Below are 72,089 nucleotides of genomic sequence, written 5' to 3'. Positions count from 1 at the left end.
TTCAGTATTACTTTGGCTCTTCGGGGTCTTTTGTGGCTCCATACAAATTTTAGCATTGTTTCTTCTAGCTTGGAGAAGAATGCTGGTGCAATTTTGATTGGGATTGCATTGAATGTGTAGATTGCTTTGGGTAGTATTGACATTTTAACAATAGTCTTCCAATCCATGAGCATGGAATATTTTTCCATTTCTTTGTGTCTTCTTCAGTTTCTTTCATAAGCTTTCTATAGTTTTCAGCATACGGATCTTTTACATCTTTTTGGTTAGGTTTATTCCTAGGCATTTTATGGTTCTTGGTGCAATTGTAAATGGGAACCGTTTCTTTATTTCTCTTTCTGTTGTTTCACTATTGGTGTATAAAAATGCAACCGATTTCTGTACATTGATTTTGTACCCTGTGACTTTGCTGAATTCATGTATCAGTTCTAGCAGTCTTTTGGTGGAGTCTTTCGGGTTTTCCATGTAGGGTATTATGTTGTCTGCGAAAAGTGAAAGTTTGACTTCTTCTTTGCCAATTTTGATGCCTTTTATTTCATTTTGTTGTCTGACTGCTGATGCTAGGACTTCCAACACTATGTTAAACAACAGTGGTGAGAGTGGACATCCCTGTCATGTTCCTGATCTCAGGGGGAAAGCTCTCCATTTTTCCCCATTGAGGATGATATTAGTTGTGGGCTTTTCATCTATGGCTCTTATGATGTTTAAGTATGTTCCTTCCATCCCGACTTTCTTGCGGGTTTTTATTTAGAAAGGATGCTGTATTTTGTCAAATGCTTTTTCTTCATCTATTGAGAGGATCATATGGTTCTTCTTTCTTGTATTAATGTGATGAATCACACTGATTGATTTGTGAATATTGAACCAACCCTGCAGCCCAAGAATGAATCCCACTTGATGATGGTGAAAATTCTTTGTATATGTCATTGAATTCGATTTGCTAGTATCTCGTTGAGAATTTTTGCATCCATGTTCATCAGGGATATTGGCCTGTAGTTCTCCTTTTTTGTGGGGACCCTGTCTGGTTTGTGAATCAAACCAGAGGTAATGCTGGCTTCATAGGATGAGTCCTGAAGTTTTCCTTCCATTTCTATATTTTGGGGACATCTTGAGAAGGATTGATATGAACTCTGCTTTAAATGTCTGGTAGAATTCCCCAGGGAAGCCATGTTTGTCCAGGACTCTTATTTGTTGAGAGATTTTTGATAACTGATGCAACTTCTTTACTAGATATGGATCTGTTCAAATTTTCTATTTCTTCCCGTTTGAGTTTTGATAGTGTGTGGGTGTTTAGGACTTTGTCCATTTCTTCCTGGTTGTCCAGTTTGTTGGCATAGAATTTTTCATAGTATTCTTGGATAATTGCTTGTATTTCTGAGGGATTGGCTGCAAGAAATCCCTTTTCATTCGTGATTTTATCTACTTGGGTCCTCTCTCTTTTCTTTTTGAGAAGCCTGGCTAGAGGTTTATCAATTTTGTTTATTTTTTCAAAAAAACAAATCTTGGTTTCATTAATCTGTTCTATTTTTGGGGGGGGGGGTTCTGTATTGTTTCTGCTCTGATCTTTATTAATTCTCTTCTTCTGCTGGCTTTGGGGTTTCTTTGCTGCTGTTCTGCTTCTAGTTCCTTTAGGTGTGCTGTTAGATTTTGTAGTTGGGATTTTTCTTGTTTCTTGAGATAGGCTGGATTGCAATGTTTTTTCCTCTTAGGACTTCCTTTGCTGCATCCCAAAGGGTTTGGATTGTTGTGTTTTCGTTTTCATTTGTTTCCATATATTTTTTAATTTCTTCTTTAATTGCCTGGTTGACCTATTCTTTCTTTAGTAGAATGTTCTTTAACCTCCATGCATTTGGAAGTTTTCCAAACTTTGTCCTGTGATTAATTTCAAGTTTCATAGCATTGTGATCTGAAAGTGTGCATGGTATGATCTAAATTCTTTCATATTTATTGAGGGCTGTTTTGTGACTCAGTATGTGATCTATCTTGGAGGATGTTCCCTATGCACTCGAGAAGAATGTATATTCCACTGCTGTAGGATGAAAAGTTCTAAATATATCTGTCAAGTCCATCAGGTCCAGTGTATCTTTCAGGGCCATTGTTTCTTTATTGATTTTCTGTCTAGATGACCTGTCCATTGTTGTAAGTGGAGTGTTAAAGCCCCTGCAGTTACCACATTCTTGTCAGTAAGGTTGTTTATGGTTGTGATTGATTGTTTTATATATTTGGGTGCTTCTGAATTCGGTGCATAGACATTTATAATTGTTAGCTCTTCTTGATGGATAGACCTAGTAATTATTATATAATGCCCTTCTTTATCTCTTGTTACAGCCTTTAAAATCTATTTTGTCTGATAGAAGTATGGCTACTCCAGCTTTCTTTTGACTTCCAGTAGCATGGTAGATGTTCTCCATCCCCTCAGTTTCAATCTGAAGATGTCCTCAGGTCTAAAATGGGTTTCTTGAAGGCAGCAAATAGATGGATCTTGTTTTTTTTTTTAATCCATTCTGATACCCTATGTCTTTTGATTGGAGCATTTACTTCATTTGCATTCAGTGTTGTTATTGAAAAACATGGGTTTAGAGTCATTATATTACATGTAGGTTTCATGCTTATGGTGATATCTCTTGTCCTTTAGTGGTCCTTGCATCATTTTACTCAGAGAGTCTCCCTTAGGATCTCTTGTAGGGATGGTTTATTGGTGATGAATTCCTTCAGTTTTTGTTTGTTTGTTTGGGAAAACCTTGATCTCTCCCTCCTTCTTTTCTGAATGACAGGCTTGCTGGATAAAGGATTCTTGGCTGCATATTTTTCCTGTTCACCACATTGACAATTTCCTGCCACTCCTTTCTGGCCTGCCAAGTTTTAGTAGATAGGTCAGCTACTACCTTTATGTGTCTACCTTATATGTTAAGCCCCGTTTATCCCTAGCTGCTTTCAGAATTCTCTATTTATCTTTGTATTTTGACAGTTTCAGTATGATATGTCATGCAGAAGATTGATGCAAGTTACATATGAAGGGAATTCTCTGTGCCTCCTGGATTTCAATGTTTGTTTCCTTCTCCAGGTTAGGGAGTTCTCAGCTATGTTTTGTTCAAGTACATTGGCCCCTTTTTCTCTCTTCTTCTTCTGAGACTCCTGTGATATGGATATTGTTCTGTTTGATTGCATCACTTAGTTCTCTAAATCTACCCTCATATCCAGAATTTTTTTTATCTCTCTTTTCCTTAGCTTCCTCTTTTTCCATAATTATCTTCTAATTCACCTATTCTCTCCTTTGCCTCTTCAGTCTTCGCTGTGACCACCTCTGTTTTATTTTGCACCTCATTTATAGCATTTTTAAATTCATCATTACTATTGCTTAGTTCCTTGATCTCTGCAGCAATAGATTCTCTGCTTTCTTCCATGCTTTTCTCAAACCCACCGATTAATCTTATGACTGTTATTCTAAATTCTTGTGCAGTTATATTGTGCATATCTATTTTGATCAATTCTTTAGCTGTCATTTCATCCTGGAATTTCTTTTGAGGAGAACTCTTCTGTTTCATCATTTTGGATAGTGATGTGTTTTAAAAGCTTGTTATGTGCCCTGCACCTGTGAGCACTTGTATATTAAAGACGGGCCATACCCTATCCAGAGCCTGGCCCTTCAGGAGATGTTTTTTTGGAGAGTGTTACTTGCTCTCTCTTGTTGTGACCTTGGGTACTTTATCTCCCAACTGGTAGTGATGTTTTAGACCCTCCACCAGGTGTGCTTTGACTTGTTCATTGAAGTAGCTCTGGAAAGGAAAATAGACAAACAAAAAACAAACAGAAAACAAAAACACACAAACACACAAGCAAGCAAACAAACCAAAAAAACCTAGAACAAAAAACCAGAAACACCAGCTACAAGTAAATCACAGGGTGGAGGTAGTGCTGATGGAAGAGGCCTTATCCCATACAAAGAGAGACATGACAAGAGTGGGGAAAAGAAAGAGTAAAAATGGACCAGAGAAACTATATGGCTTAATCCAGAGATAGAGAAAGGAAACTGAAGAAGGAGGCAGGGAAGAATGAAGGAAGATAAAGTTGTCCAGACAGAGAAACTATAGGGCTTAATCCAGAGAGAGAAAATGGAGAATAAAGAAGGAGGTTTGGAACATATATCAAGAGAATGGATTAAATATGTCTGCTTAAACAAACCAACAACCAGAGTAACCATACTAGAGGAGGGAAGAGATGAGAAGGAGGAAGGAAGAATGTATCTATATAATTAGAATTGTTTGAGAATTAAACCAGGCAATGCAGCAGTGCAGGTCTGGAGAAGGGGGCGTCCACTGTGGGTCCTGCTGTCCAATCCCTGAGGCCCCATCTTGGTGGTTGTGGGGAGAAAAATGGCAGCCCCCCCCCCCCGCCCCGCCCCCAGTCTCTCCTCCGCAGACCACTCTGTTTGAGCTATCTGTCCTCACTGTGCCGTGGATACAAATGAAACAGTTTGTCTCGCTCCACCAACTCCCGTGCCTGGCATTTGGCTGGGATTCAAACTCTTGCTCCCCGGCCCCAGGAAGCATCTCTCCCCACCACCTGATATGTGGTCCCTGACTGGCAGGTGCGGCAGGCTTTGTCCTGTCCCACAGGGAGGGGGATAACTCCAGGGAGGGGATCATTTTTCCCTAGTGTGGACTGCACTCCTGACCTAGCCCCCGAGACTGGGGCTGGCTCCCCTCCTCCCCAGGTTCATGATCCGGGCAGCTGGCCCCAGTCCACAGAAAGCCCCACAGTTAGAGGCTGGATCTTTCTCTGTCCTGGCCTGAGGTTTTTCTCTTGTCCAGATACAGTGCTGTGCTTCCCCAGCCACTCTTTCTCTTCCCTTTGTCTCTCGGAAGAAGCGGATCCCTCCCTCTGTTCATTTCATCTCTCCCACGTCACAATCACGCACCTGTGGCCCATCAGGTTGTCCCATGGGTCCCTGGAAGCACGACTGTCTCTTTTCCACCCGGACTCTTGGGATTCAAAGTCCTTTGGCTTCAATACTTCTTTGTCTGGGAGAAGAGGGAAGTTTGGATACCCCTACTTCTCCGCCATGTTGGCCCCTCCCCTCAGGTGTTAACTCTTTAAATGGTTGAAAGGATGCAGCTCTGAAGCCATTGGATCCTGGCCTTTTGTTTGTTGGGAGTTTTTGGATTACTGGTTGAATTTGATTGCTATTCATCAGTCTGTTCAAATTTTCTATTTCTTTCAGGTTCAGTTTCAGATGTGATGTTTCTAGGAATTGATGCATTTCTTCTAGGTTGTCCATTTGGTTGGTCTATGATTTTTCATGATATTCTGTTATAATATCTGTGTATTTCTGTGATGTCTGTCATTATTTATCCTCTTTCATTTCTGCTTTTAGTTTAGTCCTCTTTTTGGGGGGAGGGGGATGAGTGTAGCTAAAGGTGCATCAATTTTGTTTATTCTTTGAAACTATGAGCTTCTGGTTTCGTTGAAGCCTTCTGCTATCTTTGAGGTTTGTTTATTCTTTTTTCTAACTGCTTTATGTGTAAGTTTAGGTAGTTTATTTGAGATTTTTCCTCTTGAGAGAGGCCTGGTTTGTTGTAATCATCCCTCTTAGATCATTCATAGCATCCCAAGGATTTTTGACCCTGGTGTTTCCTTTTTCATTTGTCTCTCTATATTTTTGGATTTCCTCTTTGATTTCTTGGTTGACCCATTCATTGCTTAGGAGCATGTTATTTATCCTGCATTTCCTGATTCTTTTCCTGTGATTGATTTCCGGTTTCCTACCATTGTGGTCAGAAAAGATGCATGAGATGCATTCATCTTTTTGAATTTGTTGAGACTTGTTTTGTAGCCTAACATGTGATCTCCTCTGGAGAATGTTCCATGTGCATTTGACAAGAATGTGTATTGTGCTGTTTGGGGATGGAATGTTTGAAATATATTTATTAGATCCATCTGGTCCAGTGTGTCATTCAAAGCCACTGTTTTCTTTTTGATTTTCTGATTGGCTGATCTGTCCATTGTTGTAAGGTGGTGTTAAAATCCTATACTAATATTGTATTGCTCTGAATTTCTTCTTTTAGGTCTGTTGTTAGCTGCGTTATATATTTCAGTGCTTCCATGTTGGTTGCATGAATATTCACAATTGGTATGTATTCTTGTAGGTTGTTCCCATTATCACTATGTAGCGTTCTTGGTCTCCTGATATAGTCTTTGTTTGAAAGTCTGTTTTGCCTGATTGGAGTATTGCTACCCCACGTTTCTTTTCACTTCCATTTGCCTGATAAATGTGTTTCCATCTTTTCACTTTTGATCTACATGTGTCTCTAGTTCTGGAATGAGACTCTTGTAGGTAGCACATAGGTGGGTCTTGCTTTTTTATCCATTAAGGCACCCTGTGTGTTTTGATTGGAGCATTTAGTCCACTTATATTCAAAGCTATTACTTATTTTAGTATATTTTATTTGCTGAATAGTTAACATGCAGTATTCTGTTAGTTTCAACAATTTTCTGCATCACCAATGCACATCACAGTAAGTCTAGTCCTTAATCCCCATCAGTGATTCCACCCATCCCCCACCCCACCCCACCCCCTCTGGTAACCGTCAGTTCTCAATAGTTAAGAGTCTGTTTCATGGCACATCTCTCTTCTCTCTCTCTTTGTCCTTTGGTCGTTTGTTTCTTAAATGCCACATGTGAGTGAAGTCATAGGGTATTTGTCTTTCTCTGACTGATTTATTTCACGTAGAAGTATACTCTGTAGCTCCATCCATGTTATTGCAAATGGGAATATTTCATTCTTTTTTATGGCTGATATGATTCCATTGTGTGTGTGTGTATATATATATATGTATATATATATATATATATATATATACATGTATGTATGTCTGCACATGTATACATACATGTATACGTGTGTGTGTGTGTGTGTGTGTGTGTGTGTGTGTGTGTGTGTATTTTCCAGGTCTGTATGTATTCATCTATCTAGGGACACTTGTGCTCTTCCATAATTTGTCTTGTAAATATTGCTGCCTAAACATGGGGTGCATGTATCCCTTTGAAAGAGTGTTTTTGTATTTTGGGGGTAAATACTCAGTAGTGCTATTGCTGGATCATCGGGTAGTTCCATTTTTAACCTTGTTGAGGAACCTCCATACTGTTTCCACAGTGTGGCAGCAGTTGGCATTCCCACCAACAGTGCACAAGAGCTCCTTTTCCTGCGCAACCCATTCTACCCTTGTTTCTTCTGTTGTTCATTGTAGCCATTCTGACAGGTATGAATTGATGTCTCCTTGTACTTCTGATTTGCATTTCCCTGCTGAGGGGAGATGTTGAGCATCTTTTCATGTGTGTGTTGGCCATCTCTGTATCTTCTTTGGAGAGAGATCTGTTCATTTCTTCTGCTCATTTTTTAATTGGATATTTTTGTGGGGGTTTATTTGCACAAATTCTTTATATATTTGGGATACTAACCCTGTTTTGGATATGTCATTTGCAAATATCTTCTCCGTTCAGTAGGTTGCCTTTTAGCTTTGCTGATTGTTTCTTTTGCTATGCAGAGGCTTTTTATTTTGATGAAGTCCCAATAGTTTATTTTTGCTTTTATTTCCCTTGCCTCAGGGGACATTTCTAGAAAAATGTTGCTATGGTAGTTACTAGAGACATTACTGCCTGTTCTCTGTTCTGGGATGTTTATGGATTCATGTCTCACATTAGGTCCTTAATCCATTTTGAATTTATTTTTGTGTATAGTATAAGAAAGTGGTCCAATTTTATTCTTTTGCTTATAGCTGACCAGTTTTTCCAGCACCATTTGTTGAAGAGCCTGATTTTTCCCATTGGATATTCCTTCCTGCTTTGTTGAGGATTAATTGAACATAAAATTGTAGGTTTATTTCTGAATATTTTATTCTGTCCCCTCAATGTATGTATTTATTTTTGTGCCAGGACCATACTGTTTTACTGCCTACTGCCTTGGACTAGAACTTGAAGTCGTGAATTGTGATCCCTCCAGCTTTGCTTTTGTTTTCCAAAGCTTCTTTGGTAATTTGGGGTCTTTGCTGGTTCCATATATATTTAGGATTTTTGTTTTAGTTGTGTGAAAAAATGCTGTTGGTACTTTGATAGAGATTACATTAAATCTGTGGATTGCTTTGGTAGTGTAGACATTTCAAAAATATTGGTTCTTTTTTATTTATTTACTGAAAAATTTTTTTATGTTTATTTATTTTTGAGAGAGAGAGAGAAATAGAGCGTGAGTGGGGGAGGGGCAGGAAGAGATGGAGGCATAGAATCCTCCAGCCTCCACACTCTGGGCTGTCATTCAGCACATGGCCCAACGTGGGGCTCAAATGCATGAACTGTGAGATCATGACCCAAACTGAAGTCGGACACTTAACCAACTGAGCCAGCCAGGTACTTTTCTTTTAAAAAAAAATTTCTTTTTAACATTTATTTTTATTTTTGAGACAGAGAGAGACAGAGCATGAACAGGGGAGGGTCAGAGAGAGAGAGAGAGAGAGACACAGAATCTGAAACAGGCTCCAGGGTCTGAGCTGTCAGCACAGAGCCTGATGCGGGGCTCGAACTCACAGACTGCAAGATCATGACCTCAGCCCAAGTCGGACGCTTAACCGACTGAGCCACCCAGGTGCCCCTAAAAAAATTTTTTTAAATGTTTTATTTATTTTAGAGAGACTGAGACAGAGCATGAGTGGGGGAGGGGCAGAGAGAGAGGGAGACACAGAATCCCAAGCAGATTCCAGGTTCTGAGCTATCCGTACAGAGCCCAATGCAGACCTCAAACCCACAAACATGAGATCATGAACTGAGCTGAAGTCGGACGCTTAATCGACTGAGACACCCAGGCACCCCTGGTTCTTTCTGTGCATGAGCATGGAATGCCTTTCCATTTATTTGTGTTGTCTTCAATTTCTTTCATCAGTGTTTCACAGTGGTCAGAGTAAAGGTCTTGCACTTATTTGCTTAGGTTTATTCCTAGGTATCTTATTATTGTGTGTGTGTGTGTGTAAATATAATTGGGATTGTTTCCTTAATTTCCCTTTTATTGCTTTATTATAATAGAAATGCTACTGATTTCTGCACATTGATTTTCCATCCTGTGACATTACTAAATTCAAGTTTCAGTTCTGGTAGATTTTTGGTGGAGTCTATTGGATTTTCTATATAGAGTATCACATCATGTGCACATAGTGAAATTGTACTTCTTCCTTCCCAATGTGAATGCCTTTCATTTCTTTTTGTTGGCTAAGTGCTGTGACTAGGACTGCCAGTACTATGTTGAATATAAGTGGTAAGAGTGGAGATCTTTACTTTTTACTGACCTTGGAGGAAAGCTTTCTGTTTTCTCCACTGAGTATGATGTCTGCTGTGGGCTTACATAGATAGACTATATTAAGCTGAGGTATGTTCCCTCTAAACCTGTTTTTAGAGGGTTTTTATCATGGATGAGAGTTTTACTTTGTCAAATAATTTTTCTGTGTCTGTAGAAATGATATATATTTTATCCTTTCAATTATTACTGTGATATTGCAGGTTGATTGATATTTGAATATGGAACTACCCTTGCATTCTGGAAGATATCCCACTTTATGCTGGTGGACTATTTTTTGAATGTGTTGTTGGATTCTGTTTGCTAAATCTTGGTTGAGGACTTCTGCATCTGTGTGCATGAACGATATGGACCTGTAGTTTTGTTTTTCCATGGTGTCTTTATTTGGTTTTGGTATCAGGGTAATGCTGGTCTCATATAAGTAATTTGGGTATTTTGTTTCCTGTTCTGTTTTCTGGTATAGTTTGACAAGTACAGGCATCAACTTTTCTTCAGATGTTTGGTAGAATGTGCTTGTGAAGTCCTCTGGTCCTGGACTGTTGTCTGTTAGGTGATTTTTGATTACTGAGTCTGTCTTCTTGCTAGTAAACAATCTGTTCAAATTTTCTATTTCATCCTGCTTCAGTTTTGGTAGGTTCCATGTTTCTAGGAATTGATCCGTATATTCCAATTTGTTGGCATATAGTTTTTCATAATATTCTGTTACATTTCTTTGTATTTCTCTGGTGTTGGTTGTTCTTCTCCGTCATTGTTATTTATATGTGTTGTTTCTGTTTTCTGATTAGTGCGGCTAAGGGTTATCAATTTTATTGATCTTTTCATGGAAGCACCTCCTAATTTCATTTACCTTGTTCTACTGTAGTTTTAATTTCTGTATCATTTATTTCTCCTCTGCTTTTAATTATTTTCTTCATTCTGCTATTTGGGGGTTTTGTTTGTTGTCCTTTGTCTAGCTTTTATTGTCATAAGGTTTTGGAATTTACTTCAGGTTTTTGTTGTTGTTGTTTTCCCCCTGCGGCAGACCTATATTGCTATAAACTTCCCTGTTAGAACCACTTTTCCTGCTTTACAAACGTTTGGATTGTTGTGTTTTCATCTTCATTTGTTTCCATGTCCTTTTGGATTTCTTTGATTTCTTGGCTGACCCATTGATTGTTTAGGAGCATGTTATTTAACTTCCATGTTTTTGTGCTTTTTCCAGATTTTTTTCTTGTTGTAGACTTCTACTTTCATAGCACTGTGGTCTGAAAAGACACATGGTATGACTTTGATCTGTTTGATTTTGTTTTGGCTTGTTTTATGACCTAATATTTTATCTAGTGTGGAGAATGTTCCATGTGCACCTGAAAAGAAAGTGTATTGTGCTGTTTTAGGATGGAATGTCCTAAATATATCAGTTAAGTCCATCTGGTCTACTCTATCACTCAACATCACCACTTCCTTTTTGATTTTATGATTGAATGATCTCTCCATTGATGCCATTGGGGTGTCAAAGTGCCCTACTAGGATTGTATGACTATCAATTCCTTTACTTTTGTTTTTGACTGTTTTGTGTATTTGGATGCTCTCAGGTTGAGTGCATATATGTTTACAATTGTTCTTTTTGTTGGATTGTACTTTTTATTATTAAGTGTCCTTTGTCTCTTGTTACCGTTTTATTTTTAAATCTATTTTGTCTGATATAGGTATTGCTACTGCAGTTTCCTTTTGATATTTAGTTCTGTAATTAGTCTCTTGTAGGTAGAAGATAGATAGGTCCTATATTTTTATCCATTCTATCACCCAGTGCCTTTTATTATTAAGAGAGAGAGAGAGCACAGGCATGGGAGGGTGGGGTGGGGGGAGTGGGGAGAGAGAGAGAGAGAATGAGAATGAGAATGAATCTTAAGCAAGTTCCATGCTCAGTGCAGAACCCAACATGGGGCTCAGTCCCATGATCCTGGGATCACAGCCTGAGCCCAAATCAAGAGGTGAAATATCAAGCAATTGAGCCATCCAGGTGCCCCTATCTGTCACCCACTGCCTTTGATATGAGCATTTATTCTGTTTCCATTCAAAGTAATTGATAGACATGTACTTGTTGTCATTTTATTACTTGATTTTGGTTGTTTCTGAATCTTTCTGATCCTTTCTTTTTCTCTTTTTTACGGTTTGCTGGGTTTCTTTAGTAGCACATTTGAAATGGCTTGTCTTTATTCTCTCCATATGTATTACTGGTGTTTGGTTTGTGGTTATTATTAGGTTTGTACCTAACCACTTCTGCATATAGAGGTCTATATTCAGTTGATAGTTGTTTAAGTTTGAACCAGTTCTTTACTCCTCTCCTCCCCGTGTTGTAAATATGTAGTGTCATATTTCAAAACCTTTTATATCGTGAATACCTTGACTGATGTTTTACAGAAATACTTGTTTTTATTGCTTTAGCGTTTTGCACTTTAATACTGTCACTTTAGGTGTTTCTTTTCCACTCAAAGATTCCCCTTTAACATTTCTTGCCAGGGTGGTTTGTTGGTAGTGAACTCGCTTAGTTTTTATTTGGGAATCTCTTGATCTCTCCTTCCATCTGAATGATAGTGTGCTGGATAGACTCTTTTTGGCTGCAGATGTTTTCCATTCAGCACCTTTAACATACCATGCTGCTCACTTACGGTTTCAAAGTTTCTTCTGAAAAAAATCCAGTGATAATCTTATAGGGTTTCCCTTATAGATAACTGTCATCTTTTAAAATTTTTCTCTATAATGACATTTTGGGTTTTAATTATTATATGACTTGGTGTGGATCTGCTTCTGTTGAATATATTGGGGGTTCTTTGTGCCTCCTGCTTCTGGATCTGTTTCCTTCCCCGCATAGGGAAATTTTCCATCTGTTGTGTCTTCAAGTAAATTTTCTGGTTGTTTTTCTCAGAGTTCTGAGAATCAGAGATAGGACAGGAAAGACCTGTTGAAGGTTCTCTGATGAGTCACTGGATTTGCATGCATGGAGGATAGATTTGGGACTCAAATGAACAACCTAACTAACTTCAAAGAACTAGAAGAAAACAACAATCTAAGTCCAATGTTCTCAGAAGGGAGAAAGTAATACATATGAGAATGGAAACAAATGAAACTGAGACCATGAAATCAGTAGAAAATATGAAGAAGACCAACAGTCGGTTTTCTGAAAAGTTAAACAAAATTGACAAGCCTGTACATAGACTATGCTAAGACAGAGAGAGGACCCAAATCAAAAGAATTATAAGTAAGAGAGAAGACATTACATCTGATAGCACAGAAACATAGAGGAGACAAAGAGGCAACTATGGCCAAATTAGATGCCAACAAACTGACTACCTAGAAGAAATGGATAGGTTCTGAGAAACACACAACCTACCAAGACTGTATCAGGAAGGAATAGAAGGTTTTTACAGACCAATTAAAGGAAGACTGTATCAATACCAGAAGATAACCAATGCAAGTAATTTGAATCAGTAATTGAAAATCTTCCAGTGAAGAAAAGCCCAGGACTAGGTGGATTCATTGGTGAATTTGAGCAAAAGTTTGTAGAAGAAACCTAACAGCAGCCCTCTCACTGATTAAAGAGGAATGAACACCACCAAACTCATTTCATGAGATTGGAATTACCCTGTTAGGAAGCCGGAAAAGGATACTACCTGAACAGAAGACTATAGGCCAGTATCCCCGTGATGAATATAGATGAAAAATTTCCAATAATATACAGGCAAACCAAATTTGCACATTAAAAGGATCATTGACCGTGATGAAGGGTGTTTTTTTCCCTGTAAAGGAAGGATGTTCAGCAATGCAAATCAATAAATGTGACCCCTCACATACTTGAATGAAAGAAAAATCAAGCAGAAACCAGACTCTTAACTATAAATAGCAAACTGACGGTTGCTAGAAGGGAGGTGGGCAGGGGGATGGGTTAAATGGGTGATGGGCTAAGGAGGACACGAGTATTGAGGAACACTGGGTGTTGTATGTAAGTGATGGATGACTAAATTCTTTTTTTTCAATAAATGAAGTTTATTGCCAAATTGGTTTCCATACAACACCCAGTGCTCATCCCAAAAGGTGCCCTCCTCAATACCCATCACCCACCCTCCCCTCCCTCCCACCCCCCATCAACCCTCAGTTTGTTCTCAGTTTTTAAGAGTCTCTTATGCTTTGGCTCTCTTCCACTCTAACCTCTTTTTTTTTTTTTTTCCTTCCCCTCCCCCATGGGTTTCTGTTAAGTTTCTCAGGATCCACATAAGAGTGAAACCATATGGTATCTGTCTTTCTCTGTGTGGCTTATTTCACTTAGCATAACACTCTCCAGTTCCATCCATGTTGCTACAAAGGGCCATATTTCATTTTTTCTCATTGCCACGTAGTACTCCATTGTGTATATAAACCACAATTTTTTTATCCATTCATCAGTTGATGGACATTTAGGCTCTTTCCATAATTTGGCTATTGTTGAGAGTGCTGCTATAAACATTGGGGTACAAGTGCCCCTGTGCATCAGTACTCCTGTATCCCTTGGGTAAATTCCTAGCAGTGCTATTGCTGGGTCATAGGGTAGGTCTGTTTTTAATTTTTTGAGGAACCTCCACACTGTTTTCCAGAGTGGCTGCACCAATTTGCATTCCCATCAACAGTGCAAGAGGGTTCCCGTTTCTCGACATCCTCTCCAGCATCTATAGTCTCCTGATTTGTTCATTTTGGCCACTCTTACTGGCATGAGGTGATATCTGAGTGTGGTTTTGATTTGTATTTCCCTGATGAGGAGCGACGTTGAGCATCTTTTCATGTGCCTGTTGGCCAGATGGATGACTAAATTCTATACCCAAAACTAGTATTGCACTGTATGTTAACCAACTGGAATTTAAGTAAAAACTTGAAAAATACATACTAAATAAATACATAAATAAATAAATTGTTAAAAATTTAAAGTAAAAATAAATAAATTTTAAAAATTAAAAATAAAACTCATATGATCATGTCAATAGACACAGAAAAAAGATTTGAGAAAATTTGGTATCCATTTGTGCTAAAAAATTCTTTAAAAATTCAGTGTAGAAGGAACATATCTCAACATAAGAAAGGCCATGTATGTGAAGTCCGCAGCTAACATCATACTCAATAGTGATATTGTGAAAGATTTTCCTTTAAGATCAGGCACAAGACAAGGATGCCCTAGATATGTGAAGGGGATTGGGTGATGCAGGCTTCTGGTTATGTAATGAATAAATCACAGATAGAAGATACAGCATAGGGAACATACTGAATGGTACTGGAATAGATGCATAGTGACACATGATAGCTACACCTGTGTTAGTGTAGCGGAATGTATACACTTGCCCAATCACTATGTTGTTCCTCTGAAACTAATGTAACATAGTGTGTCAGCTATTCCCAAATAAAATGATTTTTTTAAGTAAGGTGAAGGAATGAAATAAAAAGTTTAATGTAAAAGAGCCTGTTAATATCTAATCAAGAAATGCAGTAAAGTTGCAAAATAGAAAGTCACCATACCAAATTCTGTAGCATTCCTATCCATTAACCACATTATCTAAAAAGAAATAAAGAAAAGAATCCCATTTACAATAGCATCAAAAACAATAAAATATATAGGAATAAATTTAGCCAAGGAAGTGAAAGATCTCTCTACAGAAAACTATAAAACCTGTGTGGAGAAATGGAAGAAATTCAATTTGGATGAAAGAAATGAAGAACACACAAGTCAGTGAAAAGCCATCCATGTCCATCTTTTGGAGGAATTAATATAGATACAATATCCATACTACCCAAAGCCATCTAGAGACTCAATGCAATCTCTATCAATACTCCAATGCAATTTTTACGCAATTAGAAAAACATATCCTAAAATATATTTGGAACCACAAAAACACCCCAAGTAGCCAAAGCAAGAAAGAACAAGATAGGAGGCATCACACTTCTTGATTTCAAGCTGCATTCTGACACGAAAGAAATCAGTTATGTCACTGGCATAAGCACACACACAAGACAATGGAACAGAAATTGAGAGCCCAAACTAAACCCATGCATACACAGTCAACTAGTATTTGACAGGGGTGTCCAGAATACACAGTGGAGAAAAGTAGTCTCTTGAATAACTGGTGCTGGGAAAATTGGATATTTACATGCATAAGAATAAAGCTTACATCCTTATGTTACACCACTGACAAGTATGAACTTGAAATGCATTAAAGATGTAAATGTATGATATGAAAACATAATTCTTCCTTATCATTTCAGCTCTTATTATGCCAAGACGGAGCTGTTGAGGTGGTGAAGGGCTGGGTGGAGAGTAGTCGTGGAAATAGAAGCCTCTGTGTGTGTGGAACAGACTTTCTTTAGTAGTCTGGAATTATCCCTCTGATCCTTTAAGACTAGCCACTTCCTTCCCTACATTTGCAGACACAGCTAGTACCATGCATGCTGCAAGCAATGCACTGCATTGTCTCCTCAAACTCCTAGAAGCTCTAGGTGGGTCCTGGTGGGAAGGGTGGAGTTTTGTGGCACTGCTGCTGCCCTGTTGGAACCAGGTGGAGGGGAAGGAGACAGGCACTGTTCCTGCTTCACTGCAGTTCAGCTATGTTAGTGTTGGTGTTGTTGTTGGATTTTTCACCTTTTACCCTAACACAGCTCAAAAGTTTAATTTCTATCCTACAGGTCAACGTGGCTGCCAGAGTGTTTCCTCCTTTCCCAGAAGTGCCCTCCATGTCGTACCCCGTGGGCTGCCCTTTATCACAATTCATGGGGTCTGGGCCACCCCCACCTTCTCCAACTTGGTGGCCTCTGGGACCTCACCCTCCACCTCCACCATCTGGAAAGATGATCTGAACAGTATGAGTTGACTTATAAAACACGTTTTGTTTTTTTACTTGTGTGTTTCGAAAAGATACAGTAATGGCACCACAGGGCTTTCAGGTCGGCCTGACTGAGGATGTTACAAAGTTCTTCAAGTTTCTCAGGACATGCATGAAACAGGCTGTCATTTCCACATAGTGAGCTGGGCAACACGTGTCTCTTACAGAGAAGGAAAGAGGCCTTATACAGGCTGACAGACATAGCACTCCTTAGGATGTAGCTTGTACAGAGACCATGTGCTGGGCTCTCCAAAGGATGAGACACACCTTAACTTTATTTCTAGCTACTTGAGACCTGAGCTGCTCACAGCTGCTTGATCAGTTATAAAAACACCTGAACCAGGGCCCTGTGAACCATCCTCAAGGGACAGGATCAGATCTCCCTCTTGTTCTCAACGGTCACCCAAGGCACCTGAAAAACCCGCTGCCCCTGGTAAAGGACCAGAGAGTGGGAAAGAGTTGAATATAATGAGACATGGTGCGGAGGGTTTGTTTTTCTTCTGCACAGTCTATGCAAGTCAAAATCAACTTCCATCCACCTCCAGCCTTTATGAGACCCAGGATGTGGTGCAGCTCCGATGGGGGAACATCAGTTGTGTCTCTACCAAGGATGCAGAGTAAGACAAGGTAAATTCTGTTGTCCATTTCAGTTGCAATGATTTCTGGAAACTTTTATCTGGCCTTGTCTGGTTTTCTGTGTCCTCTGGTGTCTTTACTGTCTTTATTTACTTCCTCACAAGCCTCCAGGCTTCTCCAGTTTAAGATCTTCATGTTAGCTGGCGCCTCTGGAAGCCACAAGTGTGTGGAGGCTGAGGACCACGTGGCTCTCACTTTGGGTTTGTGGAAATAGCTTGAGGAGGATGACACTTCACCGCACCCTCAAGTCTTCTGGAGCAGCTGACTCCTTCCGCACCTTCTTTACATGGGATTTTGTTATTATTTTCATATTTTCCTATTTCAGTGTAGGTGATGAACTTGTTCAGAATGTCTGCGATGAGCCTCATGACTGGAAAAGATGAAAACTCTTTCCAACTTTATATTCTGTGCTTTGTGCAGTCCTGAGTGTTCTTAGATAAATTTCAGAATTCATTACTGATCCTTCTGTGTTGGTAAATGTGCGATAGAGAATTTCTCCAGTTGTCCCCTAGGTGGAAATACTCTGAATTATCAGAAGCAGCACGTGTACTCAAAAATGTACGTGGAGGGGCGCCTGGGTGGCGCAGTCGGTTAAGCGTCCGACTTCAGCCGGGTCACGATCTCGCGGTCCGTGAGTTCGAGCCCCGCGTCGGGCTCTGGGCTGATGGCTCGGAGCCTGGAGCCTGTTTCCGATTCTGTGTCTCCCTCTCTCTCTGCCCCTCCCCCGTTCATGCTCTGTCTCTCTCTGTCCCAAAAATAAGTTAAAAAACGTTGAAAAAAAAATTAAAAAAAAAATGTACGTGGAACTGCAGTCGTGAAGGGAGAGAATCAGTGGTTACCTGTAGGGCCAGTACCTCACAGAGTCCTTCAGTTGTGTTTATATGAGCAGGTTCTCTTGTGTCCCAGGAGCAGTTGTAACTGGTACTTTGTCTCATGATACCTTATGGGAGTTTCACAGCCGAAATTGAGACCTGTTTCTCTTCATTCTTTTATGTAGAATTTCTACCTCCCTTTTACAATGGGACAAAATAGCTCTGCACCTCATATTGTACTTAAAAGCTGAATTATCTGTGGATTAAGATAAACATATCTGAGACCAATGAATGTGCACAGGTAACGTGTTTCTCTCAGAAAACACATTTTCAGGCCCCCTGCACGACTCCAGGAATCCCCATCTCCTCGTAGGTCTCTGTGGCCGTGCAGAGAAGATGCCTTGGTCAGGGAGGGAAGCAGAGTGAGGACAGGCACGGGCTGGCCGGCTGAGCTTTGACCCTGGGGTGGCCCTGAATCTCTGTGTGGTGCTGGGCTTTTCTTTCATTCCTTCATGTTCTGTCCTCAAAGTGCACATAAAAAGCCTGCAGATGCGGTGGAAGAGGACACCAGAGGGGCCCTGGACACAGATGTCTGCCTCTCTGGAATATTCTCCTTTATTAGACTGGCATTAGTGCCATCAATCTTCTAGAATAGGAAGCCTTGGCTTTCTGCATTTATAAACACGGGCAGTGACGTGTGGCAACAGTAGTTTCTCCTTGTAGCATCTGGTACCTTCAGGCTGTAGATGGGATCTTGTGGGAAGGTAGAGTTTTCTGCAACTGATGCTCTGTTCTAGAACCTGTGAATGAACAAGAGGCCAGGTGCTGACACCTGCTTCCATTGGGTTTCAGCTCCTGTGGGCATTGTGCTTCTGTGTGTCATACCAACATACCCATCACTTCTGTTGTATAGGTCCCTGTGGATGCAAGAAGACCTCCTCCTTTACCAGGTCCACCCTAAAGGCCCTTCCCCACAGACCCCCTTTTATCACTGTTCATAGGCTCTATGAGCTGCCTCCAGCTCCTGGATGTCCTCAGGGACAGGACCCACCACCTTCACCTCGACTATTTGTAAGATAATCTGAACAGTATGAGTGGACCTGTTCAGCACATTCAGCTTCTGCCTTGTTGAGTCTTTGAGAAGACATAGAGATGGCCTCACAGGCTTTGCAATGCAAGGGTGCTGCTGGCTGAGGACACTGTTAAGATTCCTCAGGTTTCTCGGGACATACGTATGTTAGGCTATGTCATTTTCCCTTACTGAGCTTGGCTGCAGGTGTCTCTTGTGGAGAAGGAAAGAGTCTTTTCATAGAAAAGCAGGCATATCAGTTCTGCTGATGTGCCTCGTACAGAGTCCATGTTCCTGGCTCTGTGAGAGATGAGGCACACCCCTACCATCAAGGGCTTCAGGTGTCCTAACGGGGAGAGAGTCACATGCATTAAATGACATGGAGCTTCTGATCTACAATAGTGGAAGCTCCAGTAATGGGTCCTCAAGTACAAGAGACAGAGACGTGAATCTCATGAGAATGAATTGGAGGCTGTGGGCGAGAAGGAAGAGCTGAGATGCTGCAGAGGGGAGGGTGATGGACTCAGTGAGATGGAGCTGGAGGCCATTTCTGGCAGGGCCCCAACCTGGGCAGGGAGAGTGAGTGCAGCGTGAGGTCCACACAGAGCTGCTGCATGGATTCAAGCACAGTTCATGCAGGTGTCATCTCTGAAATGTCATTGTGGCCAAAGTGCACCTAGCTCATTATCTAAATAAAAGACTGTTGTTTCCCTTGGTTCTGTGTGAAAGAATGCCCTGGAGATTTGTAGTTTAAATTGGTTCTTATGGGATGCTTGTCTGCCTAAGTTTGTGTGCCTCTGTGAGACTAAATGCAACGGAAGGTTGTAGATCAGCTGTGCGGCTTCCTTGGCCTTCAGCCTGAGTCAGACTGTTAGCGGGAAATTCAGGGTTGACCAAGGAACAGCTCCTGCTAGACTTCTGTCATCGCACCCCTGCGCTGCTGTCACTACCCTGCCTGAAGGTTTGCATCTCCGAAACTTCCCTCACAATTTCCTGAGACTTTGCCTGTGTTCCTGCTGTCTCAGCCCTAATACCCACTCTCAGTGGGGCCATCTCAGAGCCTCAGCTTTGTAATCTGAGAAGCAGAGACAGTGTTGGTCTCTGAGGTCAGTGTGATGAAGAGGTGGTTAAGCACATAAGGAATTTGTACAATGTATGGGACGAATGGGCACTCACCCTTCTCAGGGTGGAAGTGAATGTATCTGCACACAGAAGATCATCAACAGATGTTCATTCACTTTCATGAAACTAAGGGTATAATGCCTGAGGCTGGGAGATTGGCAATTCCTGTTTCAAAAGATCCAACAAAGATGCCTGTGTGTTTTCTATGAAAATTTGGGTCCTACTTTACAAAGAAGGAAAAGTATGAGAATGTGTACATCCAGGGATCTACCTCTAAGATCTGAAGGTAATCTTCCATTACAGGTAGACACACAAATGCAGCCACACAATTAAGTGCTCATTCCAGGCCACACATATATCATAGAAGACAAAATGCATAGAGGAGAACAGAAGATCCCATTGCAGTAACTCAAAATCACTTTGACATAAAGGACAATCAGTCTGAAATTTGAAATGGACAGTGAACCATTATAAAACCAGCTGTGGTTATTATATATTTAGAGAAGGTATCTAATCTGCCCCTTGGTCTGAATGCTTTCCCTTCCCACCCCATCCCCTCCACTTTGTCCTTCCTAGTGTCTCCTAATATACTCGACACAGTTGTGTCTCTGTGTCAGCGTCTGCTTCCAGGAAAATCGACACTCATTCCCCATCAGGTGTACCCTTTGGGGTTCTTTTACACACAGTTAACCAACAGGTAGAATGTATAGTATTGGTGCAAGAAGAGAGGCCGTTCTTTGGGGTTGTATTGCCTGGAAGGGACCTATAGTTCCATCTGAGGAGTTGGACACATACTTTAGGGAGCTCTGGTGGTGGTGGTTAATTTTGTAGATACATACTCATGAGCATATGGCACCTGCTAGTTTATGGGGTTTGTGCTGATGAGCAGGGCAGGTATCTGTTTCCAGGAAAGGGTCTATTCTGATGGTGAGGAATGGATTCAGGAGACCAGTAAGGAAGCCCTGCATTAATCCAGCTCTTGTGCCCTTGTGCACCTTACCAGCTGCCCCCAGTAGCACTAATCCAGGTGGCCTCCAAGGGGCAAATGGCAGCAATTTTTGTGGTGAGTCACAGGATATCCCATAAACCTCCCCCTGTTGCCTTATTGAGGCATGGGGAGGGCAGAGGTCAATGGTATTAGATAGGTTCCTTCAACACAACCCAGGAGAGTTGGGTGTAAGATATGGCTCCTTCTGCATCGGCCAATCCAATCCACTTTGCCCCCAGGGACCTTGAACCCTGTGAGCCCCTTTCTCCTCCCAGCTTAGGGAAGCAGCCAGACCTCCAGCAGCTTTTGGGTCGTGGCTGGGCCACCAAGGGTAGATGTCTGGTTGTCCACATGCTGCCAGCATTGCTATAGCAAATGTCAACATAAGCAGCTGCTGTATGGGGGGTGGGGGGAGATTCTCCTCTATTGTGATCAGGGCCTGGGACCAAACATGACAGGAGAGAGGGAGAGACAGGAGTGCCCTGTGCTCCTGCACAGGGCTGCATGCACAGAGCAGATAGCCTGAAGCCTGGGGAGAGGTGGAGAAAGAGATAGGCAAGGAGAGAGACACTGGATGAGTAGTGGGGGAATTGGGCAAGTCCTAGGGAGTGAAAGGAAGAAACAGAGAGAGACGGGGTTAGAGAGAAACAAAGAGGAAGTACAAGGAGGAAATTAGGGACCTGGTCCAGGTATGTGGACAGGGTGACATGGGCCAGGGGAGAGGGGATGTATGAAGTGGCTCTGAGTGCTGGGTCAGAAAAGGCTGGTATCATGGGCATCAGAGTTCTGTGACTCCAAGACTCCAACTTCTCTGGGGCCAAGCTCTGCAGAGTCCATTGCATTTGAAAATATGGGTGTCCCTCATTTCTCCTGGAATTTTGGGGCTCAGCCTTATGTTCCATCATAGAGAGGGATGTCTTGAGGGAGAGTGTGCTGCTCTTTGGCAGGTAAACTCCAGAGCCTGCCCTGTGGGGAGGTGACCCTGAGCCATCTCCCTCACTGCCCCAGGCCCTGCTGCAGTCCCCCCCCCCCACCCCCCAGCTGGCCTTCCTCATGTTCTGAATCCAGGCATCAGGCATTGTGTTGCCCCCAAGTCCGGCAGGCTGGACCTGGCAGAGGTGGACTGCTGATATTGATAAAAAGTATTTGACAATAAGGTCCATATTCTCCCTCTGGAACTAGCGACATGCATCAAGATAGTGGGTTGCTATCCTCCTGTCCACTGCCAATCTGAGGATGCCAGATGGTAGGTGAACCCTTCAAAACACCATAGTCTTCTCTTACATCAAATTCAAAGACATTTTCTTCCCCTAGCTTTTTTTTTTTTAGTTTTTTTTTTAATGTTTATTTATTTTTGAGACAGAGAGAGACACAGCATGAGCAGGGAAGGGGCAGAGAGAGAGGGAGACACAGAATGTGAAGCAGGCTCCAGGCTCTGAGCTGTCAGCACAGAGCGGGACGTGGGGCTCGAACTCACAAACTGTGAGGTCGTGACCTGAGCCGAAGTCGGACGCTTAACCAACGGAGCCACCCAGGCGCCCCTCCCCTAGCTTTTTAATTCTGAAGAGATGGCGATTAGTAATTGAAGGCATAATGGTCCTACAGGAAATTGACCTATATGACTGATGGACATTGTTTGATTGGATCTACATCCCTAAAGCCCATTTCATTGAAAATATTAGCCAAGGATACTTACAGTAAATTCATAACAGATGTATAGCTCCCTGTAAGTTGCATTCTGACCTTGTCATCTATGTGTCCATCAAAGACATTATTAGTGACTTTTCAGACAAGCTCTCAACATCAAGATGGTGATGTTAGAGAATCTGGTATAAATGGAATTTCATAGATTCTAAATAAGGAATTATTTTTTTTATTAGTTTTACTTATTTTTGAGAGGCAGAGAGAGACAGAGCACGAGTGAGGGAGGGGCAGAGAGAGAGGGTGACACAGAATCCAAAGCAGGCTCCAGGCTCTGAACTGACGGCATGGAGCCTGATGCGGGGCCAGAACTCACGAACTGTGAGATCACAACCCGAGCTGAAGTCAGACGCTCACCCAGCTGAGCCACCCAGGTGCTCCAGAATGATTTTTTTTCAATTTTTAATGTTTATTTTTTTCTTTTTTCGAGAGAGCCCGAGCTGGGGAGCGGGGAGAGAGAGGGAGACACTGAATCTGAGGCAGGCTCCAGGCTCTGAGCTGTCAGCACAGAGCGGGACGTGGGGCTCAAACTCATGGATTGCAAGTCCATGACCTGAGTCGAGGTTGGACGCTTAACCGACTAAGCCACCCAGGCACCCCAGGAATGATTTTTTAATGGCAAAGAAGGAGAAACTAAAAATAGTGTAAAGGATGTAGATTTTTAATTGAAATATTGTTCACACATTTGTTGTATTAGTTTTAGGCATACATCGTATTATTCCATATGTCTATAAATTATGTTGTACCTAACCACAAGTGTAGCTATCATGTGAAAGCATGCAACATTATTATTACAGGATTGACTCTATTCCATTGGCAGTACCTTGTATCCCTTGGACTTATTCACTCCATAGCTGGAAGCAGGTATCTCTCTCTCAAAGGTGTCAATTCTTTAACCTAAGTATTTTGGTGGTAAACACAATTACCTCTTGTTCAGTATGTGTAAATTGGCAGGCTATTTTTCTGTGAACATTGCTTAAAGCCTTACAAATGATGTCATTACATAAATAAATGTGGTTTCATTTTTCACTCACTAGAAAGAAGGAAAAGATTTCTTAGTTTCCCAGGCCCTGTCACCAAGACCCTTCCCAACGTGGAGAACAGGCTTAGTTGCCCAGAACACCTTCTATCCCTCAGCTGAGCGACCAGGGCCTCAACATTGCAGGAATTCCCATGGTGGCCAGCAGAGAGTGCTTGAGCACCACAAACTAGGAGGGGCGGGTTCCTCTGGGTGTGCGGTGATGGCCAGCAGAGGGCACCTCAGAGCAGGAAGGGCTTCTGTCGCCCCCAGAGGACTCAGGGCCTCTGCCGCTGCCTCAGGACAGAGACCAGAGCTGCGTTTCCAGCAGGTTCTGAAACCCGCCCCAGGGGAGACCTTGGGAGCCTTGCAGCAACTTGGTGTCTCCTGAGTCGCCAGAGAGAAGCTGCCTTGTTGCACTGAGTGTTGAGGAGGGGGCGCTGGGTGGCTTCCCTGGGTGCGCTGGTCAGTCAGCAGCACAGGCCCTTGCATTTTCTGGGCTGTTCCCGTGTTTCATTCCTCACTTTCCCAGACAGTATTTGAGCAAGACGTATTTTACTAAAGGACCCGTGGATTGAGGGGTCTCATGACATCACATCATAGATGCCGTGGATGGTTTGTTCCAGATTCAGGCTTGTTTCCAGGGAGAAATCTTGACAGAAATTCAGAAGAACAGAGCTGCATTCAGTTAGGACGTGAAGACATGAAATGCCCGTTTGTCTCAGGACCTTCTAGAAGAATGAACTGGTAGCCACTTTCCGAGTCCTGCTGGAACCAGAGACCGAGGTAAGGGCACAAAATCATACATGCTTTTAAAAAATTTCATGTTTTTTTCTCCAACCTAGTGAAGTGATTGGAAACTACAGAAAACCTGGTAGGTAGGTGTCATTCACCTTATGTTATTTTTTAATTTAAATTCCGGTTAGTAAAGATAGAGTGTAATATTAGTTTCAGGTGTACAACATAGAGCAACACTTTCACACATCACCCATACTTACCCCAAGTGCATGTCTTAATCCCCATCACCTGTTTCACCCATCCCCCACCCCACTGTGGAAACCCTCAGTTTGTTTCCTAGTTCAGAGTCTGTTTGGGGCGCCTGGGTGGCTCAGTCGGTTAAGCGTCGGACTTCAGCTCAGGTCACGATCTCGCGGTCCGTGAGTTCGAGCCCCGCGTCGGGCTCTGGGCTGATGGCCCAGAGCCTGGAGCCTGCTTCAGATTCTGTGTCTCCCTCTCTCTCTGCCCCTCCCCCGTTCATGCTCTGTCTCTCTCTGTCTCAAAAATAAATAAACTTAAAAAAAAAAAAAGCTGCTGAGGATTCAACTCAGTTTAAAAAAAAAAAAGTCTGTTTGTCACTGTCTCCTTTCCCTCCCCCGCCCCCTTGTTTTGTTTCATTTCCATGTGTTAGTGAAATCATCTGGTATTTGTCTTTCTCTGACAGGCTTATTTCACCCAGCATAACATTCTCTCGCTCCATCCACCTCATGGCAAATGACAAGATTTCATGTTTTTATGGCCAGATAATATTCCATTCCATATACTACATCTCAGTTTATTCATCAGTTGATGGAAACTTAGGCAGTTTCCGTAACTTGGCTGTTGTAGAAAATGCTGTAAACATCAGGGTGCATGTATCCCTTTGAAGTATTATTTTTGTATTCTCTGTGTAAATACCTTGTAGTGAAATTGCTGGATCATAAGGTAGTTCTATTTTCAATTTTTTTAGGAATCTCCATGATGTTTTCCAGAGTGCCTGCACCAGTTTGCATTCCTACCAATAGTGCAGGAGGTTTCCTTTTTCCCCACATCCTTGGCAACACCTGCTGTTTCATCATCCATTGATTTGAGTCATTCTGACAGATGTGATGAGTTATCTTATTGTACTTTTGAATTGTATTTCCCTGAAGATCAGTATTGCTGAGCATCTTTTCATGTGTCTCTTGGCTATCTGTATGTCTTCTTTGGGAAAATATCTATTCGTGTCCTCTGCCCATTTTTAATTTAATGTCTCATTTTTGGGGTGTGTATAACTATATATTTTGGACACTAACCCTTTATCAGATGTCATTTGCAAATATCATCATGCTGTAGGTTGTGTTTTAGTTTTGTTGATTATTTCTTTGGTGACAGAAGCTTTTTCTTTTTACGAAGTCCCGTTATTTTTGCTTGTGTTTCCCTTACCTCAGGAGATAGATCTACAAAGATGTTTGTACAGCCAATGTCAAATAAGATACTGCCTGTGTTATCCTCTGGGACTTTTATGGTTTCAGGTTTCCCACATAGGTCTTTATCCATGTTGGATTTATTTTTGTGTATGTTGTAAGAAAGTGGTCTGTTGTTGTTTTGTTTTGTTTTGCAGGTTGCTGTCTAGTTTTTCCAAAACCATATATTGAGGAGACTTTAAGTGTATTTATTTATTTTTGAGAGAGAGACAGAGCATGCAGAAGAGGGGCAGAGAGAAATGGAGAGAGAGAATCCCACGCAGGCTCTACATTGTCAGTGCAGAGGCCTACACGGGTTTCAAACTGATGAACCCTGAGATCATGACCTGAGCTGAATCCACGATTAGATGCTTCAGTGACTGAGACACCCATGTGCCCCAAGACTATCTTTTTTTCCATTGGATATTCTTTCCTGCTTTGTTGAGGATTAATTGACCATATAGGTATGAGTTCATTTCTGGGTTTCCATTCTATTCATCAGTGTGTCTGTGTGTTTTTTTCTTTTTCTTTTTTTTTGCCAGTACCATACTGTTCTGATCACTACAGCTTTATAATAATATAATGTAAAGTCTGGAATTGTGATGTCTCCAGCTTTGCTTTTCTTCTTCAAGTTTGTTTTGGCTGTTTGGGGTCTTTTGTCGTTCCATACAAATTTTGGGATTACTTGTTCTAGTTCTGTGACAAATGTTTTATTAGTGTGATAGGGATTTCATTACATGTGTAGATTGTTTTGAGGAGTGTAGACATTTTAACAGTATTTGTTCTTCCCATCCATGAACATGAAATGTATTTTCATTTGTGTCCTCTTCCATTTCTTTCATCAGTGTTTCATAGCCTTTAGAGTATAGGTCTTTCACCTCTTTGGTTAGGTTTCTTCCTGGTAGGTTGTGGTATTTGGTGCACCTGTCAATGGGATTGATTCCTTACTTTCTTTTAATTCATGATTCATCTATAGAAACACAATCAATTTCTGTACATTGATTTCTGTATATAGTGACTTGTCGAGTTCATGTATCACTTCTAGCGATTTTTATGGGAATCTTTCATGTTTTCTATAGAGAGAATCATGTCAGTTACTAATAGCGAGAGTTCTACTTCTTCCTTGCTGATTTGGATGCCTCTTATTTCTTTTTGTTGTCTGATTGTTGTGGCTAGGAATTCCAGTACTGTGTGGAGTAACAGTGGTGAGAGGGGTCATCCCTGCCTTGTTCCTGACCTTAGAGGAAAAGCTTTCAGTTTTTCCCCATTGAAGATGAGATTAGCTGTGGGTTTTTCATAGATGGCCTTTATTATGTGCAGGTATGTTGAGTCTCAATCTACTTTGCTGAGGGTTTTTATCATGAATGAATGTGACATTTTGTCAAATGCTTTTCCTGCATCTGTTGAAAGCATCATATTGTTCTTATCCTTTCTTCTATTACTGTGGTGCATCATGTTGATTGATCTGTGAATGTGGAACCACCCTTGCAGCCCAGGAATATATTCCACTTGATTATGGTAAATCATTCTATTAATGTATTGTTGACTTTAATTTGAATGTATTTTAATGAGAATTTCTACATACATAGTCATCGAGCTATTGGTCTGCAGTTTTATTTAAAAAAAATTTTTTTAATATATTTTTAAATGTTTATTCATTTACTTAGAGTACATAAAGGTGAGGGAGGGCAAAGGGATGGGAGAGAGAGAATCCTGAGCATGCTCCACACTGTCAGCACAGGGTCCAATGTGGGGCTTGGACCCAGGATAATGACCTAATCCGAAGCTAAGAGTTGGACAGTCAACTGACTGAGCCACCCAGGCGCCCCTGCAGTTTTCAGTTTTAGTGGAGTCTTTATCTGGTTTTGGCGTCAGGGTAATGATGGCCTGATAGCATGAATTTGTAAGTTTTCCTTCTTTTTTATTTTTCATAATAATTCGAGAAGAATAGATATTACCTCTTATTTAAATGTTTGGTAGAATTCATCAGTGAAGCCAGCTGGCCCTGAACTCTTCTTGTGTTGGGGAGATATTTTTTTATTACTGATTCAATTTCTTTCTGGTTTCAGATTTTATGTATCTTCGTTTCAGTTTTGGTTTTCATTTTTATTTGTTTCAGTGTATTTTCTCATTGATTTCCTGGTTGACCCATTCATTTAGTAGCATGTTGTTTAACCTCCCTTTATTTGTAGCCTTTCTTTCTTTTTTTTTCTTTCTTTCTTTCTTTCTTTTCTTTCTTTCTTTCTTTCTTTCTTTCTTTCTTTCTTTCTTTTTGTGGTTGACTTCCAGTTTCCTAGATTTGTGGTCAGAAAAGATGCCTGGTCTAATCTCTGTCTTTGGGTACCTGTTGAGGCCTGATTTGTGACCTAGAATGTGATTGATTCTGGAGAATGTCCCATGTGCACTTGAAAAGAATGTGCATTCTGTCATTTTAGTATGGAGTGTTCTGAATATATCTGTTAAACCTATCTGGTCCAGTGTGTCATTCAAAGCCATTGTTTTCTTATTGATTTTCTGTTCAGAGGTTCTTTCCATTGATGTGAGTGATGTGTTAAAGTCCTCTACTATCCTTACATTATTAGAAATGAGTTCCTTTATGTTGTTAATTGTTTTATATATTTGGTGATTGCCATGTTGGGTGCATAAAAATTTACAATCGTTGGATCTTCTTGTTTGGTTGTCCCCTTTATTATGAGATCATGTCCATCTTCATCTCTTATTACAGGTTTATTTCTTTTTTTTAATTTAAGTTTTAGTTGACATACAGTGCATTATTGGGTTCGGGAGCAGAATTCAGGGATTCGTGAGGTACATAACAACACCCAGTGCTCATCACAAGTGCCCTCCTTAATACCCATCCCCCACCCATCTCCCTCCATCAACCCTGTTTTTTCTCTATAATTAAGAGACTCATATGGTTTGTTACCACTCTTCTCTTTTCCTGCCCTCTTCCCATGTTTTCATCTATTTTGTTTCTTAAATTCCACATGAGTGAAATAATATATTTTTCTTTCTCTGATTGACATATTTCACTTAGCATAATACATTCTAGCTCTATCCACACCACTGCAATTGGCAAGATTTCATTCTTTTTGATGGCTCAGTAATCCATTTTATGTATGTATATACATATATATGTATGTATGTGTATACATACACACACACACACCCCACACTTTCTTTATACCTTCATCAGTTGATGGATATTTGGGCTTTCTCCATAGTTTGGCAATTGTTGATAATGCTGGTATAAATATTGGGTGCATGTAATTTCACTATTAGGTATTTACCCAAAGGGTACAAAAATACAGTCTTGGTTTTAAAGTTTATTTTGCCTGATATAAGTATTGCTCCTGGCTTTCTTTTGACATTATTGGCATGAGAAATGTTTCTTCATTCCCTCACTTTAAATCTGCAGATGACTTTAGGTCCAAATAAGGCTTTGTACACAGCATCTAGATGGGTCTTGCTTTGTTGGTTTGTTTGTTTTTCTTTTTTTTCTTTTGTCCATTCTGACACCCTACCCAATGTCTTTTGATTGGAGCATTTAGTCCATTTACATTCAGAGTAACTATTTATAGATACACACTTAATGCCATTTTATTAGTTGTTTTGCCATTGTTTCTTGATGTTTTTTCTGATCCTTTGTTGTCTGTATCACTTTTGGTCTTTCATTTCCACTCAAAGAGTCCGATTTAAATATTCTTTTCTTTTGACTGGTATTACACTTATTTATTTATTTTTAATATTTCTTTTTTTTTTTTTTTTAATTTAAGCTCAAGTTAGTTATCTTATAGTGGAATACAGTTTCCAGAGAAGAATTTAGTGATCCATCAAGTACAAAAAATACCCAGTACTCATCCCAAGTACCCCACCCCCCCGGCCAGTGCCCATCACCCATTTAACCCATTCCCCTATTCAGTAACCCTCCAGGAACCCCTGGAGTTTGTTCTCTGTATTTAAGAGTCTCTTATTGTTTGACTCCCTCTCTGTTTGTATCTTATTTTTGCTTTCCTTTCACTATGTTCATCAGTTTTATTTCTTAAATTCCACAGACAAGAGAAATCGTATGATGTGTGTCTTTCTCTGACATACTTTGCTTAGTTAGCATAATAGAATCCGGTTCCATCCACGTTGTTGCAAATAGCAAGAGTTCATTCTTTTTGATCGCCAAGTAATATTCCATTGTATAAATATACCTCATCTTCTTGATCCATTCATCAGTCAATGGTCATTTGGGCTCTTTGCATAACTTAGCTATTTTTGATAATGCTGCTTTAAACATTGGAGTGCATGTGCCACTTCGAGTCAGCATTTGTGTATCCTTTGGATAAATACCTGGTAGTGCAATTGCTGGGTCATTGTGTAGTTGTATTTTTAGTCTTTGTGATAAATCTCCATACTATTTTCCAGAGTGGCTACACCAGTTTGCATTCCCACCAGCATTGCAAAAGGGTTCCCTTTCTCTGCATCCTTGCCAACACCTGTTTTTTCCTGAGATGTTAATTTTAGCCATTCTGATAGGTGTGAGGGGATATCTCATTGTGGTTTTGATGATCTCATTGTGGCCAGTGATGACAAGTGAGGTTGAGCATTTTTTCATGTGTGACCAATCTGGATGTTATCTTTGTTAAAGTGTCTCTTCATGTCTTTTGCCCAATTCTTCACTGGATTATTTGGTTTTTAGGTGTTGAGTTTGACAAGTTCTTTATAGATTTTGGATACTAACCCTTTATCTGATATGTCACTTGCAAATATCTTATCCCATTCCATTCAGTTGCCTTTTAGTTTTGCTGATTGTGTCCTCTGCTGTGCAGAAGCTTTTTATCTTGAGGTCCCAATAGTTCATTTTTGTTTTTGTTTCCCTTGTTTCTGGAGACATGACAAGCAAGAAGTTGCTGCAGCCAGGATCAAAGAGGTAGGTTGCCTGTCTTCTCCTCTAGGATTTGATGGTTTCCTGTCTTACATTAGATCTTTCATCCTTTTTGAGAGTGTGTGTGTGTGTGTGTGTGTGTGTGTGTGTGTGTGTGTGTATGGTTTCAGAACATGGTCCACGTTCATTTTTCTCACTGTTCAGTTTTCCCAGTACCACTTGCTGAAGAGACTCTTTTTTTCCATTGGATATTCTTTCCTGCTTTGTCAAAGATTAGTTGGCCATATGTTTGAGGGTCTGCTTCTGGGTTCCCTATTCTGTTCCATTGATCCATGTGTCTGTTTTTGTGCCCATACCACACTGTCTTGATGATTGCAGCTTTGTAATACACCATGAAGTCCAGAATTGTGATGTCTCCAGCTTTGTTTTTCTTTTTCAACATTACTTTGGCTATTTGGGGTCTTTTCTGGTTCCATACAAATTTTAGGATTGTTTGTTCTAGCTCTGTGAAGATTGCTGGTATTATTTTCATAGGGATTGCATTGAATGTGTTGATTGCTTTGGGTAGCATTGACATTTCATCAATATTTGTTCTTCCAATCCATGAGCATGGGATGTTTTTCCATTTCTTTGGGTCTTCTTCACTTTCTTTCATAGATGTTCTGTTGTTTTAATTTTTTTAATGTTTATTTTTGAGAGAGAGAGAGAGAGAGAGAGCGCGTGCATGAGCAGGGGAGGGGCAGAGAGAGAGGGAGACACAGAACCTGAAACAGGCTCCAGGCTCTGAGCTGTCAGCACAAAGCCCGGTGCGGGGCTAGAACCCACAAACTGGGGGATCATGACCTGAGCCAAAGTTGGCGCTTAACTGACTGAGCCACCCAGGCGCCCCCTGTTTTTTTCAGTGTACTGTCTTTTACCTCTTTGGTTAGGTTTATCCCTAGGTATTTTATGGTTTTCAGTGCAACTGTAAATGAGATCAATTCCTTGATTTCTCTTTCTGCTGCCTCATTATTGGCATATAGAAATGCAATCAAATTCTGTATATTGATTTTATATCCTGAGGCTTTCCTGAATTCCTTTATGAGTCCTAGAAGTTTTTTGGTGGAGTCTTTTGGATTTTCCACGGAGAGTTCATGTCTGTGAGGAGGGAAAGTTTGACTCCTCCTTGCCAATTTGGACACCTTGTGTTTCTTTTTGTTGTCTGATTGCTGAGGCTAGGACTTCCAACAGTATGTTGAATAACAGTGGTGAGAGTGGACATCCCTGTCGTGTTCCTAACCTTAGGGGGAAAGCTCTCAGTTTTTCCCCATTGAAGATGATATTAGCTGTGGGACTTTCATATCTGGACATTATGATGTTGAGGCACAATCATTCTATCCCTCCTTTCATGAGGGTTTTTTTCATCAAGAAAGGATGCTGTATTTTGTCAAATGCTTTTTCTTCATCTATTGAGAGGATCATGTGGTTCTTATCCATTCTTTTATCAATGTGATGTATCACATCCGTTGATTTGCAGACATTGAATCAGTTGTGCATCCCAGGAATAAACCCCACCTCATTGTGGGGATTAATTCTTTTTATGTATTGTTGGATCCGGTTTGCTAATTTTTGTTGAGAATTTTTGCATCCAGTTTCATCAGGGAAATTGGTCTGTAGTTTTCCTTTTTAGTGGGGTCTTTGTCCAGTTTGGACTCAAGGCCATGCTGGCTTCATAGAATGAGTTTGGAAGTGTTCCTTCCATTTCTCTGGCCATGACCTTATCTTGTTCTTTCATTTGGGATGCATTCCTCTTGTCTTGGCATTTTGGCTGAGTATTTGCTTTCTCTGTGTTACAAAAGCTCATTATGTTACCTGCCTGTGAGATGAATGGCTTTATGAAGAGGAGGTCATCTAGTGTCCAGGGCCTGGTGGCAGCCAGTGTGGGAATTGCCTTGTTTCCAGCAGGTGGCTCTGTGTGTACACTGGGGGGCAGAGGAGGGAAATGGCACCACCCAGGCTCCTCTGTCCCAGCTCCTTCGTCCCCTCTTTGTGAACACTGCCTCTCAGGGATGCTCTCCAAGATGAGCATATAATCTCCCCACTGTGTGCACCAGCCATTGTACAGATCACTGTTTTCATGCCATGTGTCTGCAAGTAGTTTGCTGCCTTCTCTCCAGAAGTAGGCCAGTGCCCTCAGTGCTGTATCCCAGCCATGCCTGCTAACCTTTGAAACTCCACATTCTTGGGGTGCCTGGATGGCTTGGTTAAGTGTCTGACTCTTGATCCTGGCTCAGATCATGACCTCGTGGTCGTGGGGTTCTCTCTCTCCCTCTCTTCCTGCCCATCCCTTGCATGTGCTCTCTTTCTGTCTCTCTCAAAATAAATAAACTTAAAAAAAATTAGTGGTACAAAATACTTATTTAGGCAAGATTGCTTCCCTGAGGGGAATGGCAGGGGTCTATCAGTTAAATTTCCAACACTGACTAGGAAATTCTTTGTTGACTGGTTAAAGGTTACATTCCTGCAGGAATGAAACTAGGTTTGGTGACGTAGAACCTTAACATAAGTAACTCCATGATGGGCCTGTGATTTTTCTTAACATTCCAAACCCAAATTTTTACACATCCATTTTTTATTAGAAAGATAGCCCTAAATAATATTTTAGCCATCTACTGCCAGCCCGATTTTCATATCCTGTGAAACTGTGACCATTTCCTAATCACAGATGAAGATCAACTCTGTGGCTCCAAGATCTTTGTGGGTCTAAGTTACTTTGATCTATGTTACTAAGATCTTTGTGAGTCTAAGTTACTGATGGACTTTTGAAATCTTTGACACAGGGACCACAGCCAGGTTGCTGAGCCATCACTTAGGCACAGAAGCACCCTTTCCATGTCACTTCTCCCTGAAGCATTGCCTTTCCCTCTTGTACTTCTGGGTCTTACCCTTTGGCAAGTCACATATCCTCATGCAAACCTGTCAAAGTGGCCCAGAGAAAGCTGCTTGCCTGTGACTGCCACTTCATGGTCACATCTTTTCCTTCTGAAACCCCTTGAACTTCCTATCATTCTTCCAATCTTTGAATATCTCTTTGATTTGGAAATATTTGATTCTGTTGTATTCCTGATAAAAATATGCATGAAAATATTAAAGCAAGAATTCTTTAGAATAAGTGAGCCAGTCACAATGATTCATCTGGCCGTTTGTACATTTTTTTTTTTTTTTTGAAAATGTTCAGGCATGATGTGAAGTACATCCTGTAAAATCTGGGTATCATTCATTATCTAGGATAACCACCTTTACAGAAAGCCATTCAATGACATGCTCATTCAAGATCAGAAAAAACAATTTACATACCACATAATACAGTGGTATATACATATGTTATTACCTTAAAATATGTAAAGTAGATGTTTCTATGAATTGTATCTCATTGTGCATTCGGTTTTCCGTAACATGAATGCTATTACTTAAATTAAACAATAGTAAGAACAACAAGAATAGGTGAATGTCAATCACTAGCAACCAATACTAGAACTAGTTATATAATATTATGTGTTGAAAAAGTAAAACCATGATTACTAATAATCTTTTCATTCATGATGGGTTTCTAGTTACCAAAAAAATTGGGAAGATAGTACTGAGATCTCCACATACATCAGACTGTTTTCTGACTATTGATGTTATATGAGTTGGTACATTATCACAATCAATATCCCAAAGAGATACGGTATTATTAACTAAAGTTTATATGTTTACTCAGATTTCTTCGGTTTTAACCTCTTCTGTTCTAGACTCATCCCAGCTGGCACATTACATTCAATCATCCTGTCTCCTTAGGCTCCACCTGGTTATGACTATTTTTAGATTTGCCATATTTTTCATAATCTGCAAAGTTTTGAGGGTACATTTGTAGAATGTATTTTGTAGAATGATCCTTGGTTGGGATATGTCTAACGTTTGTTCATATGCTTAGGCCAGAGTTAATGTGTTTTGGAGCAGAAGATCCAGAGGCATCATGCCATCCATAATTATCACTTCACATAAAGGATGTTTACTCTGAAGACTGGGGTCTTTTGTGGTTCCACTACAAATTTTAGGGCTGTTCTAGTTCTGTGAAAAATGCTGTTGGTATTTTGATGGAGATTGCATTAATTGTGTCAATTGCTTTGGGAAGTATAGACATTTTCACAATATTTCTACTTCCGATCCATGAGCATGGAATGTCCTTCCATTTCTTAGTGTCATCTTGAATTTCTTTCATCACTGTTTTATAGTTTTCAGAGTATAGGTCACTCACCACTTTGTTCAGATTTATTCATAGATATCTTATTTGGTGTGCAACTGTAAATGGGACGGTTTTCTTAATTTCTTTCTACTGCTTCATTATTGTTGTCTAGAAATGCTACAGATTTCTGTATGATTTTGTATCCTGTGACATTTTTGAATCATTTATCAGTTCTAGCAGTTATTGGGTGGACTCTTTAGGGTTTTCTATATATACTGTCATGTAATCTGCAAAGTAGGAAAGTTTCACTTCTTCCAGATTTGGATTTGTTATGTTTTGTCTGATTGCTCTGGCTTGGACTTTCAGTACTATGTTTATTAAAAGTGGTGAGAGTAAATATCCTTGTCTTCTTCCTGACCTTAGAGGAAAAGTTCTCAGGTTTTCCCCACTAAGGATTATGCTAACTGCAGGGTTTTCACAGATAACCTTCATTATATTGATGTTTGTTCCCTATAAACCTACTTTAGGGGGTTATAATTATGAATGGATGTTGTTCTTTGTCAAATGCTTTTTTCTGCATGTATTGATATGACTGTGTTTTTTTTTTTTTTGAAACATTCATTTTTGAAACACAGAGACAGAAGGTGAGTGGGATAGGGGCAGAGAGAGAGGGAGACACAGAATTTGAAGCAGGCTCCAGGCTCTGAGCTGTCAGCAGAGAGCCCAATGAAGGGCTTGAGTCATGAACCATATGGTCATGACTTGAGCCAAGGTTGGATGCTTGAAGGAATGAGCCACCCAGGAGCCCCAATCATATGGTTCTTACCCCTTTTCCCAGTGATGTAATGCATCACAGTGATTGATTTGTGAATATGTAACCACCTTGCAGCTTTGGAACAAATCCACTTAATTGTGGTGAATGATTTTTTAAGGTATTTTTGAATTTGGTTGGTAGTATTTGATTGAGAATTTTTTGCATCCATGTTCATCAGGGATATTGGCCTGGGGTTCTCTTTTTTAGTGGACTCTTTATCTGGTTTTGGTATCAGGGTAATGCTGGCCTCGTAGAATGAATTTGGAAGTTTTCCATCATTTTTCATATTTTGGAATAGCTTAAGAATATGAGGTCTTAACCCTGTTTTAACTGTTTGGTGGAATTCACTTGTGAAGTCATCTGGTCCTAGACTTTTGATTGTTGAGAGTTTTTTGATTACTGACTCAATTTGTTTGCTGGCTATTGTTCTGTTCATGTTTTCTTTCTGTTTCAGTTTATGTAACTTATATGTTTCTAGGAATTTATCTGTTTCTTGTAAATCGTCCAAATTTTTGACTTACAAGTTTTCATAATACTATCTTATGATTCTTTGTATTTCTGAGGTGTTGGTTGTGATTTCTCCTAATTTGTGATTTTGAGTCCTTTCTCTTTTTTTTCTATCTGATACAAGCATTGCTACCCTGGCTTTCTTTTGACATTCATTTACGTGATGTTTCTCAACATCCTCTGATTTTCATTCTGTAGGTGGCTTGAGGTCTAAAATGGGTCACTTGTAGACAGCATATAAATCTGTTTTGTTTTTTCATCCATTTTTACACCCTATGTCTTTTTATTGGAGCATTCATTCCATTTACCTTCAAAGTAATTATTGATTTGTATGTATGTATTGCCATTTTATTACCTGTTTTGTTGTGGTGTCTAATGATTTTCTCAATCCTTTCTTGTCTTTCTCTCATGTTTTGCTGATTTACTTTAGTGATATATTTTGATTTCTTTCTCCTTATTCTTTGCATATTTATAAGTGGTTTTTGATATATTGTGACCATTAGGTTTTTACAGAATTTCTTTCCTTTTAGCCATTTGTATTAAGTTGATGGTCATTTACCTTTGAACCCATTATTTTCTCCTCCCTATGTTTTGGTACATGTTATTATATTTTATATCCATTTTTGTGAGTTCCTCAATTGATTTTTTTACAGAAATATTCATTTCTACTGGATTTGTGTTTTCTACCTCTCTATTGTCACTTTTGGTCTCTCCTTTCCACTCAAAGAGTCCCTCTTAGTATTTCTTGCTGGACTGATTTAGTGGTGCAAACTCCTTTAGTTTTTGTTTGGGAAGCTCTATGTCTCCCTTCTATTCTGAATGACAGCCTTACTGGATAGAGTATTCTTGGCTGCTGATTTTTCCATTCAGCACTTTGAATATGTCATGTCACTTCCTTCTGGCTTGCCAAGATTCTGTTGACAAATCTGTAGCTGTCCTTTGGTGACTGGGGGCTATGTACCAGGGCAACCAGGGGCTCAAGGCTGTGCACAGAGTATGTCAGTGGCTGGGGACACGTGGCTGGGTGAGACAGATGAGGGTAGCTGGGGGTGCACAGCTGGGTGCGGTGCAGATGGGCACAGTGTGCAGTGGCAGCTTTGCCTGCAGCTGGCCAGACAGGGTGTCCATGCAGTTTTAACAAAGTTTGCCCTGAGGCCAGCAGGCTTGGAGTGGGTGAGTCCCCCAGAGAACTCTTGGGACTGGCACACAGCTAGCATGTTAGGTAGCAAGTGTCTTTGCAGGTCCACTCCCTGGTAGGTGCCTCCGTGCTTAATCTCGGGGTGGGGGAGAAAAATGGTGACTGTGAGCTCCCTCATTGTTGGAAAAGTCTCCCAACCATCCAGAAGTCAGCATGAACAGATCTGTCTCCTGTTGCCTTGGCATTGTGTAAAATGCCATGTTTACATTGCCTCTCTACACAGGCAGGGACCTGATTATCTCTCATCCTCCTGGATCACCCAGTACTGGGCCAACTGACCTCCAAAGCTCCAGGATCCAAATTCAAGGGAATTCAGCCCCTCTGGTTTTAAAGCCAAATGTTCTGGGGATTAGTCTTCCCTGTGTGAGCTCCCTGGTGTGAGGGCTCACTTTCTCTGCCCTTTCTGCAGGCAACCGCCCTCCACCTTTCTGACCTTCCTCACCTTTCAGATACAGCTTCTATTTAGTTGTGGAGTTTGTTCTGCCACTCTTTGGATCGCTCTGTGGTTTACGGACTTGGATGTGGATGTTATATAGTTGAAAACATGGGACAGGATGAGCTCAGGGTCCTCCTGACTCTGCTATTATTAATTTTTTAAATGTCTTCATCTTTTGGATTGTTGAGATATGGTCAGACTCCTATCACCCATGCACTTCAGGAGTAGAAAGGAACTTTCCAACATTTTCTTCAGTATTTTATGTTTGAAACTCTCTTTAATGAGGTGCAATTTACATATAACAAATAGCCTCAAGTTAAAGGGTATAATTTGATGAGACTTGATCTCATGGGTATAGCACCATGAAGTCACATGGTTTCTCTCTAAACCTTACACCACAATCCCTTTGTGTCTAGTACTAATGTTGCTTTTGAAGTAAGGACTACATTTTTTTTTTACACGTTTTCGGATATTTCCCAGGTGTCTGAATGCCTGCACTGGGGTACTTCCTTTTCTGATAGACTGTATTCCCATAAGTATTGCAGTGGGTCTACCTTTGGACTTTATCCATGTTGTATCTTTCAGTCTGTTCACTTAATTTTGTTGCAGTACTTTAATGTTGAGGGATTCATAATTGGATTGATTTTCACTAAATGGTATGAGCTGCAGTTCCAATTATGACAGAAAGCACAGACTTCCTGTGTTAAGTATTCAAGAGCAAGGTAGATATCCTGGGCACTTGAGCTGAGAATGTCACTCTGGCTTTTTGCCAGCCCTCTTCCCTACCCTTAGAGACAAGAATCTCCTTTTGTTCACACAGAAATGTAGGTGAAGTCAGCAGAAAGGTCCCTTCTCTTCTCTTCCCTTTGTCTCTCAAACTCCCTGTCGCTACCTTCTGCCTGTCCCTTTCTCTGACTCAATCCCCCAGGTCCACTGCTCCACTCCAGCCATGATCAAGGTGTCTGCTAGCTGCTGGCCTCTGCTCTGGCCATCCCTCAGTGAGGAAACTGAAGGAGGATTCTGTAGTTCACAGGTCTGATCAAGAAATCTCTGCTCCTCAGAGACCTCCTACACATGGTGCTGTCTGTGGAGACCTGGCATCCTGGGCGAGGGTCTGACTCCATGTGTGGCCTCCTCACTCCTCTCCCGCAGTCACTGCTGGTCCCTCATCCTTCCCCACCATTAGAACTCAGCCATTTCCTAGGGACAGATACCTGTCTATCTGACCCAAGGTGCCAGGGAGTTAGTGAATATTTCTAAAACAAGCACCCCATAAATCTAGATATAGGAAGTTACCATCACCCCGGAAAACTCCCTCGGGCTTCTCTCTTCCATCACCACCATTTCTGCCAGTTTGTTACCTGTGTGTACAGGAACCCCACTGTGTACACTCAATGGGGAGTGAGGGTAGATGGTCCTAGAAGCAGACACTGACACGGAGACAGAACGATGAAAGGTGTATTAGGGGAGAGTAGGAAAGACAAAGTGGAGGGGACAGGATGGCCAGGGAAAGCATTCTGGCAGATCCGACACCTTCTTAAAAAATATATATATATAATCACCATAGTCTGTCACCATGCACAGTCCTCTTCAAATTTCAAAATAGTTGTCCTATAATGCAAAGAGATTTTGGTTTATTTCCCTCTGATCTTATGTTTTCCTACATGCATTCTGTCTTCTGTAGTTTATCTGTGGCTGTGGCCACAGATGAACACTTTAGTGTGTGGCTGCATCTGTGAGTCTATATGTAATGGAAAATTATTGTCTTCAGATCTAGATCTCTGAAGGTACACATTCTCATAATTATCTTTTCTTTCTTTGTCTGGTAGGGCCCGAATTTTAATAGAAAAATGAGGGACCCTGTCTTACTGTTTAAAACAGTGACTCCCAATCCCTGGGCTGAGTTGTTAACAGTCTTAGTTTAATGAATTCCTGTGACCATCTTTTTTGGATGATCATTGTGTGGAGATATCTTAATTGAAACTGTGAGAAGGGTGAGTGGACACTTCCCAGAGATTTTGCAGATGCTTTATGTATTTAATGTCTTCTTCTTATAATGTTCTTGGAAACAAATATTACCCCTGTTTTCACCGATAACACAGCTGAGGCTCCGTGTAGGTCCCACTGAGAACTGGTATTAGGGCTGAGACAGCAGGAACACAGGCAAAGCCTCAGGATATTGTGAGAGAAGTTTGAGGAGATGCAAAGCGGTAGTCAGGGTGATGACAGGGGTCCAGTGGGGGCGGCTTCTGGCCAACCCTAGATTGTAGGTTGACCCACTAAGTGGGTCTGAGTCTGACTTAGGCTGAAGGCCAATGTAGGCACTCAGCTGATCTAGATCCTGTCTCCACTTTTAGTCTCACTGAGGGATATGAACTTGGGCATGCAAGCATTTCCATAAGACCAAGTTAAATTCCCCCTATATCCAGGGCATTTTCCCCCCCACAAATTTCCAGAACCTTCAAGAAAACCCAGGGAGACAATAATCCTTTTAGATGATTACCTACGTGCACTTTGGCAACACACTGACATTTTGGAGATGAACACTGCATTGTGCACTGAGAGTGATCCCACATAGCAGCTCTATGTGGACTTCACACTCCCTGCTCAGGCTGTGGCCAGGAATGATCTCCAACTGCATCTCACTGATCCCAACACCCTCCCCTCTGCACCTCCTCAAACTCTGTGTACCGTCCTCAACTTCCCTTCTATGCCTGTGTGGTTCAAGTTTCCCCCGTTTCTGCACCGGATCCTTCACTGGTGTTTCCATTATGGTGATCACAAGGTCTGTGTCATTTAATGCATGTCCCTCTTTCACACAGGACACCTGATGCTCTAAAAGTTAGGGGTGAGCCTCATTCTTCACAGAACCCAAAACATTGTGTCTCCAAAATACACAACAGTACTGCTGATATGTCTGCTTTTGTGTAAAAAAAAATCCTCTTTCATTTTGACAAGAGAAACCTATATCTCACTGTATTACAGGGAAATGACACTGCCCACTGTATGTATGTCCTGAGAAACTTGAGATATGCTACCGTGTCCTCAGGCAGGTTGCAGTTGGAGTGCCAAAACTCACAATCATCTCGACATCATTCCCACAAAGTCAATCATGAAGAAGATGAATACGCTTTATCAGTCACTCATCCCGTTCAGGTCGTCTTACCAAACTGAGTATGTGGAGGAGCTGGTGGAGGAGGGGGAAGTGGCCCATAGCCCATGACTGGTTATGAAGGGTGATCCATGGGGTACAGCCTGCAAGGCGAACCTAGGAAAGGGCCAGGCCCTCTTGCATACATAATGGCCTGTGGAACAGAAACAAAAGCTGTGTTCATAGGACAGAACCAAGCACCGACACTGGCAAAAAGCGAAAACCTAAAGAAGTAGTGCTCATATCCTACTAGGTTTCCTACCACCGGGTTCCAAGCAGGCAACATAGACATCAAAAGAACTCTACCCATACTTTGGGTTCCACTTACAGCTTTGGGTGGGGAATGGATGTTACTGGGATAAACTAGCATCTCCACGTGTCTGGAAATGTAGAAACAGCAAGGGCTCTTTTCCTAGAAGATTTATAGACTGAATACCAAATTAGCAAAGTAGCATATTTCAGATAGGAAGGTATCTATGTCCAGAATCAACCTCCATCCTTCATCCCCCTCCACCACAGAGGCTGCTTATGTGTATGTGAAGAACTATAGAATGAGAAGGAATGACAATGCCAGTGTCCACACATGGAATCATAGCCCTCGTGGCTCAAAGCTCTGCCTCTAAGCCCCTGCCTGTGCCCAATCTACTTCTCTCCCGACAATGGGGAGATGGGGATCCTGAGGTCCTGCAGAGGACCTGGAAAAGCATGCTCTTAGAAAAACAGGTAACCTATACATGTTAGTTGGGTTCAGCTAATTTATTTTAATTCAGAGGTACTTCTCAGTTTAAGTACAGTACAATTTGCAAGGTAATTGTGTCCTCTGGAAAAATGAGCTGAAATTCTAACAGACAAAATTAACACAAATGCACTTTGATTTCTGGTGTAAGTTTCCATGTTTTAGCTGTACCTGTGACACAGGACGCAAGAGAACGTGCTCATGTGAACACAAGTGAAGGACACGGTGGGGACTTGCCACACAGGTAATCTTGGATTTTTTTCTCTTCACAACTTAAATTTCAGTGCATGTTTTCTATGACAAATATGTCACCTCTTCTAGTTCAGAGTATTTACACCCAGGGCACATCTAAAGGGATTCCGGACAGCAAGTTTACCAAAATGCTGATGGGTATGAAATTTACTTTGTCTAAGACCATTCTAAATGACACATACAAAAATAGAAGTTGGAGTGAAGGCATTTTGCATTTTCAAATTGTAAGGATACCCACAGATTTTTCTGAACACATTAAAACCCTTGATAGAAAGAAATAGGAGAGGAAGAAACAGCAAGAGCAACGATTACACACTGAGGAGATCCAGGAAGAATGAGGCAAGGTAGGAGACTTCCAAGTGGAGTGTGGTGTCATCCTCCTTGATTTACTCCAGGAACACATTGGAAAAGCCCTATGGTCCTCACCCTTAAGCACGCTTAGCTTCTAAAGTTACCACAAAGAGATGCCAGGTGGAAAACAGGGAAGCCCGTAGACTCGGGGGTAAAGGTTTTGCATTTGGAAAAAAAAAAAAAAAAACAAGAACAGCAGGCATACCATAAGACACACAAACCAGAGATGATGGCAGGAGAGTGTGCTGTACAGAAAGATGCGGCTGTCCATAAAGACTTAGAACTGAAAATGGCCACAGCATTTACCTTGTGCTTCTTGGCAGTTTTGGCAGAGCCAGGTTGATGTCACTCTTGGGAGTGACACCTGCTTCTGGATCTGCAAAGAGCCCTAGAAGGGATGGAGGTTTATTCTGATTTGAGTAGACTGTTTGGAGATCAAAAACAAAAACACCCTCCCCTCATTCTTCCAACAACTATTTGCCCCACTCAGATCCCAAATCACGTGCAGAGGGTATCCCACATGCCCCAGGTGATCCCCGAGAAGAACTTGAAGAACCATCCCTTATAACTTGATGAAGACTCCTAAAAGCCCTGATTCAGATCTATTTATCGCTCATCTAACAACTATGGATGGCTGGGGCCCGACTAGATGGACATACATTAGGCTGTGCCTCATGCCTCACAGATCCCAGCATGTGGAATATGTACAGGGCATTTCTGCTGAAGCGCGATGTCTGCTTTTCTGCACACAGCCCCATTCCTTTTCCACAAGAGACACCTGTACCAACACATGGTGGGGGAAATGACAAAGATGAGATCATGAGAAACTTGAGGAATGTGGTAATGGCAGCAGACACATTCCCCTTGCATCACAATGGTCTGTGGTACTGCCTCTGCACCTTGGCCAAAGACCTAACAGCAACAAAAATAAGATGAGTGTGTTTTACAAGTCAACTTCTAGTGCTCACATCATCTTACCAAGTGTTGCAGGTGGAGGGGTTCGGGGTGGCCCCAGGGCCACCAAGATTCAGGAGGTGGATGTGTCTAATAGTCCATGGGGGCGGGGCGCCTCTAGGGTAGGGCATGCAGAATCGTCCATTAATGGAGGAGGTCCCCAGAATCCAGACTGCCCTGCAGAACAGAAGTGACAGCTACATTCATATGCCAGACAAGAGAACCAATACCAAAAGCAGCTGTAACTCAGAGAAGAACATGTCAGCACCTGCCACCTTCTCTGCCACCAGGATCCAAGAGAGTAGCATCAGTACCTGAAAACTCTGTCCCTGCCACTGGATACCACCTACAGCTTGGGGTAGTAGATGTCAGAGGTTAAACTACTGTCATCACACATCACTGCCCATGTCTGCAGAAGTAAAATGACAAGGGTACTGTCCTACAGGGTTAACAGAAGTAATTACAGACTAATGAAGTAGCATTCCCCAGACAGGCAGACATCGATGTCCAGGTTCACCCTGCATCTCTCCTCTACACCGACTCCAGATGTTCTGTTTTTGGTATGTTAAGAACACACACACAAAAAATGGGAATAAACAGCTCATATTCTGCTCATGGAATCACAGTTACTCCTGGCGAAAAGTTCTGCAGCCGGACCCTCACTTTGCCTCCTCTGCTCCTCTCCCTTACAAAGGAGTCTTCCCTCTTGAAGTGTTGTCAAAGGCCTCTGAGACCTCTGGAGAGTGGAGGATGCCTGGAATCTTGCAGGGGAATGAGAGTCTTCTGTGAAGAACAAGTTACTTGTAAAAGCCTACAAAGCTCAGATGTGTTCATCTTAATTCATAGGGAATTCTGACTTTAAGCATATTACAGGACACAGTAATTATGTCCAACAGAAAAAAGAGGTAGAAATTCACATAACAGATTTAATGCAAGTGTTTTGGTATAAAACTCCTGGTATGTGTCATGAGACTGTATCAGCTCTAACAGTGACTGGGGACACAACCAGAAACTGCTCATGTAAACCTAACTGAAGGACATGGTATTCAAACTATTTATACCTCAGGTATAGCTGGAAGGATTCCAGACAACTCATTTACCAACAAAGACGGGAAGGTGATGAGTGATGACATTGACTTTATCAAAGACCACTCTAAATAGCACAGGGCACAACATATAAAGTTGGAGTCATGATGTCTTTTTGCACTTTTGAATTTTAAACAATATTGCAGACTTTCTAACAGGTTAATCTCCTAGCCAGAATCAAGAAAGGAAGACAGAGCAGCCACACTGTTCCCACAGAGGTGAGGTTGGAAGGGGTCACCCAGGCCAGGAGACTTATGTTTGGAGTGTGGGGTCATCCTCCTCTCGTTATTTCCTGAAACACATGGAAAGACCTTAAGGTACTCAGTCTCTAAGCACTTTTGGCTTCTAAACTTACCACAGAAAGCTGACACAGTAAAAACTGACAAGCCTGTGGGCTCCTGGGTTATGAGTGTGCGTTTGGAAAACAAAGAATTAAACAGACATACCACACAACATGCAAAATGAGACAAGACCAGGAGAGTGTGCTGTACAGAAAGAGGAGGTTTTCCCGAAAGACTTATAACTGAGAATGGCCCCAGCATTTACCTTGTCATTGTCTGCATTCTTGGTACAGTCAGAGCTGCTGTAACTCACAGAGGTTTCGGAGTTTCTGGATCTACTAAAGACCCTAGAAGGGACAGAGGTTTATTCTGCTTTTAGAGGACTGTGCGGAATGAAAACAATCCCTCTTCTGATTGCTCAAGTATCTTAAACTTTTCCCTACACTCAGGTCCCTGACCAGAGGCAGAGGGTATCCCACATGCCTCAGGTGACCCCCAAGGATAAGGGGGAGAACCATCCCCTCACCTTGATAAAGACCTCATGGTGCCCTAGTTCATGTTGTTTCATAATTAAATAACTGTGGACAGGTCAGGCTCAGCTAGCAATTTAGAATTCATCAATAAAACAGAGGTTTCTCAGTATACATCATGGGAAATCACCATTTCATTACAGATTAAGAATAAATATGAGGACGCTTGGGTGGCTCAATGCTAACACTTGGGTTAAGCATCTGACTCTTGATTTTGGCTCAGGTCATGATCTCACAGCTTGTGAATTCGAGCCCAGCATTGGGTCCTCAATGACAGTGTGGAGCCTGATGGGGATTCTGTCTCTGCCTCTCACTCTATGCCTCCTAGACATACTCTGTCTCTCTCAAAATAAATAAACTTTAAAAAAATAATAAAATTGAGAATACTGGTTTGGTGTATATCCTCGATGAATCCTCAAGAAGGGTGCGTTTCTTCAGACTTAAGGTGAATTGTTCAATCTTTCAGCTTATCTATAAGCTGCCTTCCACATGTGAGAAGTTATTATATAAGACTAATTTTACAGTATTGAGAAAATGAAAACTATGAGAATTTAGCAGTTAAACTGCAGAGTTGAACTGATAACATCAGAGGACTAAGCTATATGGAACTTGAATTTAGGCATGTAGGGCTACAGTTCACAAAACCAAACAAAAATAAAGAACATTAAAAATAGTAAATAAATGACCTTCTCCTCAAATAAACTAAAGTCTTCACATTGAGTCCAGGTGGGAAGAAGGATGAGGCCCATGTCCTGTCATCCTTTCCAGGCTCTTCAGGCAGGGGGATGCTAGAGGAGGTGGGAGGGTCACAGTCAGAGGAGGGGCATGTGTCCACCAGTCACAGGGACAAGTGCCCCACTGCCTGCGGCACCAGAGGAGAACACCCTCCTATCACCCCTTCAGACCACCTGCTGTCCTTAGTGCCCGTGATTCTTTCCAGACCACACGATCATCACCCACAGGAACAGGCTGCACAGCAGAAATTAGGCCACTGCATGTCACAACGTGCTTCTTACCTCTCCTTGGTGGGTTCTGCATCTCTGGTCTTCCAGGCATTGGTTTCTGCCTCATGTATCCCTCAGGCAGCCTCTTTCCTTCCATCCAATCCAGTCTTGGATACAGAAAAAGAATGGACTTCTGTAAGAGTTGCAATACCACGTCCTCTACTAGACAACAAACAGTGCAGGTGTCATCCCTCGAAACATCCATAAAAATGCCAGTCAAATGGCCACACCCGTATTTCAAGTAGGCGACCTCCCTGCTCTGCTCTGCCATCTCCCTGTCCCAGATCTGAGTCTTGATCTGGGGGAGAAAAAACACATCCACCTTCAGTCTTGCCAGATGGTGCACCAAAGAAAGAGGAGGAAACAAGAAAGCACCAAGTTGTGCTGAGCATTCTTCTCATGAACTGCAATCTGAAAAAGCCAATAATGAAAAGCCCATGTTTAGGGATTCCAAGGGCCACTACACTCACCTGCATGAGGTGCTTAGGGTTCAGTATGTCAGGCAGGAACTCAGATTACCTGGTGTCTGAAGGTGAGCTCTGCCTGCTGTAGCTGTTCTTGTGTTTGTTCAGTTTGTTGCCTGTGAGTCACAATTGCTTTTGTCAGATAAGGCCCAATATTGGGTATGATTTTAAATAATCTGCCCACATTCCCATCAACCTCGTATCTGTCCCCGATACAATTTATTCTTACATGATTATAAATGTACTGTAGGATCAAAGCTATTACATCCTTTCCTTATTATTCCATGCTTGTAGGGTTCAGAGTTCATAGAATTCCTTCCCATTTTCAATCTTGACCTAATTCATCATGTGACAAGTGTCTTTCATCATAAAGCTCTATTCTCCTTTAACTTATATCCTCACCATGTTTCCCAGGGTTGCAAAAACAAGGGCCATGAAATGGCACTACCATGTTGATGGGTATGATTCATCATATGACACACTGCTCTCCTATAGATTAGGACAATTGACACCACCCCCAAGGAATGTTGGCATGGACGAAGTTTCCACACAGTCTGGCCATTGCTTGAGATCCGCAAATGTTTAGAAACTTAATTGTTTTGTTCTAAAACTTACCTTTTTTTTATCTGTTAATACTCTATGCACGTGTCCTCTGAATTTTTGCTTATATTACTATGTTGAGTCTAAACACTGTAAAAAGGTTAAAAACAAAAAAATGAACAGAGGTTTCATGAGCTGCTGGTAATCAGTAGCTGAACTCACTTGTACTTGTTTATTTCTTCTGTAGCTATTTTCTTTTTTTTAATGTTTGTTTATTTTTAAGACAGAGAGAGTGAGCGCGTCCATGAGCGGGGGAGGGACAGAGAGAGAGGTAACAGAATCAAAAGCAGGCTCCAGGCTCTGAGCTGTCAGCACAGAGCCTGACACAGGGCTCGAACTCATGGACTGTGAAATTATGACCTGAGCTAAAGTGGGACACTTAAACGACTGAGCCACCCAGGTACCCCTTCTGTAGCTATTTTCAAATTTTACCTGCAGCTGCCAGCTGATTCTTCTTTGCCACCAGTTCACAGTGTCATTTTCAGCTTCCTAAGATGGGAAAGATATATACACAGTCAGGACCAACATCCAGAAATTCTCCCTTTGTACCTCCCAGCACTCTTGAAGGCCTATGCAAATATCCCTTCCCCCACATCTCCCATAAATGCACAGACTGACACAATCAGAGAAATGAAGTGAACACCCCATTTAAGTTAAAGAAAATTCAACTCCTGTCTGCTGCCACGACTCTGCTATCAGAACTGTCTTTCTAGTTCTGTTTCCTCCCCTTTATCATAAAGTCATCAAATAACATTGCACTTTGTGCCTTCTCAGAGTTGGTCTTTTGTTTGAGATGGTGAAGACTCATTTCATCAATGTGAAAAACCATGTCTGACCAACTGTACCGATTAGGATGAAGCAGGGGATCATCACTAGTCTTACATCTCCATGGGGAGACCTGATTCTCAGTCCAAAAGTTGTACCGTGACACAATCACCCTGAAAGATGACCTTCCAGGATATGGCTTCACCAACATTGCAGCTCACTCCCAGACATCGCTAGAGTTCAGGACTACAATCCCTGCCTCCACCTTCACCTATCCTGGTGGAGAAAAAGGCCAATCTTAGAGCAGTAACATCTCCTGAAGTACAACCTGATATGAATGGTCACACAGTGTGGGTTTACTTCCTGGAAACAGATTTCAGATGGAAAACTCTCAACTTCATAGAACCAAATCTACTTTAAAAAGACTGATTCCATTGATAGTGAAAACAGCAACAGGCAATGCTTGGCAAGGCTGGTTTGCTGTGTTGCCCTCAGACTATTTTGTTTGTGGTGTTGATCTGGTTTCAACTTGACACTTGATGTACTCAAGAATCACATGCAAAATTGAAAATCTCTTAGAAACGGACACAAAAGCACTAGACAGAGAAAGGCACATGCATTTACTTCTGGCCTCTCAGGGAGTCCTTCAGCAAATGTTTTCTGGAGTGGTTGTCATGTAGTGGCTCTGTTGTAAGGGGCTGGAGAGAGAGAGGTGGTCAGGGTGCTGCACCCACTCACAGAAAGAGCTTATGAATTAACAAAAACAAGATGCGACACAGAGCAGGTCCTAACCCCAGGTGTGGGAAGGACTAACATAAAGCTGAGTCTCCAGGGAAGAGAAGGAAGACTTCACTTTCCAACATGAATGAGGGACTCTAAAGTCCCTGATCTCCTCTTGAGAACAAAAGGAAATCTGTACAAAGGAGGAAGCATGTGAGTGAATGCACCAAATATCTAACAACTCCACAAACACACACAAGACCAAGAAGGAGAAGAAGGAAGCCCAGGACAAAGCCAGCCTGGCAGTTGGATCCAATCTCCCTAGGACTCATCATTGATTTGGGGGGTGGGGGGGGCATACATCTGAACGGCAAAGAAGCTGAACAACTTTATGGGCACAGACTTAGAAGTAAACAAGTGTAGTTCAGGGGCGGCCAGCAAAGATGAGCCCTAGTGAGGCTGCAGACTTTGATCAAGACTCAGAAGAGTTACACTTAAAAACTCAGGGGACAGGAAACAACTTCACTTTCTTAGGGATTGGGCCTACAGTGAATAATCTCACTGGCAGAATGGATGCAGGGATCCAGTATTGCTGGCATCCCTACCCACTTTCCAGAAAGCAACATCTACTGTTTCTGCAGCAAGATAATTCAGTTTTTTCCCCACACATATTTGACCCATGTCTGGTCCTGAACAAAAATGACCTAATTTCTGGATGACAAAACAGTGTGATGGGATTGAAACCTATAGGACAATCCAGAGTGGATCCAGGTATCAACGTAATTAATGATGGTACCTTCCCTCTTCCACCCCCAAATACATGACACAATGTGTGACAGGCACTTAGGACAGAAAGGAAAATGCAGGTTATGTTACAGAAAGCAAGGTAGGAAGGGCAGGCCCAATTCTACTGAGTGCATTTGGCAAAAATACTCTGGACCCAGTTCCAAAAGAAATAGAATTATCTCTACTGGCTGCCACATTCTTTCATACAATGCAGTCCTTGTGACAGTTCTCACATGAACATCTTACTTTTCTGTAGCCACTTTTCTTTGTTCATAGAATTCTTCCAGGTTATGTGCTTTTTCCTTCAGCTGTTTGACTTTTGCTTCCTTTGTGGCTTTCACAGACCTCAATGCATTACACTTGTCTTCCAGGGTCTTTTTATTTTCTGTAAACAAGCAAACAAACAAACAAAAAGGTGTTTTCTTTATAAATGTGCACATGACCTGAGTCTTGATTTTGGTGAGACAGAAAAAGGGCAAGAACCATGAAGGTATGAAGGTATTCTTTCCCTTTCCAATGCAAAGTCATTGCCACCATATGGGGATTTCTCCCCAACAGAAAATATACCTTCCAGTTGACAGTTATTGGACTTCAAGGCTCTTAGCTCTACATCCTCGAATTCAACATTTGCATCTTGTAGTTAAGACAGATATGAGAAAAGACTTTCATGGAAAACTGCACAATTTGAGTGTACCTCACACAGCAGGATTGTGCATTACAATAAACAAAGACCTTGAGGCATAAATGTAACTAGAAGACAAAGATGGTGGAAAATGGTTCATGTCTAAAAACTCATAAATGGCTTTCTTAGTGGTATACAAATGTGTGTGTGTGTATACACACACACACACACACACACACACACGTGTGTGTATCCCCCTCCCCCATTCATGTTGAAAATTCACTGTTCAACATTAAGAGAGAAAGAGACTATGGAGCACCTGGGTGGCTCAGTCAGCTGAGCATAAGACTCTTGATTTTGGGTCAGGTCATGATTCTAGGATCATGCAATCCAGACCTGTGTTGGGCTGCACACACACTGAGTGTGGATCCTGCTTAAGATTCTCTCTTTCCCTCTGCCTCTCTCCCCAACTCACATGCCCTCTTTCACTAAAATTTAAAAAAAAAGTCATAAAGAATTATTTAAAAATATTTTTTTAAAGGAAAGGATTATACACTGTGGCTATCACCCTTTCTCTCCCAACTATATTTGGGTATTTTCTACATATCTTGGAGGGCAGAATTGAATGATGTGATAATTACCTAGTTGTGAAAATAAAAGATAACACCTAGTCCTTGAAATAGCAAAACTCATCTTGGTGGTCCTAGTGAAATTCCAGCTCATTGTTCAGAAAGAGGTTTGGCTCCCAGAGGCCCACTCTCTACTGTGGTAAACGGCAAGCAAATATGCTGTGCTCACTTCACCCAATGAACAAAAAGCCTCCAAAGCAAAATTACAGTAAAACTCAGCAGCCAACTCTTACCACTTCCTGATTCTTCACATTCCTCTCTCTCTCTGAGTTTGCAAGGTAGCAAGTGCACTTTGAAGGGTATCATTTAAATTTTCATTAAGGTGGGTCCCTGGGTGGCTCAGTCAGTTAAGCATCTGACTTCAGCTCAGGTTGTCATCTCATGGTTTGGGAGTTTGAGCCCTGTGTCGGACTCTGTGCTGACAATTCAGAGCCTGGAGCCTGTTTTGGATTCTGTGTTTCCCTCTCTCTCTACACCCTCCCCTGCTTGTGCTCTGTCTCTATCTCTCAAAAAATTAATAAACACTATTTTTTAAAAATTTCATTAAAGTGCTCCACTATTTTGATGTTCTCCTTCAACAAAACACGTTGAATGAGTAATAATAGTTCGTTACTTTTACTTGTGTTTTTAGAATGCAATCCAGGCAAAGAAGGGATTCTTACCATCAATTTAAGAGCTTCATCAGAGAGAAATTTACTTTCTCTCTTAGTTTCCTGAAGACACTTCCTTAATTCATTGTTGTGTAAAACACGAAAAAGGAATCAGAATTAAAAAAAAAAAAAAAAGCATAATGCTAGATAAACCTATCTTCTAATGTGTGACTCCTTTCACAAATAAAGAGGTAGCTCTTTACATTTGTGAAGCTTGTCTTGAACTGGTACTGTGTATAGAACACATGAAATAGGTCAGTAGGATGATCTACCAGAGTGGAAGTAACCACAATGAAATCACAAAAAAATATTTGAAAGGGCAATGCTACCTGCTGTTCCCAAATGGATATTTTTTCAGCAAGTGAAGTTCTCTGTTTTCTTTCTTAAAAGTATTGACCTTCTCAGTTATTCGCTGTAAACTAACTAAAAGGAGATAACACATTTTTTAAGGTTGTTACCAAACCAGTGACATCGAATAATCCCAGTATATTAGCAGCATAGACACATGATCTGACGGGTGGGTGTAACTAACATTTTAGCTTTCCTGTTGTGCCTGAAGAAATCAAGTTTTAGCACATTCTAAACCTAAGAAAACCTTATTTCAATGAGATTCCTATTTAAAATATTGTCCAAAATGGAGAAACACAATAAAATATCTTCTAATTTCTCTCCCATCTGGAAGCATCCTTCTTGGAAAATTCAATCACTTCAAATACTTATGTCACCACCAGAGATGAAACAAAAAAATCAAATCCTATCAACTTACATTTCTCTCTTCCAAGTATTAAGGTACATAGATAGGTCCCTGCAAATAAAGGAACAAACAAAAACAAAAAACCATCATTTAGTCTTGATTTGAGCCACTTACACCCCCAGGTGCTATTTGGAATTCCACACAAGGAAAGCTCAAACCGCTGACTGATTGACTACTCAAAGGCCTTGGATGACTTCCTGCTGCTCACAGATTGCCATTCATGAACCCGAGGCTGGGGGCCCTGGAGGACAAGGTCTTTGGAATCAAACATACGGGTACCATCTCAGCTTTACACTTAGTGGCTGGAGGATCTGGATTAATGGCAATTCCTAGAAGACAAACTTTTTTCATCCCAACGTGAGAACGTTACCCTCCAACCTTACAGGAATATTATTCTTTAATAAGGACCCAATTACAGGCAACACATGTAAGCTCTAGAACAGACTCCTCTAACAGGGATTATTTCTGTCATCTGACCATAAAGTGCAAACTTCTCTTCTGTTGGCTCAGTGTGAGAGCTCTCATGCTCTGAGATCACTCTTCCCTGCCACCACTGCTGCATTCAAAGGGATGAACACCAGCCTTTGAGGGCTTGCTAAGTGTCAGGCATCCACCCTGGCTGTCAACAGACAGCACCACAGAATCACCACAGTCTATTAAGCCCATGCAGAATACATTACCCCCATTTGCAACAAATTCATTTCCACTCATTCTCCCCTGGCATGAATGGCTCCCTCCACCTCAGACTCAAAACCATAGTTTAAACCTCTCTTGTGACACACACCCTGCCTGGCAATATCTGGCTTTGTCTCTAAGCTTAGGCTTCTTGATAGGCTTGTAGATAGAGTGTTTTCTCATTCTCACATTTCACCAAGAACCAGGTCATAGCAAAGTACTCACTCCAAACCTCAGGCTCATATCATCACTTGTTTCCTAACCATTTCTATGTAAGATTACACTCATTTCGTTCCCTCTACTCTGGTGACATGTTCCTCCTCCTGATGTCTTAAGAGATGGCAACTCCCTCCACATTATCACATAGGCTCCAAACAGGGAAGAGAAAGATGAATTTCAAGAGTTAACAAGTAAATTAGACACCAGAAGTCACCATATTTATCCTTAGGTGAATTAAAACACACATCAAGGGGCACCTGGGTGGCTCAGTTGGTTGCATGTCTGACCTTGGCTCAGGTCATGATCTCACGGTTCATGGGTTCTACCATCCCATTGGCCTCTGTGGTGATAAATAGGAGCCTGGAGCCCACTTTGGACTCTGTGTCTCCCTCCCCCACTCACACTCTGTCTCTCTCACTCAAACATTAAAAAAAAACAAACCCATCAAACACCAGTACTGAGAAAATATTGCAAAGAAAACTAAAGCTTAAATTCTTACCGTGATATTCTTGAGGCTCTAAGAGGGGAAAAAACAAAATTAAATTTGTTGTCAAAACATATTATTAGTAAAAACTTATAGTTCCTGATAAATAGTAAAATAGTAAGTAATCCAATGAAATTACAATAATTTTATTTTGCATAAATAATTTACAGCAAGAAGTTGCTGCAGCCAGGATCAAAGAGGTAGGTTGCCTGTTTTCTCCTCTAGGATTTTGATGGTTTCCTGTCTTACATTAGATCTTTCATCCATTTTGAGTGTGTGTGTGTGTGTGTGTGTGTGTGTGTGTGTGTGTGTTTCAGAACATGGTCCACGTTCATTCTTCTCACTGACCAGTTTTCCCAGTACCACTTGCTGAAGAGACTTTTTTTTCCATTGGATATTCTTTCTTGCTTTGTCAAAGATTAGTCCACCATATGTTTGAGGGTCTGCTTCTGGGTTCCCTATTCTGTTCCACTGATCCATGTGTCTGTTTTTGTGCCCATACCACACTGTCTTGATGATTGCAGCTTTGTAATATACCATGAAGTCCAGAATTGTGATGTCTCCAGCTTTGTTTTTCTTTTTCAACATTACTTTGGCTATTCAGGGTCTTTCTCTGCTGTCCCCTATGCTTTTTCCAAGCCCAGCGATTAATTTTATGACTATTATTCTAAATTCTTGTTCTGTTATATTGCTTAAATCGTTTTTGATAAATTCATTAGCTGTTGCTACTTCCTGGAGTTTCTTTTGAGAATTCTTCCGTTTCGTCATTTTGAATAGTCCCTGCGATGGCTCCAAACTGCAGGGCACTTCCCCTGTGTTGTCCGGAGTAGCTTGTGTTGATGGGCGGGACCGCAGTCAGACCTGATGTCTGCCCCCAGCTCACCACTGGGGCCACAGTCAGACTGGTGTGTACCTTATCTTCCCCTCTCCCAGGGGCAGGACTCACTGTGGAGTGGTGTGGCCCCTGTCTGGGCTACTTGCACACTGCCAGGCTTGTGGTGCTGCTTCGATGGGATCTGGCATTTTAGCCGGGGTGGATCCACAAGGTGCACAGGGGCGGGAGGGGCAGACTCAGCTCGCTTTGCCTTTGGTGGTCTGCTTCTGGAGGGGCCCTGTGGCACCGGGAGGGAGGGAGACCCATCGGAGGGATGGATCCACAAGAAGCACAGTGTTGGGTGTTTGCGCAGTGCAAGTAAGTTCCATGATGGGAACTGGTTCCCTTTGGGATTTTGGCTAGGGGATGGGCGAGGGAGATGGCGCTGGCTAGCGCCTTTGTTCCCCACCAAGCTGAGCTCTGGCCTCTGGGGCTCAACAACTCTCCCTTCCATTGTCCGTTAGCCCTTCTGCTCTTCGAGCAGAGCTGCTGACTTACAACATTCCAGATGTTAAGTCCCGCTGGCTGTCAGAACTCATGCAGTCTGGCCCCTCCACTTTTGCAAGCCAGACTCGGGGGCTCTGCCTTGCCAGGCAGCCTGCCCCTCCACCGCCCCGGCTCCCTCCCGCCAGTCTGTGTAGCACGCACGACCTCTCTGCCCTTCCTACCCTCTTCTGTGGGCCTCTTGTCTACACTTGGGTCTGGAGAATCTGTTCTGCTAGTCTCCTGGCATTTTTCTGGGTTATTTAGGCAGATGTGGGTGGAATCTAAGCAATCAGCAGGACACAGTGAGCCCAGTGTCCTCCTACACCACCATCTTCCACGATCTCTCTCTTCCTGACAGCTGATGTTTAAAAAAATAGCAAAAAGTGCTCTCAGACGTCAGTCACCCCTGACAAATTCTAGCTCAATCAAATCTAGGCATGACCCAGTTTTTACACCATTAACATATTTCCCCATTCTAAAGTTTTAAAGGATGATGAAAGGCTGAGGCCAGCCCTAAACTCCTGCCAGGATGTTGGAATATCATGCTATCAAAAAGCCACTTAGGAAACTCAGAGCTTCCCTGTGTCACCCAGCCCCATGGGCAGGGGAAATGAAAAGGAATATGAACACATCAAATACTTAATATGTGTGTTTCTTTGTGAAGGCAAGTTTTCTACAGTGGCAGGGAGAGGGGGAAATACTCATTTAGAAATAAATTCCAAAGTATTCTGTTCTTCCAGAAAAGATCTGCCCTCAAAAGGAACTAAGAGCCTAACTGGGGATTTCCCAAAGAGTAAGCAATACAGGTGAGGGAAAATACTCAACTCCAGGGCTCTCTCCTTCCTGTCTCACCTGGTAGTAAATTCAGCCTAACTCCTAGCCAGATAAATATAAAAACCTCACACTCATGTCCTATTTACCTCAGTTTCTTTACCAGCACATAACATTTACCTTTCAACACAACTTACAAGGCATAGTAAAGTAAAAACCACACAGTTTGAACACAGACAGGAAGCATTAGAATCACACTTCCTATGGCAGAGATGTAGGGATTATCAGTCTGGGAACTTAAAACCACTTCCGTTCCTATGATAATGCAGACAATGAAAAAAGTGAACAACATGCAAAAAGAGATGGTGAATGTAAGCTAACAAACATTAGCACCTCTGTTGCTCTAGTTACCTTTATTATTCTTATTTTACTAACAATCCTTGAATTTGCCCTAGCCCTAATTCAAGCTTATGTTTTTACCCTACTAGTAAGCCTATACCTACATGACAATACCTAATGACCCACCAAACCTGTGCATATCACATAGTCAACCCTAGCCCATGACCACTTACAGGAGCCCTTTCAGCCCTCCTAATAACTTAAAGGTCTAGCCATATGATTTCACTATAACTCAACATTACTACTAACTTTAGGAATAACTACCAACATATTAACCATATACCAATGATGGCGAGACATGATCCGAGAATATATTCCAAGGTCACCACACACCTATTGTTCAAAAAGGTCTACGATACAGAATAATTCTCTTCATTGTCTCAGAAGTGTTCTTTTTTGCAGGCTTCTTCTGAGCTTTCTACCACTCAAGCCTAGCCCCAACTCCCTAATTAGGAGGCTGCTGACCACCTACAGGTATTACCCCTCTTAACCCCCTAGAGGTCCCATTACTTAATACCTCAGTACTTCTAGCCTCCAGAGTATCAATTACTTGAGCTAACCATAGCCTAATAGAAGGTAATCGAAAACACATACTCCAGGCCCTATTTATTACAATTTCCCTGGGAGTGTACTTCACACTCCTTCAAGCCTCAGAATACTATGAAACATCATTCACAATCTCAGATGGAGTTTATGGATCCACTTTCTTTATAGCCACAGGATTCTACGGACTACATGTAATCATTGGCTCTACTTTCCTAATTGTATGCTTCTTGCGTCAACTGAAATATCATTTCACATCAAATCATCACTTCAGATTTGAAGCCACTGCTTGATACTGACATTTCGTAGACATGGTCTGACTATTCCTATACATTTCTGTTTATTGATGAGGATCCTATTCCTTTAGTATTAACAAGTACAGTTGACTTCCAATCAACCAGTTTTGGTATAGTCCGAAAAGGAATAATAAACGTAATACTTACTCTACTCACCTACACACTCCTATCCACACTACTTGTATTGATCGCATTCTGATGACCTCAACTAAATATCTAAGCAGAAAAAGCAAGCCCATATGAGTGTGGATCTGACCTTATAGGGTCTGCTCGTTTACCCTCCTCCATGAAATTTTTCTTAGTAGCCATCACATTTCTGTTGTTCGACCTAGAAATTGCATTGTTACTACCCCTCCCTTGAGCCTCACAAACAAATAACCTATCGACTATGCTCACCATGGCTCTTCTACTAATCTCACTATTAGCCGCAAGCCTAGCCTATGAATGAACCCAAAAAGGACTAGAGTGAATAAGTTTAAATTAAAACAAATGATTTTGACTCATTAGATTGTAGTTTGCCTTATAATTATCAAATGTCTATAGTCTATATTAATATCTTTCTAGCTTTCATTATGTTATTTATACGACTAATATATCAGTCCCATCTAATATCCTCCCTCTTATGCCTAGAAGGTATAATGCTATCTCTATTCATTATAATAACCATAGCAATCCTAAATAGCCATTTCACACTAGCTAGCATAACCCCTATTATCTTACTAGTATTCGCAGCCTGTGAAGCAGCATTGGGCCTATCCTTACTAGTAATAGTATCAAACACATACGGTACTGACTACGTACAAAACTCAAACCTCCTACAATGCTAAAAATTATTATCCCTACCGCAATACTCATACCACTAACATGACTATCAAAACCCAACATAATCTGAATCAACTCAACAGCCTACAGCCTGTTAGTTAGCCTCATTAGCCTTACTTACCTCAACCAACTAGGCGAGAACAGTCTTAACTTCTCACTATTATTTTTCTCAGACTCACTCTCTGCACCCCTATTGGTACTAACAACATGACTCCTACAGTTAATACTTATAGCCAGCCAATCACACCTATCAAAAAAAACCCTAACCCGAAAAAAACTATATATTACAATACTCATTCTCCTGCAGCTTCTCTTAATTATAACATTTACTGCCACAGAATTAATTATATTCTACATTCTATTTGAAGCCACATTAATCCCTACCCTAATCATCATTACCCGATGGAGTAACCAAACAGAACGATTAAATGCCGGCCTATATTTCTTATTCTACACCCTAATAGGCTCACTACCTCTACTGGTCGCACTATTATATATCCAAAATACAACAGGATCATTAATTTTCCTAATTATTCAATACTGAGCCAAGCCAATTTCAACCACTTGATCCAATATTTTTCTCTGATTAGCATGCATAATAGCATTTATAGTAAAAATACCTCTGTACGGACTCCATCTCTGACTACCAAAAGCACACGTTGAAGCTCCTATTGCCGGATCAATAGTTCTTGCCGCCATATTATTGAAACTAGGCAGATATGGAATGATACATATTACAGTCTTACTTAACCCTGTAACAAACCAAATAGCATACCCCTTCATAATACTATCCCTATGAGGAATAGTTATAACAAGCTCTATCTGCCTATGCCAAACAGACCTAAAATCTCTAATTGCATACTCATCTGTAAGTCACATAGCTCTAGTAATTGTAGCAGTACTAATCCAAACACCATGAAGCTATATAGGAGCAACAGCTCTCATAATCGCCCACAGACTAACTTCATCAATACTATTCTGCCTCGCAAACTCAAACTATGAACGAGTATATAGCCGAACAATAATCCTAGCATGAGGCTTACAAACTATTCTTCCCCTAATAGCTGTCTGATGACTACTAGCTAGTCTTGCAAACCTAGCCCTGCCCCCTACAATTAACTTAATTGGAGAGCTATTTGTAGTAATAGCCTCCTTCTCATGATCTAACATTACCATTATTCTCATAGGTACAAATATTATCATCACAGCCCTATACTCTCCTTACATACTTATTACAACCCAACGAGGTAAGTATACACACCATATTAAAAACAACCCATCATTTACACGAGAAAATGCTCTAATAACTTTCCACCTACTCCCACTCTTTCTCCTATCGCTTAATCCTAAAATCGTACTGGGTCCTATTTACTGTATATATAGTTTAACAAAAACATTAGATTGTGAATCTAATAATAGAAGTGTAAACCTTCCTATTTACTGAAAAAGTATACAAGAACTGCTAATTCATGCCTCTGCATATAAAAACGTGGCTTTTTCAACTTTTATAGGATAGAAATAACCATTGGTCTTAGGAACCAAAAAATTGGTGCAACTCCAAATAAAAGTAATAAACTTATTTGCCTCATCTATACTAACTGCAATATTCATCATACTACTACCCATTATCATATCTAATACTCAGCTATACAAAAATAATCTATATCCACACTATGTAAAAACCACAATTTCCTATGCCTTTGCTATTAGCATGGTCCCAACCATAATATTTATTTCCTCCAGACAAGAAACAATCATCTCAAACTGACATTGACTATCGATCCAAACTCTTAAACTATCACTAAGCTTTAAACTAGACTCTTTCTCAATTATTTTTGTACCTGTAGCACTCTTCGTTACATGATCAATTGTAGAATTTTCAATATGATACATACACGCAGATCCATACATTAACCGATTTTTTAAATATCTCCTTATATTCCTAATTACCATAATAATCTTAGTAACCATGAACCCCTAAGATTTTAAAGTGATTCGAGATATCAAGAGCACCATAACAGAAATAAAAAATGCCTTTGATGGGTTAACAGACTCAACATAGCTGAGGAAAGAATCATTGAGCCTAAAGAAATGCCAGTAGCACCTTCCAAAAAGGAAACACAAAGAAAAAAAATTAAAAATATGGCACAGAAAACCCAAGACCAGTGGGACAATTGCAAAATGTGTAATACACATGTTAGGAATACCAGGACAATGGAGAAGAGACTTATTTGAAGCAATAATGACTGAGGATTTTCCCAAATAAATAGTCACCAAATCACAGATCCAGGATGCTCAAAAAATCAAAAGCAGGACAAATACCCAAGACAAACATACAAATGACTAATAACAAGAACAAAAAACCCACCAACTATGCTTAATATATTCAACTATGGATAATTAAAACAGCCTTGGAAATCTGGAGCAGGGGTTGGGGGTGTGAGGAGAGAGGGGTAAGAACACCTTACCCAAGAGGAACAAGGATAAGAAATACCTGAGATTTCTTTTCATAAACCATGCAATCAAGAAGAATGGAATATTTCAAGTGTTAAAAGAAACATCAAACTAACCAGTGAAATTATCCTTCAAACACACTACAGAGTAAGGAAAATTGTCAGGGATAATGACTGGCATTACTTCAATGGTAAAGAAGTCAGTTCTCCAAAAAGGCACAACAGTTTCTAATGTGCATGCATTAACAAGAGATGTGTCAAGATACATAAGGCCAACATTGACAGAACTGCTGGTAGAAAGAGCTGAATCCACTACTACAGCTGGAGAATTCAATACCCTCTATCAGTCACTGACAGATCCAGCATACAGATATTCAGTAAGATCACAGATGACCTGAACAGTATCACCAATCAACTGGATCCATTACCATCTGTAGAACACTTCATCCAACAGAAAATTATATATTCCTGTCAAGCTCACAGAACATTCACTGAGATAGGCCATATTTGCGGCCATAAGATACATCTGAACAGCCACAATAACAGAAATCATAGGAAGTATGTTCTCAGACCACAAATGAGTGAAATTAGACCTCACGAACAGAAAGATATCTGGAAAAGGACAAAAACATTGTAGATTAAATAAGCTTCTAAAAGAACACATGGTCTGTTAGAGGGGAGGTTTGTGGGGGGATGGGCAAAAGAGTCAAGGGGATCAAGAGTACATTTATGGTAATGAGCACTGAGAAATGTAAAGAATTGAAGAATCATAATGTACACCTGAATCTAATATTACATTGTATGTACATTATACTTGAACTTAAAAAAATATATATGTGTAAAAGAAGACATTTCTACAGAAATTTTTAAATAGTTCAATCTAAATGATAGTGACAATTGAACAGATTAGAGGGAAATTTGTAATACTGAGTGCATATAAAGGCACAGTGAGTATAAAATTTTCTGCTTATTTATGATTTAAAAAATATAAGGTACTTTAGTATACTCACAGCAAGTACAGTTCTGAAGAGGTAAATTAGAAATGCACAAATTCCCAGGGAGGCAGTAATAATGTTATGATTCCACAGAATTCCAAACACATCAGAGCCGAGAGAGAAATGGTATGCTAAAATATGGAGAAGCTGAAATAATATTGGAGACAACAAGGAATCCATCAAAGACATTTACAATATATCTGTCACAAAGAATCATCTTTACAAACTCTCAACCAATCTCCAGGAGACTTTCAAATGCCTCCTCAAAGGAGGAGGACAGACGGCTTAGAAAGCAGCAGGAGCAAACTTTTGGGAGTGATGGAGTGTGTTTACTCTCTTACTGTGGTGATAGCTTCATTACTCCTTACATATGTCAAATATCAACAAATCATTTCCTTTAAAAAGGTGTTACTATACATAAATTACACCACACTGAAGCTATAGGAAAACTATAACAGGCAACACTTAGGGATTTTATTTTGCTGACAAACACATTCCAAATACTTTCTAAATAGTTAACTTAAGAATTTATAAACAAACTTAAAATAGAAAAATATGTAATGCAAACATATGGTAGATAAGTCAATGACTTCTATTGTACATTCTTAAAGTACCTAAATAAACTCCTTTGAAATATCTCCAAAAATATGCCCAAAATTTTTGGAAGAATGGGAGAAAGTAACAATAAAAAATGTACTAGAGATACAAATGAGAATGTTAGATAGATAGATGTTTACAGATAGGGATATAACTGAGCGAGATGGGTAGTTGCTACTATAAATATGAGATTATTATTCCAAGCAAATTATACTTCTTTTTCACTTCCTAAACACATTGACATTTTCTTTTAATGTTTGATACCAAATCATAGCCCAAAATGTCAGATTTCTGAAGTAAATAAAGATTTGCATAATCAGATGATCTTGTATATTCTGATGATATCTATGAGATTTTAAGTTCCTCTGAATACACCCATCAAATAGCCAATGAAAGGAATTCACATTCCTATTTCACAGTATTGTACCTAAATCAATCAATAACAACTATGAAAATTAATTTCTAAAAGAATACAAAAGTCCTGGATATGGTCATCAAAACAAAAGAACACATATCATTTTACAAAAACTAGACTTACCAGTATTTTAGGAGCAAACACACACACAATACAATTCACACGAATTCACATACGAAGCTGTAATTTTGTGCAACTGAACCTTTCTAGAAAGTAGCCTCCACAATGTGTACCATTTGTTTCTTCAGCTCTCAGAACTGAGGTCACTAAAATGTGTGCTGGTTGGAAATGTACACCGTCTTTGAGTGGCCACTGTCTGAAAGAGAGCAGGGGCTGTCAGCACAATGATCATGGGGATCAAATGCACCAAAAATGGGCCATATTGATATGAATGTAAACCATCCTCAGTCTTGGGTACTCTTGAAACACCTGGCAGCTGTCTAGCTGCTAATATTAGTAATTGACTCCTTTTTTTAAAAAAAAAAATTATTGTCAAGTTAGCTAACATACAGTATATACAGTGTCCTCTTGGTTTTGGGGGTAGATTCCGTGATTCATAGCATATATACAATACCCAGTGCTCATCCCAACAAGTGCCCTCCTCAATGCCCATCATCCATTTCCTCCCTCTCCCATCCCCCCCCCCATCAACCCTCAGTTTGTTTTTCATATTCAAGAATCTCTTATGGTTTGCCTCCCTCTCTGAAACTATTTTTTCCTCTTCTCTTACCCCATGGTCTTCCATTAAGTTTCTCAAGTTCCGCATGTGATTGAAAACATGATAATCTGTCTCTGACTGTACCCTCCAATTCCATCCATGTTGTTGCAAATGGCAGGATTTCATTCTTTCTCATTGCCAAGTAGTTTTCTCTTGTATGTATAATCCACATCTTTATGCATTCATCAGTTGATGGACATTTGGGCTCTTTCCATAATTTGGCTATTGTTGAAAGCATTGCTATAAATGGTATAAAGGGTATATGTGCCCCTATGAATCAGCTCTCCTGTATCATTTGGATAAATTCCTAGTAGCGCTATTGCTGGGTCATAGGGTGGTTCTATTTTTAATTTTTTGAGGAACCTCCACACTGTGTTCCAGAGTGGCTTCACCAGTTTGCATTCCCACTGACAATGCAAGAGGGTTCCTGTTTCTCCACATTCTCGCCAACATCTGTTTCCTGAGTTGTTAGTTTTAGCCACTGACTGGTGGGTGGTATCTCAGTGTGGTTTTGATTTGTATTTCCCTGATGATGAGTGATGTTGAGCAGTGTCTGTCGGCCATCCAGATGTCTTCTTTGGAAAAGTGTCTATTCATGTCTTCTGCCCATTTCTTCAATAGATTATTTCTTTTTGGGTGTTGAGTTTGGTAAGTCTTTTATAGATTTTGGATACTAACCCTTTATCTGTCATTTGCAAATATCTTCTCCCATTGTGTCAGTTGCCTTTTAGTTTTGTTGATTGTTTCCTTTGCAGTGAAGCTTTTTATCTTCATGAGTTCCCAATTGTTCATTTTTGCTCCTATTTCCCTTGCCTTCAGAGATGTGTGGAGCAAGAAGTTGCTGTGGCTGAGGTCAAAGAGGTTGTTGCCTGTTTTCTCCTCTACGGTTTTGATGGTTTCCTGTCTCACATTTAGGTATTTCATTCATTTTGAGGTTATTTTTGTGTATGGTGTAAGAAAGTGGTCCAGTTTCATTCTTCTGCATGTTGCTGTACAGTCTCTTCACTACGTTCTCACAGACAATGACCATTAACAGGGGCAGGTGGGAAATACAACAAAAGTTAGTTTATGCAAAACTCAGAGATGAGGTAGGAGAGAGAGCTGAACTGATCTATGAGATGCAACCCAGGTAGAGGAGGAAAATTCTAATATAGACGACCAAGAAATTTCCTCCTTTGTAGTCTCAAAAGAAACAGAATAGATTCTATTTTGACTAGAGTTATTCATGGGGGATGATTCTGCCTCAATACAAGGGTTGTTCCAGACTACTGGGGCTTTCCAGATCCAGCTCTATGAATCTGGTGCCTGCCAATCTAAAGAAATCTACTTATTTCTATGGGTATTCCCTGTATCTCTCCCCTGGGGGTACAGATTTTGATGTTTAAAAATGTTTATGTATTTTTTGAGAAAGAGGGAACATGCAAGTGGGGGAGGAGCAGAGAGAAAGGGACATAAAGAGTCCCAAGCAGGCTCTGTCAGTGAAAAGCCCAACATGGGGCTCAATCTCACAAATCGTGAGATCATGACATGAGCCAAAATCAAGAGTCACACACTTAACTGATTGAGCCACCCAGGTACCCTATAGGTTTGCCTTTTCATGAGTAAGTGAAACATTCACATCGGGATCTAGGTATATCTTTATATTCGAATAATCCTAAAGACATTTGGGAACTTTTTGCTTTGGGTAAATCAACACTCTGCACATGCATGGTTAAAGAAAGGACAAACTCCTTCACTTCCTGCTCATGTGGCTCCTAGTGATTTTCCTATTGTACATGTCCCAGCAGGATGCAGCTAGTTTCTGCTGGGCTGCTCAGAACTCCCATCAATGTTATGGGACAGAGTCCCTAGGGGCAGCCTCCAAAACCACAAAGAATGGGCTGATCAGAAGTTCTTAAAAGTCAACAAACAAGGAAGCAAAGAGCACAAAGGACATTTCACTTTTTAACCCTCTAGTGTGAACACCAATGCTTCAGATACCACTGTTCCCAGGGCTAGCAAACTTCACAAATATGAACAGTGTGCTGATAGGAAAACAAATCACATCTAAGATGGACCCTAAACTTACAAGGCTTGAATCAGGATCTTGACAGGGCTTCCAGGAGTCAATCTAATATCCATAGATGCTATTAAATAAGAGTTTCTTACATTTTTGAAAACAATTTTAATGAGATATAATTCACATATCATATAAGCCACTATTGAAGACTAAGATCTCAGTGGCTTTTAGTATCTTCATAAATCCTTCCTTGTTGACACCATAAATATACTGTTTTTAGGTTTCCATCCTGTCAATGCTGATCTTTTTGGACCAAGCAGCACAAACTGAACCCAGAACTGGATGTGGACAGCTGTGGAGAAACCTGGCCTGTGGTCTTCAGTCTTCAGGAAGAACTGAAGTTCTTCTGAAGTTCCCATCAAGAACCCCATGAAAAAGCTGTTGTTTAACCACAGTATGAATGAACCCAATAGGAAGGAAGAATCCACCTATATCCCATGTTTACTCACATTTGGGTTTGAGTAACTGGGACACCAGAGCATGAGTAGACAGAAAAACACCCACTGCACCTTCGTGTCCTGGTTGTTATCAGGGGGCACCGGGGCACCAGGGAGGAGGTGGGGGTGGGAATGGAGTGGGGTGATAATTGGGGCTGGAGGTGGTGTTTCAGTAAGGGTGGGATTGGGGAGGGTGGGTGTCAGGAGAAGAAGAGGGTGAGGGACAGTACCAAGATCAGATCAAGTTCTTGAGTGGAGGAAGGGGGGTTCAGACAGGTTAGTTGGTCAGCAGGTCAACAAATCACTAGGTGAGCAGGACACAAGTAGCAGCTGGAGCAGAGGAGGATCCATCTATCTTCAAGCCTTCAACTCTCTGAGCATTGCTTTAACAGCCTGTAACATTTATTCTCTCTCTCTCTCTCTCTCTCTCTCTCTCTCTCTCTCTCTCTCTCAACCAATCAGCTGCCTTCAACCCTGGTAGATCAACACAGACACCCAGCGTGACTTAATTTTTTAAAAAGCCACTTCTCACCTGCCACATCACCATGTGCCATCCCAATGACTGTTGCTCTCTGGAACACTGGCAGACCTTCTGGTTTCTGGTCCCTCCCAACCCAGGTCCCTTTCCCCTCTTCTTGGAGCTCTCTCCTTCCTTTCAGAACTCCAATGAAATACATAAGCAGAGTGAGCATTTTCAACCCTCTCTAAATAACCCAAAGAAGATAGAACATACATAAGATACAGATCTTGATAGCAACCATCTGAATCCTACAGCAATATCCATTTATGTGTCCACATCTACATATAACACTGTTGAGGACACATTAACTTTAAGCACATAGGATGCAGATACAAAAATTCACACTATTTTGGCCATCCGTGAAATTTCAATATATTCCAGAGGAATGAAACACACAGAATATCTTTTGGTAATTTAATGTGCTAGAAATAGCTGCTAAAAACCTAACTAGAAATTCCCGTATGTTTAGTAATTGAGAAGTACCTTCATAAATATGAATAAAGAAATCCCAAAGAAAAAGAGCTATATTTGACTGAATGGTATGAGCATGATAAAATTATAATCAAATATGTCTCCAGACCTGGAATATCCTGAAATATTGATGTGAGAAGATTGTCTAGTCCCCAAATCATCTCTAATTGACCTAGACCTTTTAATACCCTAAATAGTGGTCGATCTGTCACTTGTCTATATGACCCTCCTACCCATTAGGATGGACTTTACATTATGAATCCCAGAGGAGGAATAATCCAAGCTGACTCTCATGGGATCTCCTGGGATCTGCAGGAATGAGAGCATTTTAAGAGAAATACTTCATCAGCTTATCTCCTGGGAGCCCTGGGACAACACCCATATTGTTGGCAGCACTAGGTGTGCTAGGCAGGGAGGGCCTAGCAGGTGGCCAGGGTCACCCCAATTATAACTGGAGCAGGGATCAGGGAAAGAAGCAGCAGTGAACAGAGACTGGGGGCCTCAAACAGGTGAGATCATTCATGGAGGTAAAGTAGTGTCCCCAAAGCCAGTATCAGCTTCCCATCTGGAGAGCCCTTTGTGGCCCCTGGGGACAGGGCCAGGAGCCTAGAGTTTGAGATCCAGCTGTGCTGCTTACCAGCTGTGTGACCCTGGGCTGGTTTCTTTCAGTAAAATGGTGTCCTTCCGTGTCCATGCCTGTGTCTATAACTGTGCTGTGGACAGGAGGAAACCACATCTTGAGCACCTGTGCACATTAGCATCACCATCTCCATGTGATGCAGGATCATCAAGCCCAATGGTCATGAATGAATTGAGATATTGTATCGTGCAAAAAGGTGTTTTAATTATACCACAGGGACAGGACCCATTGGCAGAAAGAGTTGTACTTGAAAGGTGAGGAATGATTGTATACTTTTAAGTTTGGGGGTGTGTGGAGGGTAAAGATAATCTAAGTCTCTAAAGCGATTTGTGCATGTTAAAGAAGAGTCATGGGATCCTGGACTTCTGGCTGTTGTGAAGACAGGATTGCTTTCAGTCTCTAGCAAAACATCACCATTAAGGCAGACATGAGCACCTTGAGCAGGGTCACACTCTGCATGTCTCAGGGATTTATCAGTGGGCTGCAAGTTGTGAGAAAATATAATTTTGATTATTATTCTCTTCCCTTTGTTCTCCTCATTCCCCCACCCCGAACAATTTTTTAAGTTTCTTTATTTTGAGAGAAAGACACAGAGAGTGAGCAGGAGACGGGCAGAGAGAGCGGGAGAGAGAGAATCCCAAGCAGCATCCGCTCTCATATTGCTGAGCCCAATGCAGGGTTGAACTCACACCATGAGATCATGGCCCAAGCTGAAATCAAGAATCAGAGCCTTAACTGACTGAGCCACCAAGGTGCCCCCCTGTCCTCTGGACAATTCTGACCCTTAAATCTTTAAGACTGTTGAAGGCAGGTGGAAGGCCTCATCTTCTGTAGCATCTTCCTGCTGAATAGAGACCTAGAGATGTCCCTACCTAATGGGTCAACATTGATTAGTCAGGAACGTATAGGGGAATTAGGAAAAGTGGAGGCAGACAAGTCCAATGTGGACATCAAAGAAGTATCTCTGTGGGTGGTAAGGACCATCTGTCAACCTGAAGTTATTGTAGTGATGGAGTCTTGGCACTAAGCAGAGAAACTTTGGAAAAGGCAACATATGAGGATTAGTATGGCTATAAGAGTGAGAAGTCCAACAAAGAGACCCATAATAGTTGACCATAGTCCTCCTGTGAACCAGGAACTTAACCAGTCCTTGAAAGAGAGGGAAGAATTTTCTAGACCCTTTATTTGAGCATAAGTGTCAGGTGGTAATCCTGTCTTATTTTTGTGGAGTACAAACCTACCACTTTGCTTTAATGAAGCATAGGTGCCTCCTTGGGTTGCAGTCAGGATATCAAGGGCCATTCAGTTCTGGAGGGCCAGTTTTTAAACTGAGCTGGGTCTTTTAAGATGGCTACTGTATGCTTGGCTAAAGCCTCTATTTGCAATTTTACATCAAAAGAGGTGGCCCCTGGGGTGAATATGGCTAAGGGATAAAACCACCAAGAAGTCCTCTTTGTTTGATGTCTAAATTTAACAATATCCTAATTATGAGGAATCACTGGCAAGTGGGAGAAAACTTGCCTCAGGAGATAAGGGCATCCCCAAGTGTATCATCCAATCCAGGTATAAGGAAGTGGGGCCATCCATTATATCCACAAGCATGGTTGACCCCAAGGACTGGGACACACTCTGGTTTTGTCATCCCAGCCACACAGAATTGGTCAAGGTGATAGCTGAGTTTACCACTGCGGGAATCCATCCCATTTTCCAGCTGTTCAAATAATCATATGCCCATGGAGTCCTATTATTATGCCCAGATAATAACAAGCAAGAAGATTCTCTATACATGAGCTACTATGGCAATTTCTCTGAAGTTTACCTCAAGTTGTCTAGCTTAGGCAAACAACAGACATTCAAAGACAATCAGAACTAGAGTTTAACACCTGCAAAGATATGTTACTGAAACATAATTTTCTCTCCAAAATCACCCTATTTCCAGAGGTAGCCAAATCAAAACTAATTCATTTGAAAAACAAGTTTAGTTTTAACAAACTTGGCCAAATTATTTACATAGGCTTAGCAAGAATAGTGACTGGTCATACAGATCTTTGCTAGACAAATTTGCTTTGCCGGAACTTTTTATAAAGAATGTTGATTGAACTTTTAGTAGCTGCTCTAAGCCAAAGTCCAAGCCAAATACTTGCCATCAGACATGCCTGCAGTACCTGTAGATGTGGGTGAATTCCTCTTCTTAAGGTTCCCCAAATATCCTGAGGTTCCTACACCAGCCAGGAAGTGATATTCTTTACTCACCTGGTAAGGCTGCTGGGAAATCTGTAAGCAAGGTATCAGGCCAACAGTTCAAAGGGGCTTTGCTGGCTTAAGTTTCATTTTTTAAAATGTTTATTTTTGAGAGAAAGGTGGGGGATGAGTAGGAGAGGGTCAGAGAGAGAGGGAGAGAGAAGATCCTTGAAGGCTCTGTACTGACAGTGCAGAGTCTGATGTGGGGCTCGAACTCACAAACTGTGAGATCATGACCTGAGCTGAAGTTGGATGCTTAACTGACTGAGCCACCCGGGGGTCCATTGGCTTTTTGTTTCATAAAAGCAACCTTGGTTCCTTAAAGCTGTATGGTCATATCTGACATCTATGTATGTCTCTCTGAAATATGACATTCCAGTCAAAGCTTTGGTAAAATAACCAATATTTCCAATGGTGTCCTGTTACAAGGAGAACAGATTCTTTTTTTTAATTTTTTAAAATGTTTTTATTTATTTTTGAAGGAGAGAGAGAAATAGAGCGTGAGCAGGGGAGGAGCAGAGAGAGGAGGAGACACAGAATCAGAAGCAGGCTCCAGACTCTGAGCTGTCAGCACAGAGCCCGACACGGGGCTCGAACCCACGAACCGTGAGACCATGACCTGGGCTGAAGTCGGATGCTCAACTGACTGAGCCACCCAGGCACCCCTGAGAACAGATTCTTATTGAATTTATGCAAACAACTGTAACTGCCTTGAAAGAACGGATATTCACTGAGAGCTTTTGAATTTCAAAGGGTTCAGCTAGGGAGGAAAGTTAGATGCTTCAATTTGTTCACAAATGAATATTTTACCATGTTTCTGTAAGTCAGAGAGAGTCATCTTAAGAGAAAGTTTCTTAATCTGGAAAAGCAAATATCAGAGAACAAGCAGTGTTTCAAATAAGAGTCACAAAAACTATAATCATCTTCTTCAGTTCATTTAGTTCCATGTTACTAATTCTTGTTCAGTTTGAATGTAGCCTTTCGTTAGTTCTGGAAATTCTTCCCCATTTCAGCTTTATGTTTTTTTTTAAGTTTATTTGTTTGAGAGAGATAGAGAAAGCACGAGTGGGGAAGGGGCAGAGAGAGGGAAAGGAAGAATCCCAAGCAGACTCCACACTGTCAGTGCAGAGCCCCACACAGGGTTCAATCTCATGAAGCATCAGATCGCGACCTGAGTCAAACCAAGAATCAGATGCTTAATTGACTGAGTCACCTAGACACCCCAGTTTTATGATTTTAAAGATATCAAAAACCTGCATTTGTTAAAAAAAAAAAAAAGTCCTTTTTATGAATCCGGTTTAAGATGAAACTCATTTTGTAAATGACAAAAGACCACATAATCCAATTGATAAGAAAATTCAGTTATTTCTGTGACACAGAACACTTCAATAATCAGAATATCAAATGATATTAAAATGTCAGGAATTTCATATCTATCTATATCCATATCTATATCTATCTTTCTCCTTATATGAACAGTTCTAGCATTTACCCAAGCAATACAACCTAAGGTTTATCATTATTTGTTTGTACTTTCCATGTAACTTAACATACCAAATAAACAAGCCTGGTTGGTCAAAAAGACTTCATTTACAATTCAAATCGTGGTAAAATTTTAAAGTTCATGCCTAAAAAAGATTATGGATCATTATAAAACTTGAAATTTAATTATTTATTTAACCAACGTTACAAAGGTGAATAGATAGGGTAATATACTTGCTAGTAAAACTTAGCTCCTTTAACATTGAGAAGTTTTAACTTTCTTAACAAACCAAAGACCTGATAAAGACAAAACACAGAAACTGATTTTTCTGGGCAAGGAAAAGAAAAGAGAAAAAAACTTTGTTTACATTTTCTTATCAAGTGCAAACTAGCAATCCAAGAAAACTTTGTCTTTTTTTAGAAGAGAGAGAGCAGAATTTCAATCTTCTAACAGTGAACTTTTAAAATCCATTCACTTGGGGGTGCCTGGGTAGCTCACTTGGTTGAGCGTCCCACTCTTGATTTTGGCTCAGGTCATGGAATCAAACCCTAAGTCAGGCTATGCACTGGGCGTGGAGCCTGCTTGAGATTCTCTCTCTCTGCCCCTCCCCACATGTAAACACACACACACACACACACACACACACTCAAATACAAAATAAATAAAATCCATTCATTTCAATCTTATTCTGTCTTGACCACATATAAAATTGCTGTCCAAAGTCTTTCCTTCACAAACCTTCTACAACTTTCTTTAGCATTCAGATTTTCCCCCAAGCCCTTTCTTTCCAAACAACCAATCTCATTTTAGGAGAAAATTACTTTCTTCTACCTCAACAGAATGTATTCTTATTCCTCACATCTTTCTTACACATCTCTTCCTTTTTTACATGCAGTTACTTTCCTTATTTCCGTCAGTCCTAATTACATTTAGCAGAAAAATTTTAACTCTTAGAAACCTACGTCTCCAGTGAAAACTAAGTAGTAATCAATTGTGAACTGTCTGTTATACCAGAAGTTTTCTAGATCTAAAATTTATAATTACATCTTATAATTAAAAAAAACATATTTTTCCATAGTACAATCTTTTAATAAATCACAACACATATTTACCAACAGACCCAAATACCCTCAGCTTCTCTGCAGTAAGAAGCCAAAAGCACAAATCTATGTTCAGTAATCAATGCTACAGCACTCAGTCCTATTTGGAAAAGGCATAGATGGCCAATGAATTCAATTCTATTCATCATTCAAGCGAAACTTTCAAGTTAAAGACTTTGAAAGCTATCTTAATTATCCAAGAAAATTCTGAGACAGACAAAATTAAGAATCATTTTAAGTCATCTTTTTGCTAACAAACTGCAAC

The 72,089-nt window shown here is 40.9% G+C and overlaps 3 long non-coding RNA genes across 3 annotated transcripts; 1 reads left to right on the top strand and 2 right to left on the bottom strand.

Moving 5' to 3' along the window:
• The first annotated feature begins 23,795 nt into the window (after positions 1 to 23,795).
• LOC132673357 (uncharacterized) lies at positions 23,796 to 65,344 on the top strand. The gene is made up of 3 exons (XR_013557336.2): positions 23,796 to 23,886; positions 24,182 to 24,341; positions 65,153 to 65,344. It is a non-coding gene; the product is annotated as an uncharacterized LOC132673357 (long non-coding RNA).
• On the bottom strand, positions 40,282 to 43,805 carry LOC144617171 (uncharacterized). The gene is made up of 3 exons (XR_013557337.2): positions 43,260 to 43,805; positions 42,588 to 42,669; positions 40,282 to 41,096 (listed from the first exon to the last, which is right to left on the bottom strand). It is a non-coding gene; the product is annotated as an uncharacterized LOC144617171 (long non-coding RNA).
• On the bottom strand, positions 44,457 to 46,833 carry LOC132673356 (uncharacterized). Its single transcript, XR_009608013.2, has 3 exons — positions 46,656 to 46,833; positions 46,149 to 46,547; positions 44,457 to 44,949 (listed from the first exon to the last, which is right to left on the bottom strand). It is a non-coding gene; the product is annotated as an uncharacterized LOC132673356 (long non-coding RNA).
• Positions 65,345 to 72,089: the final 6,745 nt, after the last annotated feature.

The sequence above is a fragment of the Panthera onca genome, chromosome C1, assembly GCF_046562875.1.
Source record: "Panthera onca isolate mPanOnc1 chromosome C1, mPanOnc1 haplotype 2, whole genome shotgun sequence".
Classification (NCBI taxonomy): domain Eukaryota; kingdom Metazoa; phylum Chordata; class Mammalia; order Carnivora; family Felidae; genus Panthera; species Panthera onca.
Note: the sequence above shows the minus strand (reverse complement) of the source record. Positions and strands in the feature narration are given on the sequence as shown.